The 60,996-nt window shown below is 35.5% G+C and overlaps 1 protein-coding gene across 3 annotated transcripts; it reads left to right on the plus strand.

Moving 5' to 3' along the window:
* The first annotated feature begins 26,097 nt into the window (after positions 1 to 26,097).
* Positions 26,098 to 58,918, plus strand: LOC115217706 (delta(14)-sterol reductase TM7SF2). Of its 3 annotated transcripts, XM_029787461.2 has the most exons (12): positions 26,098 to 26,117; positions 27,561 to 27,691; positions 34,237 to 34,277; positions 39,089 to 39,277; positions 39,757 to 39,963; positions 40,964 to 41,150; positions 43,968 to 44,162; positions 45,177 to 45,397; positions 46,753 to 46,921; positions 50,712 to 50,792; positions 51,052 to 51,174; positions 52,874 to 58,918. In XM_029787461.2, exons 1-12 carry the CDS (start codon positions 26,113 to 26,115, stop codon positions 53,032 to 53,034), a joined length of 1,710 nt encoding a protein of 569 aa, XP_029643321.1. In that variant the 5' UTR covers positions 26,098 to 26,112; the 3' UTR covers positions 53,035 to 58,918. The 3 variants fall into 3 exon arrangements, with proteins under 3 accessions (XP_029643321.1, XP_036363412.1, XP_036363413.1); XM_036507519.1 differs by lacking the exons at positions 26,098 to 26,117; positions 27,561 to 27,691 and adding an exon at positions 28,125 to 28,260; XM_036507520.1 differs by lacking the exons at positions 26,098 to 26,117; positions 27,561 to 27,691 and adding an exon at positions 30,604 to 30,826.
* The last annotated feature ends 2,078 nt before the right edge of the window (positions 58,919 to 60,996 follow it).

Below are 60,996 nucleotides of genomic sequence, written 5' to 3' on the forward strand. Positions count from 1 at the left end.
CAGTTAAAATAGAACTCTACCAACAAAATCCTAAATGGTCTACTTTATGTTAGTATGTTGGAAATAAAATAAATTCATCATCGTTTTTATACTTTCCAACAATTTGTAGGAAATAGCCTTTCTATTTCCTACAAATTCTACAGACCGCAATCATTTAAGTTATTGCTGTTGAGTCATGTCCGAACCGACCTATGATCAAATTCTTTCCAGTCGTGGCTATCTCGTCTCTTTACGTTTTTTTTTTTTTTTTTACATTATCAGACGTAAGGTCTCAAGAACTACATTATACAATGTGTCTTCCTTTTTTTAAGCATGTAGGGTGTAATTCGAAAGATGATTTCACTACTATTTTTAGTAGATCGAGCGACCATTTAAAGTTTCTTTTATTGGCTCGAGACCCCTTCGGTGTCATAGATCAGTATCTATACGCACGACGAAACGGTACAGTCAAATAATATTGAAATAACAAAATGCGTATAAACCAAATTTAAAATCAAGCACACACGCGGATATGTTATTTAGCTTCTGAAAATGGTTCTGATTGAATAGACCTATGAGCAAACGAATTCCAACCGTGACCATTCCAATTTTTCTTTTCAATGCAGTGTACTCCGGACTACATTCTCCAATGTGTTTTTGTTCTTTTCTTATTTAACCATTTCGGTTGGTCAGAGGAGGAAGGGCAGCAACTATGGCTTTTTCAGGGCTTCAGGGACTGGTGGCATGAAGCCATCCACAGACAGGAGACCTAATTTGATGGTTCGTAAGAAAGTGGACTCTGCTAAATCCACCCATGGGTCAGGTGGTGACTTAAACGGGGGACGGATCAAGTCAACCACAACCACCACTACCACCATGAATATCGCAAAAATAATAGTTGTATGGTAGGGTGTGATCTAGCAAGTCAAAGGAGCACGTAAGGGCACCCTCGAATTATACTATGGAAAAAATGTTTAGAACATGCTTTCATTAAGGAATTGGCAGTTTAATTGGTATTGTAAGATAGTCAAGAGAGTGGGGAATTGAAATCTTCTAAAGAGCTTCAGAAATTGCCAGTATCAGTTTTGTCGCGACTATTATCGATATAACATGTCTGCAAAATACACAGAACAAATTTCTTGTCTTCTGCAAATAAAATCACTTATTTTGATGATGAAAGTGATTTAAGGTATATCCGTGAGGAACAAACAGTCTACATACCAACAAACTATTAATTTTGCCATACATAAAGTCAACGTATTTTAGAAAAAGGTCGTGTCTTTTTCAAGGAAGCTATCAGCAGGACCTGCCTTACAGCTGCTGGCGCCTGGGGAAAGCTGGATTTTCGGCGCCATTACAAGTCAAGTGCATTTCTTTTCTTTCCTGTTCTTTCTTTTCTTTTCTTTTTTTTTTTTTGTAAATGTTCTTAGAGTCAAACTTACAGAAATAAAATATTATTTTATTTACTTTTGGTTGTTTTTATCTTACCTTTATTTCGTAGATCCTAAAAGCATGACATGGTGCCTCCAAGCACATGATTTTCCGGGTGATTGCCCAAATTGCCGATACCTCCTACCCGACCCTATCAAATAACTAATGTGAATTCCCATCAAGCAAAAATAAAGTTGATAAAATAGTTTGCATTGATATTTATTCCTTCAATCAAGATAGAAATACCAATAAAAAATATTTTATAAGAAACATTTAAAAAAAATTTTACACTTCTTGACATTTCGAAAGATATTCCTTCATCACCACAAAAAATATAATAGACAATAACTTTTCTAATTTGAACAAGAAATATCAAATACCACTGGATCATCACAGGATAATTACAAATGCCATTGGTGTGCCACGTGATTATTACAAATGACACTGGATCATCATGTGATTAATTATAAATGTCTGGTTGGGTAAAAATTGCGTGAGTTTAACAAGGCTTATAACAAGCATGATGTTATAACAATAAAAAATAACAAATAGTTTTTTTTTTGTATGGAGAAATCAAAGAAGAAAGGCGGCCTTCACGACCTTTGCATGACCTCTGCAAAGAGAAAGAGGGAAAAGAAACTACGACTCATTAGTTGCCGCTAACAACTGCTTCGGCTTCAGGAAGTCAGTGTATATGGGGGAACATAGCAACAAATAGGACAGCTTGAAGAGCCAAAGGTATCATTCCCTGGAAATCATCCGTAGAAAAGAAGTTGTATTCTTGAGGATATATTCTACTTTCACATTATCAGAAAGCTCTGTTAAGTTCATTGGGTGGTTTGGTGCATTGTCTAAAATGAGCAATACTTTTTTGGAAATACTATGTGGGGCACTGTACCTTTCTATAGCAAGGCAAAAAGAAAATTATTGTAAACCACTCTGCCAAAAGGCTCTTCTTATTTGATGGCTAAATCAGAGGCAAGTTAAACTTCGCATAATTCTTGAAAACTCTTGAAATTTTTAAGTGATACACAAGTAGCGTCTTTAATTTCCTATCATCAGCGGTATTTCCACCCAGAAGAAGCGTTAGACGATATCTGGAAGCTTTAAATCCTGGTACTAAGTTTTCTTCTCGAAACATAAATGTTCTAGTAGTCATGAGCTTCTCGAAAAGTACTGTTTCATCAACATTATTTACTTACTCTGGTGTGTAGCTCCCTCTTGCAAACATTGTTTCAATTGCTTGGTATAATTAGTCGCAGCCTTTGCATCTGCACTTGCAGCTTCATCAGTTATTTTTACGTTGCGCAAATTCAAGCGCTTCTTAAATCTTTCAAACCAGCCTTTACGAGCTAGAAAAAGTTTTTGGATTAAAGTTGAACATTTCTGCAAATCGTTATACAAATTTTTGGCTGTTTTCTTTATAAACTATCATCGTGCTTATCGGCACAATGATGAGTCTGATCTTAGATCCATACACTCAAGAGCCGCTCTGTTTTAAACATCACATTAAATTAGATCATTGACAAAATAAGGTCAAAGTAGTTAAAAGAGTAATTTCTTAAGCATTTGACTTAATTTACTCATTAATGTTTTGGCAATGTGACTGATATTTTCTCCTGCATCAAGCCTTTTTAAAATGAAGTTTAATACCCAGCGCAATCCTTTTATGGTTCCAATGAACCTAACGATGGAAATGAGAATAAGAAAGGAAGAAGGAATACTGTTGGAAGAACTGTTGCCTGCTGAAGAGTTACCAGGTCTATGGGCATTTGGTGTTGCACCTCTGACTTGGGACATAAAAACATAACACTCGTTTCTCTCTCTCTCTCTCTCTCCTCTCTCTCTCTCTCTCTTTCACATATGCACACATACGCAAGTATGTATGTATGTATGTATGTATGTATGTATGTATGTCGGTATTTACTGAAGCGGAAATAGGGCCTATGGGACAATCTGCGTTCAGGTGCCACTTTCAACTCTCTTCTTGATCAATCTGATCAATTTTCAAGGTGTCACCTACTTTCAGCCAGTGCAAAATTCTCAAGGGACTGGATTGATGCCCTGCCTGTGGCCAACATCGGAGGTCTACTCAGTCTAAATGAATTCCGCATCTCCATCGCACTCAGAGTGGGAACTGACGTCTGTAGGAGACTGAGATTCCGTTGTGGTAGAACCCTCGACCCCACAGGTCATCACGCTCTGTCTTGCCGCCTAAATGCTGGTCACTTCGCTTGTCACACCAAGCTAAACCTAATCATTAAGCGAGCCTTCGCTCGGATTAAAATCCCCCCAGTTCTGGGGCCGTCGGGGTTATCCAGAAGTAATGGAAGGAGACCAGATGGTCTTACTCTCTGTGCCTGGGTTACAGGCAGGTGCCTCATTTGGGACGTCACAGTCTGCGATTCCTTTGCTCCCTCCCACATCCTGGATGCTGCAGTTAATGGGAAGGTCACTGTCAAGTCCCGTAGCCGAACGGAAGAAAACCCTGAAATATCGGGACTTGACAGTGAACTATCTCTTCCAACCTGTTGCATTCAAAACGTTCAGAGGGACTAGGCCACTAACCGCGAAGTTCTTACAATGTTGGTAGCTCGCTTCACCGAAGTGTTAGGTGATGCCCGTGAGGGCGATTGCCTTTTCCAACGCCTTAGCCTCGCCATCACTCGTGGCAATGCTGCGAGCGTGTTGGCTTGCTTCACTTGATTCCGTTAAACCTTGTGGTGTCCGATCAGTTGCTGTGATAAAAAAAAATTCCCTCTAAATGGTTTCAATACAGTTTTGACAGAAAGATTTGGAAGGAATAAATGAAAGTTCTTCGGTAATTTTCTTTCATATAAATAAATGTTTATGTCAATTTAAAAGTTTGCAAACAATTAACTGATTTCATTTGTGTGCACCCGTGTGTGAGTTTGTGTGTATTTAGACAGAGGCCAGGGTGGCAGACAAACAATAACAGAAGAGCAATTATACAATGAGATGCGCGAAAATTAGCTCATTGTCTCCGTTATTTATGAATTTGTTTAGTTACTTTGAAGCAAAATAATAATCTGGAGTTAATTAATGAAATCCTCAGCTCGCTCGATTATATTTCTGCTTGCTTCTTTTTCATTGCGTGCGCGCATGTGTGCTTGTTACTCACGATCTATACACTCATTACGTTCTGGCGAGAGTGCTGGTAGCACCTCCTTGCAAGTGTTGTGATCGCACCAGGGTGACGGCTAATATCAAGGGAGCGCTACGGAAAACGCTGGGTGTTTAGCGCTGAGTCGTGATTTTCCTTAGTAATAAAATATTTAAAGCAGATACAATATTTATATTTTAAACACAATTTCAAAAAAAAAAGAAAAGAAAGAAAGAATAAGAAAAGAAAAGAAAAAAAAGAAAAAGGAAAACTGGGGATTAAGTATGAATCATACATTGTTATCGGTGACTAGAAAACGTGACTGATGATGTGCCGAGGCCCAATAGGATTTTGTAATGCGAGTCTTTTCCTTCTTTAGTAATTTCCATAAATATTTCACATAGAAAGAAGTAGTCCATGCAGATATCTAAAAGGAAGCAAGAACGAAATGAGATAATTGAATTACTGGTGAATCACTGTGTAGAATTATCTTCAGTTTGATTAATCGTGTCTTTTATCTATTACGTGTTACAGCCATTTTCACTGCGGCCATGCTGGAGCACCACCTTGAATAGTTTTAGTCTAACAAATCGACCCTAGAACTTTATGTTTTAAACCTAGCACCTCTACGGGCACGTAAACTAACACCGGTTGTCAAGAGGTGGTGTAGAACGCGCGCGCGGACACACACACACGACGGACTTTCAGGTTCTTATTTCTTTATTGCCCACAAGGGGCTGAACATAGAAGGGACAAACAAGGATAGACAGAGATTTAGTCGATTACATCGACCCCAGTTCGTAACTGATACTTAATTTATCGACCCCGAAAGGATAAAAGGCAAAGTCGACCTCGGCGGAATTTGAACTCAGAACGTAGCGGCAGACGAAATATCGCTGAGCATTTCGTCCGGCGTGCTAACGTTTCTGCCAGCTCACTGCCTTTCAGTTTCAGACGGACTTTCAGTTTCTGTCTACCAAATCCACTCACAAGGCTTTGATTGTGGTTGGGAAGCAAGCTACCTACCATACAGCCACGCCCGCGCCTATCTAATATAATTTTTTCCTTTTCTATTTATTTTTGCAAAGCGAGAGGAGAGATCGTTTATAAAACATCATTTGGTGAAAGAAGGGCGTTGAGTTATAAAAATGCTGGGTAACACTATTCTTAGAGCCTGAAACTATCTCACACACGAGTGCAAATATTAAATGGATTTTTGTAAAAGAACAGTAGATTGTAGTAATAATATATTTCGACAAATATATTCTTGCACACAATCTCCTTTACCTGAAATAATTTGCAGCAATTCTCTCCTAAGAACTTTCAAAACGGCACAATTTAGTTCCTTATTATATCCGCATATTAAAGAAAAACTTTATTGGTGGACGACTAGCTATGAGGAAACAACACACTTGTGCAGGAGAAAGATACGTACGAGAAGAGATACGCATGCTACCCTAATAGCGAATGCTCGTAAAAAATACATAGGCAAAGCACACTTACAGAAAGACTACTCCATTTCATCTTTGCGCAACCCCACTAGATTCGTTCGATAGCTGCAAAGCACATGTATAATTATTACTATTTTCTTCAGTTGTATATAGCCGTAAGGCTTCGTGCTGTTATATATGTATAATTCTTCGTCTGTTGTATTTATATAATGTCTTGTTTGTTTCTGACTTAGTATACATTCCCTAGCTTTTACCCAGTAGTTTAATAACAGTCTTAGCGCCTCCAAGATTGAGTGGTCTCAATGGTAATGGCGTGAAACCACTATGATATTTTGGGTCATTGACTGATATTTTGGGTCATTGCGAATATTCCGTGTCTCGTATCTTTGTCTATATTTCCCGTCCGTTACGCTTTCGTCTAGTTTCCCGTTTGCTCTGCTCTCGTCTCACTTTTTTTTTGTTGTGTTCTGTCTGTTCAACCCTTGACACATAAGATATATATATATTTATAAAGATTTGCATATATTGAGAAAGAGAGGATAATAACAAACACACCTGGATACACGTTCTCTCTCTCTCTCTCTCTCTCTCTCTCTCTCTCTCTCACTCACACACACGACGGGCTTCCTTCAGTTTCCGACTACCAAATCCATTAACAAGATTTTGGCGGGCCCGAAGCTTATAGTAGAAGACATTTACCCAAGGTGCCATGCAGTTGAACCGAACCTGGAATAATGTGGTTGGGAAAGCAAGCTTCTTATCACATAACCACACCTCCCCAATAAAAAAAAATTATGTCAGATTTTCGTAAAAGTAATTTTACACACGCTCGCTCGAAGTTTATGGATTTATTAGTGACGTTTAAGTAATTAAAGTTTACTGTTACATCTATAAATTGTACCGAATCTCATAATACAAGAATCTCGAACCAGAACAAGGAAGACTACTTCTGCCGACAATGGTGTAGTTGCTTCCTACCTTGTAGCCACAGATTCCACCACCTGTTGTAGCAACTTCACTCAGTAGCTCTCACCAGCCAGTCCTATTCAATAGCAGCCAATCGCAGTCCTAGCCAGTAGCAGCCAGTCGTAGTCGGTAGCCTTCAGTTCCACCACGTGATCTGAAGCTGTCGATGAGAACTGTTCTCAGTCATCCAGTGACAACTAATCTTATTTAGAATTCGTGACAGCTGTGTCACAACCAAGTATCTGATCACATAATTAATATGAATAAGGGTAGGGCAGAGAGGACGGACGTCTTAGAAAAATTCACAAAATCATTAATTTTAACTGCAAACAAATTTTATTGACATCGGTGTGTTCGTATTCAATTAGCATTTGTCAAAATCAAGTGTGGGAAACAACATTCATCATGTGGTGTTCTTTTTCATTGATGCATTTATGAAAGCTTGTCTGACACGTTTCACATTTTCCTATTCATTAGTGTACCCCGTGTACAAAGTGAATTCACCCAACGTAAGATTGTGTTACTGATGGGAACAGCCTGATTTCGGTGAATGTTGAAGCGGTGCCGAAATTCACACTGAACTGCTGTGACAGACTCGTTATTCTTCACGTAACTGTCGTAGGCAAACATGCGACACTCTATCGCCCACAGCGCTGTGGCTTTACCTGAAAAGAAAAGAAAAATGGTAAGACGCCATGGACCGAATGGTACCTGCCTGACATATGTCCCTACCTGTAGGGCAGAGTAATAGCCATTTCAAAAACGTTCGTCCTCTCTGCTCCACCCTGTATAAACTGTGATAGTTGCATTGGGTTGCTGATTTAGTATCCTATATGTATATACAACTCTCAAAGGAAGTCTCAATCAACCACGTGGAAATCACGAGAAGAGAGATGAAGTAGCTGGCAGCCATAAAAAAGGGTGTTACTGCTACGCAGAGGAGAACGCGGCTAGGAACGGTACAGTGTGGTTCTCGAAAAGTGAGCTGTGTAACTTGAAGTTACGAGCAACATTTGTCCTATAAGAATGAAATACAACATAAACTCTAACTTTAATGTCAACAAGAATAACCCCAGTAGCAGTCGTGATGTTGTAGTGAAATGCCGAAATTGTAGGCGTATACACAAAGCTCGTGCATGTGGGAAAAATTGTAATAAATGTGTCAAATTAGAGCATTTTGCAAGATTTTGCTGATCTAGAAACGATTGCCGTGAGAACAACATAAATGTATCTCCGAGCGATACATTTTGTTGCTAAACGTGAACAACAGTGAGAATGCAGATAACACGGGGTTTTGCGAGTGCTTCATAAATAACAGAAGCATGGATATGAAAGTGGGTACTGGGGCAACTTGTTCGATAGTCCCGTTATTATTTGCTTCACAGTTAGGTATCCCAATCGAATCATGCCACAATAGATTAACCACTTTTGATGCTTCAAAAACTAAAGGTTGTTGGAGTGATATTTAATCTCAACAACACCGACGAGTCACGAAAATTCATAATGGTAGACAGTCCATGCTCTTTTGGGCTGATTGGAAAAAATATCATTAAAGACAGTTCATTTTGTTTTAATTTGAACTTGGATGTGTTCCCAGAAGTTAAAGGTTTTGTGGCCCGAGTTAACTGGTCTGATGCGAGGTATAACGTGATGAGTTCAACGAGACGCGTTCCGATACATTTGGAAAAAGAAGTTAACGATGAATTGAAGAGGTTGGAAATGATGGGTATCATCACACCGTCGGATTATTCTGGTGTCAGATGTGCCTCACCTGTGGTATGGCTGAGGAAAAAAGACGGATCTCTTATGTGTGTCGATTACAAGGCTCATTTAAATTGACACTTATTTTTCTATACCATCAATCGACACTATTTTATCCAGTATGCCACGTGCGGAATTTTTCTCCACTCTCGATTTAAAGCATACGTATTTACAAATAATTCTAGCGGAGGAAGCAAGGTGTATTTGCGCTATTAATACAACCAAGGGTTTCTACCTGGTTAACAGACTTCAAGAATTTCAGAACTGCATGGAAACTCTACTAAAAGGGATCGAAGGAATCGGGGTATACCAAGATGATATCCTTATCTATGCTGACGAGCAGAGAAAATGCGGTAGTTGCAAGGCTAACCAAGGTGCAGTTCTCTATTAACAAAGAAAAGTCATTCTCCAGAAAAAATTTGACTTTCTGGGAATGAACATATCTGAAGAGTGTATTTCTCCATCTCAAGAATTGGTAGCAAAACTAAAGGACATACAAGTACCAAAACCGAAGGAAGATATTGACAAAATATTGGGTCTGATGAATTACTCCAGAAGATTTGTCCCGGCCTATGCTGAAAAAGTAGAACCATTCTCATCAGCTAGATATAAAGAATTTACATGGGGTAAAGAGCAAGGTAAGGCCTTCCGTGTGCTCATCACTCATCTTTCGGAGATTCCAGTTTTGCAACCGTACTCAATGGAGAAGATGATCACTCTCACTGTAGATGCATCCTTCATTGTAGTAGCTGGGGTGTTATCCCAGGAAGGACTCCCAGTAACATTCATAAGTCACACCTTTAGTCAAGCACAACGAAATTGGTCGAGCCTAGAGAGAGAAGCTTGTGCAGTGGTATGGTGCGTGGACAGACTGCGGCATTTCCTTCTAGGAAAGCAGTTTTATCTGGAAACAGATCACCAGCCTTTAAAAGCCCTATCCGCGAAGGATTTAGATGTATCTCGACGTACCTCACAAAAAATAGCAACGTGGAGTTTGATCCTATCACATACGATTTCGTTGTTAAGCATATTCCGGGTAAAAGTATTCCGCACATCGATGCCTTCTCTCGATTAGGGTATAATGAGAATAACGATGGTGATATAATGTTCTTTGCTTCGCATTTAGACAAATGCGACAGTACGTAGCAGGACATCGATCCCGTAATGACGGAAGAAATCCGAAAACAACTAAATGCAAACGCATTATATAACAAAATAGAAGAAAGAATTTTACAGCAAAATTGGAGATTGGTCTCGAACCTAGAATGGGCATTTGTTTAAAGAGAAGGATTTTCTAAAATGCGAAAATGGTTCAATATATCGTGAAAATCATCCGTTTATTCCAGCACCTTAAAGAGCCGCAGTATTAGCTAAAATACACAACACACACATGGGCATTCAACAAACAATTAAAAAGACACGACTCTGTTTGATGGCCTAGGTTGGCTTACTCGGTGGAGAAGTTTGTCGAATCTTGCGATAGTTGCCAGAGAGTTAGGCCAAATTTAGTACAGGCAAATGATTCATGGCCTATTTCTAGGCCCTGGAAACGTGTACATATGGACTGGGCATATGTTCCCAACATCGGTAACATACTCGTAATTGTAGATGCCTATTCAACATGGATCGGGGCATTCTTGTGTCCTAATCATTCGACTGAGGCGGTAAAACCAAGCAGCTGGAGATCTTTGCTCGTTTTGGAGTTCCTACAGCTTTAGTATCGAACAACGGGCCTGAATTTGTTGCGTTAAAGAAAATGTTGTCATTAATGGGTTGCAGAAAGATCGAGACACTTGCTTAGTCCGGCATCTAACGGCGCTGCTAAAAGGGCCATACAAACTATGAATGCTGCACCGAAGCATTTTGATCTGAAGACAGGGAATTTCAGCAACTACTTGATCAAAATTCTGTTCAACCATCGGAGTGCCTTGGGTGATTGTAAATTATCACCGGCCGAAAAGTTGAGCAACTGGCCCCGCTGAACACATGGGAACCAGAACCAGAACCAGAATTGAGGGCAACACCTGGCACAATGGTTCACGCTGAGTCTGCAAGGATGTCTAACAGTGACTGTACGACCATATCAAGTCCCCGGGCTTGGCATGACACCAATGCGTTCCTGCTACGCACAGGAGAACGGTCCTAGGAACGGTACAGCGTGGTTCTCGAAAAGTGAGCTGTGTAACTTGCAGTTACAAACATTCGACATTTGTCCTGTAAAAGTGAAACAATATAAACTCTACGAATTCTGTTGAGTGTTATGTATGTATGTATGTATGTATATTTGTGTATGTGTGTGTGAAGTGCGTACTTTTAGCCAGGACCTTTTCATAGGATAACATGACTTCACGGACCTTTAAAAATTCGTGTTATTCCATATTGTGGTTCTTTATTACGAAATAGACAGGGTTATGGCCTAAACCAGTACTTCTTAAACTATCTGATGTGGCGTATCGGCAGTTTTTTTTCCAATGTGCTAGGTACCGTTAATATTTCTTATTAATATTAATTTATACCAGAAACAATATATAAATGAATATAATAAAATTTGACAATTTTTTTAAATCTTATATTTATTTTGTAAATAAATAATACAATATTACATAAGCATTTTATAAGGATTTTATAATGCTTCTCTCTTTTCTGGAAACTCACCGCGTACCAGCAGCTGATGGCTCGCGGACCGGCCCCGGTCCGCGGACCACCACTTTGAGTAGCACTGGCCTAAGCCAACTTTCATCCGAAACAGGTGTCAAGGTAAAACTGTTGTGTCATTCTTTCAGTTTATTTGTACTCTACTTAAATACTTTCATCAAGCCTACTTGTGTTTATCTTTTTTTTTTTCTAGTTGTGTGTGTGTATGTATGTGTTTTCTTTAATTCGTGCCCGAGCTTTAAAATATTCAGTCAAAAGAATGTAGCCATCCAACTCTTTCTTGTTTCTTCTCTAAAGAAGGGCGCAATACGAAACCTCTGACTTAACCATATCTTTTTTTCTTTATTTTAGCAATTACTCTTACTGTCTTCCTTCTTTTCTTTTTTTTTATTGCAGATTATTTTCAATTTCTAAGTAATATTTTCTTCTCTTTCTTTCTTTAATGTCTATAGCAAATCTTTCGTTTTTAGCTGTGTGTATTTGTTTATTTGAAACACAAGAATACTTATTAAAATATTTTTAAACATTCTGTAATACAAAATAAAATGCCATACACTGCCCTGTTCGTTGAGTTATGAATGTTGTATAATGACAAAAATAGGTCGTCTGGTGAAGGTGGATGGTGAACTTCTAGTAAGTTTGTGATAGTTCCTCATACTCCAAATATTTTTCTTTCCTAAACAAAAGCTAGCATGGAATGTATTTGAGTAAACTAAGAGGGTTCAGCAAAAGGATGAAATTTAGAGGAGCTTACACATATGGAGAGAGAGAGAGGAGAGAGAGAGAGGGGGAGAGAGAGAGAGAGAGAGAGAGAGAGAGAGAGGGAGGCAAAAACAGAGAAAAGGCGAATAGAAGAGTGTATGAGAGAAGGAGGAGAAAGAAAGTAGGAAATAGGGAGAATGGGTGAATAGATATAGAGGAGTGGGAGAAATGAAGAGAGATCCTTGAGAGAGTGAGAAAAGGGAACGAAAATGATAATTAAATAGATGGAAGGCCGTAGAAGATTGAGCTTAAGAAAATGGTGAAAATGGATATGATGAGAAGAGATGGAAAGAATGAATAGAAGAGTGAGTGAGAGATAAACAACTGAGAAGGTGCTACATGAGAAAGAAAGTATGGAAGAGAGTAATACAATAAAAAAAGTAAGAAAAAAATGATCTTAAGAGAGAATAATGATATATAACGTAATAGCGAGACAATAAAGACTTAGAGGGAAAGAGAAAGGAAGAGCTTAATAAAGAGGGGAGAATGTTGAAGAATACAAGAAAGAAAAGTATGAGGGAGAGAGGGAGAGAGAGAGAGGCGGAAGGAAAGGAAGAAAGGTAGGACTGAGTAATGAGGGAAAAGGAAAGAGAGGCGATAGGAAAGGGAAAGCAAATCAATGGACGGGGTGGGGGTGACAAAATAATGAAATAGGAAACGAGAAGGAAAAATAAAGAGCAAAAGAAATGAGAAGGGAAGGTGAAAGAGCAAGAATGAGAGAGAAAATGAGATGGTAGTGGTGGCGGCGATCACTTTGAATTGTTTGCTTTATGTAAGAGAATGTATTTTAAGAATGCACATTTTGCTCTAACATGTTGCTTGTTGTTCCAGTTTTTCCTTTGTTTCATTTACTTTTGTTTAGAAGCAAGGACAACGTCCATAATCTTTTTGTATCCCTCTCTTAATGAGGAAACAAATAATTGAGTGAGGTTAATATAATAAACAGAATTTCAATGGAAAATGTGGATGAACATTGATATAACTCTAAAGAAAATGTTTGTATATATATATATCTAAAGCTAATCCATAAAGTTTGTGTTAGTTTTTTCTTTAGTTTTAATAGTGCATTTTGGATGAGAGATAAATATTCCTCTGAGTGCAATGACGTTCAATTGCAGGGAACTATTCCTCCTTTTATATTGCAGATTATGGAGACCCTTGTTAATGCCATAAATTATATTTGTTCCTCTTTTAGGCTCAAAGCCAATAGCTTTGAGGAAAGGAGGATATTCGATTAAAATAAAGTAGCTGTCAACCTCAGTACTTGACTGATATTTTACTTTATTGACCCTGAAAGGATGGACTACAACGCTGATCTTCGCATGATTAGAACTTAGAACCGTAACTAAATTGTTCAAGATATGCTTTAACCATTCGACCAATCCACCGCTATCCTGCCATAAGGTATATACGATACTAACTCTAGGTGGGTTCAGCTGTTGGGTGTTGCCTTCGTCGCAGATGTGACGCATGGTTAATGTTGGGATATGAACGCCAATCCTTTTGGTCGATTGATTGGTTGCTGATAAGTTATCGACTCAACCGACAACAGCAACAACAACAATGCCAATATTGGTACACCACAAGAGGTAGCTAAAATTTTTAAAGATATAATTTAATGGCTTATAAACTCCATGCTGTAATAATTGAGTGTCCTGGACAAGCATGTTAGTCATAATGTTGTTATACACAAGTATGATAAATGAAACAACGTAAGCAGTAGTTTGAAATCTTTTAAAAGACTTCCGTGGAAAATGCTGGCTAGTGACAGCTGTCCTCTTAGACATAGAGGGCACTGTCGCAATACTAGAAGTCCATAAATTGCACCACCAAAACTGGTCGGGTATGGGCATGCAGCTACTCGTTCAAATTGAACAAGAGAGCATAAATGTCATACCCGACTCTATAAATTTACCAGATGGCACAAGACTCCAAGTCACTGTGGAAGGAAGACGACCAAAGTGCTATCTCCGTGGGAGCGATAAGCACTTGAAGGTCGATTGCTCCAAATACAAGGAGCGAGAGGAGGCAGTACAAAGAACACCAGTGTCAGTGGTATCTCCAGTGCAGCAGCAGCAACAACAACAACAGCAGGAGATGCAGCGGAGGTAGGAAGCAAAACCCTCCGCACCATTACTGCGGAAGCTGGAGGTGACGAACAGGGTGGCCAATCTCATCCAGAAATGGGCCGAGAGGAAGCTGTCTCTGAAAGGTCGAGCCGAGGTGGCGAATGCGTACATCGCATCCGTCATCTATTACCGCTTGGTCGTCGTCCCTTGTCCCGACTGCTGGTTGACCAAGCTGGTGCGCTTACTCTTTCACTTTCTGTGGAGGGGCAGGTACTACTGGTTAGGCGCTCTATCTGCTGTCAACAGTCACTGAACGGAGGCCTTCGCATGCCGCGGACGCCGTTTGTCAAATTCGCCTTTCCACAACTCGTCTCTTTGACTGAGCTGCAATACTTGATCAAGCGTAGATCGAGAAAGGGCGTTTGGCACCTCGAGTGCCGTCAAGTACTAACCGCCCTCGGCCAGGCGGGCAATGTGATCGGTAGTAGTCTAGCGTTCTATAGAGGGTTAGTGAAGGAAAAGTGCGACGACGTTCTCGAGGAAACTCTTGGCGTCGACGATGATCAACTAAACAGTCTGTTTGAGAGAACTTTCGGGCCGGGGCCCATGGATAACTTCCAGAAGTCCCTCGCCTGGCAGTGCTACCTAGGGACGCTGCCCATTCGGGAAAAACTTTAGAGGCACGGAAGTGCCATCAGCCGAACCTGCCCGAGGTGCGCTCAGAGCGACGAAACCATTCTGCACGCACTCGTCCAGTGCCCGAGTATTGCTGACCTGTGGGTTTATGTCGAACAGCTGCTGTCGAGTGTAGGACGGATGCGGCTATCAGCTGAATCCATAGTGAAGATTACCCCGCCGGCTTCCTTTAACCGAGAGGGGAAGGCAATTTTCATTTGTCTGGTGATTATAGCGAAAGAAGTGGACCCGTTTGAAAGGTGCTAAAGTCAGACACTTTCCTCTTTGGCCAAGGCCTCATCAACTTTTCAAGTTGCACTTGAAAAGAAAGGTGAGGGTAGAGAGGGAAGTGTTTTCTTCTAGCAAATTTGTTGAAAGGTGGGTAAATGTCTGAAAAATTGCCAATTTAGATGAACCAATTTCGAGATTACACGTGTAAAAATGAAGTACAAAAGGAGAAAGGGCTATTGCCCTGTTGACCAGTCACGTGTGGCTTTTATGGGTTTTTTCCACGAGTAACCGTCAAAGCACCTCCCTCTATTGGGAGTTTTTACTTGTTATATTGTTATTTTCGTTATCAAATGTTCACACGACTGGTTTTTTTGCAAAACCCTTTGTATATCGTCTTTTGTTGTTCTTTAATGTTTTTTTTTATTTATATTAGTCTTTGTGACTAATAAAAAGAATTTATTATTATTATCATTATTATTATTATTATTATTATTATTATTATTATAGCCATACTGTACAGTCATAGAAATTCGAAGCTCCGTAAGTTGAAATAATGTTTGTAATCTTTTCGGCCTTCTAAGGCCCCATGTTTTCATTTTATTGTTACCATTGCATTTCTGTGGTTGTCTGGACTACACCGATTGTATTTTTGTTTTAAAACACCCCTGTTTTGCAGGGGATGCACATCAATATTAATTTTATTTTAATAACTTTCGGAAAAAGCTTATATTTTGCTATTTTCGTTCTCTATTTGAAAATGGCCGATTAAAATGCCATTATAATGTTTGACAGAGGTACACGTTCCTTGTCGAAGAATGAGAACAAAGATGTAGCATGGTCTAAACTTAATACTGTTTCGTCTCTAAGCAACGTCTAAACTTTCGGTGATGACAACGACAATAACACAGCAACAGCAGCTGCAGTGACAACAACAACAACAACTATACTAAAGACGTAAAGCGTAAAACACGAATATCATCACTGCCACCGCCACCAAAACCGTCTCCTCTGCAATTTCTTTTGCGATTGCTGCGATAAATTTGGAAGATTTCCACGTAGATGAAGATTTTAAAATGGCAAGGAAAATTATTAAAAGTAATGGAAGAAGGGTAGCCCTAAACCCTCCATCCGACGTGATATGGAGTATTTTGAGATGCACGGTCACATACCGCTGCAGCAGAGTTGAATCCCGCCAGGTGGAAAATGCTCCTGAGAGCCAAATACAAAAATGGCTTGGGCGCCTGTGGGAAGAGAAGACCCACATCACACGAGGAAAGAAGTCTGGGACTACTGAGATGAAATTTGGGAGGGAAGAAGAAGGTATGTGTTATTGAAGAATGAAAACTTCTTAATCCCCAGCTATCGCGACCAATGCCTTAGTGCAACAGTGCAACAATGAATTGATGGATTTTGTAAGTCAAGACAAAAACAATATAGAAATATAGGGAAAATGAGTTGAGGATTTCATCCTCAAAGCCCCGAAGGACATACTTAATTAAAACGTCGTCAGACGTTTATAAAACTATAAGACAAAAATTCCCATGCACTGTAGGTTTTTATTTCTTTTAATCAGTTGATAACAGGCTGTTGGAAGGGCCTTTTAAAAACTTTTCGACAGTAGAGAGGTCCGGAACTTCCGGGCTTCTCGAAAATCAAGGTGAGAAACCTATTTTTCTTTCTGACTGTGCTGAGAATGGGGTGTGTAAATGTACGTGGCCTGTGATCAGCTTGGAAGCGAGGTCACTTGCTGAATGATCTCAGGTCGCTTGACTTAGATGTGGTTGCCATTAGTGAAACAAGGATCTCCGGAAAACACGGCCTAGTATCTCTTTTCGTGAACTACAGGGTATTCTCATTTTGTGGTCTATCGGGAGCGGGTGGCGGTGTAGCAGTGCTACTCTAAAAATCCTTAGATCTCCAAGTACGGATATCTTCCTGGACCTGGATGGTAGGGTGATGGTTCTGGGCGTGAATGGCAGCGAAGGTGGCGCCTTTAGACTGGTAGTGATACACATAGAGGATTGTACAGATATACCCGGTTACCTTTTGGATTAACGGTTGCACCGGCAATATATCAGCAAATCATGGACACTATGTTATTTGATTTTGAATTTGCAATCCCTTATTTGGACGATATATTGATTAAGAGTAATTCGCCGAACAACGTGTGGAGCATATAAAAGCTGTGTTCAAGAAAATTAAAGAGTACGGATTCACTTTGAGTGAAGAAAAATGCAAATTCATTTTGTTTCAAATTAAATACTTAGGGCAAATAATTGATAAAAATGGTAGACGGCCTGACCCGTCGAGGGTAGACGCAATAAAGAATATGCCTGCTCCGACAAATATACCAACATTACAAGCGTTTCTTGGGCTGGCAAACTACTATGCAAACTACATTCCTAACATGCACAAATTAAGAGCTCCATTGAATGAACTATTAAAAAAAAGAAGTAAAGTGGAATTGATAAGTTAAATGCCAAAACGCATTTGAAGAAATAAAAAAAATTCTAATCGCAAATCTGTCTCTAGCGCATTTCGATCCTGAAATAGACGTTGTTGTAGCATCTGATGCTTCAGAGAACAGAATAGGAGCAGTTTTGTTACACAAGTATAAAAATGGAAGTACGAAACCAATAATTCATGTTTCACGCTCGCTGATAGCGGCAGAGAAAAAATACAGTCAAATAGACGTTGCGGTGAAAACATTTCACAGGTTCCTACATAGTAGAAGTTTTCTATTATAAACATATCATCGACCATTGCTATCAATTGATGAGTCAAAGAAAGAGTTGCCTATCCATACAGCGAACCGACTGCAACTAAATTACTAAATTACAATTTCAAAATGCAGTATGCAGTATATTCCATCGAAAAAAATTGGTCATGCAGACTGACTATTGAGACTAATTTCCAAAAATACGGAACCACTAGAAGATACCGTGGTAGCCGTACTGCAGGCAGGAAATGAAATAAAAAGTATTATGACCAATGTTATCCAAGAACTGTCACTGACTGCACGGGATATAAGAATGAAATGTGTAGGCGATAAGTATATTACAGAAATGAAAGAAGCTTTAAAAAAATAAGCAGAATAAAAATACAAATTCGAGTAGTTTCTCAGTATGCGATGATAATCCGATGTATGTGCAAAGAGTTGTATCAGCTACATTACAAAAATGTGTATTGCAGCAACTCCACAGCGGTCACTTGGGAATGTTGAGGATGACAGCTCTGATGAGGAACTACGTCTATTAGCCGACTATGGACTGGGATATCGAAAATTTGGTGAGAACTTGTCGAGATGACGCGCTCGTAAGATATCAGTCGTGGCCAGAGACTGAGAACCCATGGTTTAGGTTACATATCGACTATGCCGGACCAGTGAACGGCGCTTACTATCTAATCGTGGTAGACAGCTGCACAAAGTGGCCAGAAGTATGCAGGTGCAATAAACCAACCAACTATAAAGTTCCTATATAAATTGTTTGCGCGATACGGTGCTCCAGACACATTAGTGTCTGATAATGGAACGCAATTCTCGGAGTATGAATTCAAAAACTTCTGTAAAAAGCATGCGATAAAGCATATTTTCACTCCACCCTACAACCCGAGATCAAATGGCCAGGTAGAAAAATTCGTGGACACGTTCAAAAGAGCGTTAAGAAAAGCTAGGAACGAATTAAGTAACGACGAAGCACTAACAAAATTCTTAAGGGTATATGGAGTAACCCCCAATCCAAGTACAAATTCAGAAAAGTCACCCGCAGAGTTGATGTTCGCGAAAAGAATAAAATCGATTTTTGATAAGTTTCTGCCAGAGAAAAAAAGCTGTATAGGAAATACGAAAGATGCAACGAAATATTTCAAAGTAGGAGATAAAGTGCATTTTAAAACCTACAAAAATGGTAAAGAAAGCTAGGAGGATGGCCTTCTAACCAAAAAAAATATACAGAGAATGTGCTAACAAAGAAGATGGAAATAGCAGTAGAAGATGAAGTAGAGGAGTGCCTTCAAGAGATAAGAAACAACATAACGTTTTATACGAGAGGCAGAAAGTACGGCACAGTGAAGTACGGCTTCAGAAGTGAAGACGGAGCGAGGAAACACTCCACTGTGCCTTTGAGATCAGACAAGTGGGTACTTCTACCTTCTTACTGCAGCAAACGTGCGGCCAAAGTAAGGATAGGTAGAGTGCCCCCAGAAGTCGACGAGGAATGACTGGTAGCAGCCATCCTCTATAATTCAGAAGAGGATGCGCAGATATTAAAAATATTACGAACGATGGAGGTAAATTGTTGGGGATATGGACTGGGAGTTCTGGTCCATATTAGCCGACCTGACCTCCATAAAATTGCAGAGGACCTGGTGCTTGCAGACGACACGAGGCTGCGAATTCTTGTGGAGGGGAGACCTCCAGTGTGCTACGCTTGTGGAACAAGGGGACACATGAAAGCAAAGTGTCCCCAGAAAAGTGAACAGGAGGAGGCGGAGAAGGTCAGTCGGGAAGAAGAGTTTGCAACAGCAGAGAAGGAAATGATGGAATATACAGTCGTAAAAATAATGAAAAGTAACGTAAAATCGCCATCTAAAAAGAAAAGGAAGGCAGAAGAGAAAAGAAAAAATGAAGAAAAAACAAAAGATGAGGAGCCGACTGAAGAACGAATCCAGAGACCAGTGCCTTCTACTAGTAAGGAAGGACTGGAGAAGAGACAGGAAAGTGAGAAGGAAGGAGTAGCAGAGAAGAGAATGCAAATAACAGAGGTAGAGAGCGGTGGGGTACAGCAAAGAGAGAGAGAGAGAGAGAGAGAGAGAGGAGTGAGTTACCGAAGGAAGAACTAACGAAGGGTAAGCACGAAAGAATGTTTGTTACAAAAAAATAAAAGCGTAGAAATAGAAAAATAATTTCTAAAATAAAAAAATATAATAAGAGTAAAACTGGCGGACATGGAGGAAAATCGAGAAGTGAAAGCGGTGTTGTTGGAGGACGAGAAAGCGGCAAGGTTAAAAGAGATATTTGGCGACAGAGTCGAAACGACAGGATTACGAGTTCAATACAATGAATTACCATCAGTAATAACATATGACGAGATACTGCTTGGTATAAAATTGGACTGATAAGTAATTTTTTATTTAAAAGGAAAAAAACCCAGTAAAATGGGCTGCCTACTATGGTGGGTAGGAAAGCCATTTCATCCTCATTATTTTCATATTCATATTCATTCGCTATATGTTTTATGTACCCCAATGTATTGTCTTGTCTGTCCTTGTGGTGTTCCCTCTTTATAAAGGCTATGTGCCTGAATAAAAGAAATCAGTTCGTAGTTTGGTCTTCGAAGTCTGGGTACAGTTTACAGATTGAATTAGTGTGTTGGAAATACTGATTGTTGGTTCGTTAAGTGTTTGCTGCTGCCACTGTTTCTATTTTGTATTGTTATAACACTGTTACAGTGTATTCTTTATCAGTCGTCGACAATATCAACGGTCCTACGATACTGGAGACTTAAGTATACAACAAGTTACCATTCTCTAATCATTGTAGCACAATAAATGGATCTTTTCCTTTTGAACGGCAGACAATTTCTAGTTAAACACTTTAAAACTTCGTATACTGGTAGAATGTGCCAAAATAAAAACATTTTTTTCTCTTGGCTTTTTTGAGAAAATTGTAATTTGTTTGTTTAACGTAGTTTAATTTTTCAAATTTTAACCAATCCTATGCTCTCTTTTGAGCTAAAATCATTTGCTGCGTCTAAAACTGAGACAACATCCTGTAACTAACCCTAATTTTTTTTCTTAATTGTTAAATTAATTTAATTGTTACGCGTGTAAAAAAACTAAAGCAATGGAATTAAATTAATTTAACAATTAAGAAAAAAAAAATTAGGGTTAGGATTGGGGGGAGGTTTAGGGTTAGTTACAGGATGTTGTCTCAGTTTCAGACGCAGCAAATGATTTTAGTTGAATGGAGGTAATCGATTGGTTAAAATTACCGAAATGCTCGGATTTTCAGACAAAATATCTTACAAACTATAGAATTTTCTCAATAAAACCAAGAGAAAATGATGTTTTATAAACACATTCTACCAGTATACGAAGTTTAAAAGTGTTTAGTTAACTAGAAATTGTGTTGACATCTGCCATTCAAAAGGAAAAGATCCCAATAAACTTTGCAGCTACAAGTATTTTTACACCTCACTTCACAATTATTTTTTATAGAAAAATTTGAAGTGAGGAGTATAGCTCCCCATCTCTCCGGTTCCGTTGTTTATGTGTAATCAAAGTAATAAGACAATACGTATTACTCCAAAAATTATTAAGTACAAGTTTGAATTCATACATAGAAAAATATAACGCAGAATATGTATTTCGTGTTTGTAAAGTCAATGGTATGAAAGATGTGTTGTAGAAAATGCTACAGATATGTTTCTGAATGTTTCTGTAGTGAAAGAAAAAACAGGACAGGAAAAGAAACATACTTGATTCGGAAAAATTGTAGAAGATGAGATACGACGAATTGATTTCTCATTCAGCTTAAACATAACTTGTAATTTAGGACGGCTGAATTGTGAGTTGATAAACAGCTGATCCTGTTCTGTGGTGTAACGTACATCGTTTTTGCTTGGAATGAGTGGGGACCGGTGACTACCATTCAATTCAGGAAAGGCAAAAAGAGCTAAAGGAAAGAATTTTTCTCTGTTACACCTTATATAACCGGAATGATTGAGAGTGTATTATGTGTTCATTGATCCAAATAAAATCTAAGAAATACGATGAATGATTAACACACCATCTGTTACATTAGGGTTAATAAAATCGAGGTGTTAACTTCAAGTTAACGTCTCGGCCTAGCTGCAGTTAAACGTTCGAAATAAGTAAAAGAACATCTACGTAACCACGTGTAAATATTTGGGTTAGTTATGACTAGAGCAGTAAAAATGAGATTCAGGGTGAAAGAAGCCATTCACAATTCGTTATATAAAAATATTTATTTCCAAATGTCACATGTTATTTTTCTAAATCTCTACCTGTCCAGTAAGAAAAATAGTTAACTATTTATTTTTGATAAATAAAACTTTAATTTGGAAGGGTGTACATTTGACAGTGTGTGTGTGTGTCAAAAATACCTGATTGCATTGCGAATAGTATATATAATACTGGTGTGTGTGTGTGCAGTGACCGCAGTAGGTAGTTGGTCATAGCAGCAGTCTGAAGTACTTTCGATAGTTACTTACCGTCGCTGCTGTTGATGCTGTGTTGCAGTTGTATGGTACAGGCCGAGGCTAAGCAAGGCTAAGAGTTCTCTTGTCTCTGATGTGTTTCTCCATCCAAAACTAGACCGCGTTATCTGTTTATATTTTAGAAACTAACAGAATAATATATGAAAGTAAAATCTAGAGGAATCGAATTGAAACTTCTGAATGCTCGAAAACGATTAGAAGATACAAAACTACTTTCTTAGTCTTAAGTTAGGGAAAATATAAATTTCAAAATCTCAAGGCAAAATTTACTAGAAATGGACTGAGAATTCGGAGTTCAAATCTTACATAGTTTCCTGTTACGTCTCTCTCTCTCTCTCTCCACCTCCACATATATATATCGAAATCGACAAGACCTTTAGAAAGACAGCTGATGAAGGGTGCCTTCTGTTTGTGATCATTCTGTTTTCATCTTGATTCTCATATTTAATATGTCTTCATTGACCTCTGGTTACTTTTTCCAGCTAAGTCACTAACACGCGCAGTGCTTTGCCATTGTGTGTATAAGTGTTTATGTGTGCGTGCACAAAGAGAGAGAGAGAGAGAGAAAGAGAGAGAGATCCCAGAACACACACCCAAATATAATATACCAAATACCTAGATATGTAAATTATAAAAGGATTTTTATTAGTTCTCAAAGGAAAATTATGAACTTTCGTCAATTAAACCTCACAAAGCAATAAATGTACTAAAAGGATTTATTTAATCCGATTTGATTATACCATTATAAATCTGATACCAGAGCACAACTAACAAATTTATAAGCTGTTTGCTACTCGTAAGCTGCTACTTAACACCAAGTATTTATGACAGAAACCTATAATATTCCTACTATGCTTCGCCCTTTCCACTCTGCCCCACACACCAAAAAAAATTCAAAGTTTTGAGATTTTTTAATATTCTTTGAGAGTTTTTTTTTTATATTCTTACGCTTTATTAATATAAAGTTTTCAAATTTTGGCAATTTCAAGGGAAATAGGTCGATTACATCGACCCCAGTGCTCAAATGATACTTATTTTATCGACCCCGAAAGGATGAAAAGCGAAGTCGACCTTAGCGGCATTTGAACTCAGAGCATAAAGAGGCACGAAATGCTGCTAAGCATTTCGCCCGGCTTGCTTAACGATTCTCCCAGGTTGCCGTCTTTGCGATATATTAATATAATCCTTTCTCTCATAGGCACAAGGCCTGAAATTTTGGGAAAAGGGGAAGTCGATTACATCGATCCCAGGACTCAACTGGTACTTGTTTCATTGGTCCCGAAAGGATGAATGGCCAAGTCTCTCTTGGCAGAATTTGAACTCAGAATGCCGCGAAGCATTTTGCTCGGCGTGCTAACGATTCTGTCAGCTCGCCGCTTTTACGATATATTAGAATTATTTCTTCATTGACCACAATGGGAACCTGATTTGTCTCATATGTCTAGAAAGCACTACTGTGAATAAGGTAGCAAATATTAGGCGACATTACGAGACGCACTATTATGAAAATTTTAGGACATTTACTAGACAAGCATGGAAAGATGAAGTTGAGCGGTTGAAGTCTAGTTTTGGAAAACAAACATCATTTTTTAAAAACAGAAATGGTGAAAATGTGGCAAATACAATTGCCTGTTATGAAGTCTCAAAACGCATCACTGAAAAGATGAAACCTTTTACAGATGGTGATTTTTCTTTTTAAAAGACTGCTTATAGACAATGTTGGATATTATTTGTCCAGAAAAAAATTTTTGTTTGAAACTATCAGTCGTTCTCCGAGGAGGTCATACGGCGGGTTGAAGAAATGTCGGCAGATGTTAAAAATCAATTAATCAACACCTGCAGTGAATTACAATATTTTTCAATTGCAATCGATGAGAGTATAGACTTAAGTGACACTGCACAACTTGCTGTCTTTGTGCGAGGAGTGACTTTAAATTTTCAGATCTTTGAAGAATTTATTCAGTTAATTCCTATGAAGGAAACCGTAACCGGAGCAGACATCTTTGAAGCTTTGTTGAAAATGATATCAGAAATGAAGTTTGATTTTTAGAAACTAATTGGCATCACAACTGATGGTGCTCCAGCAATGGTAGGACAACAAAAATGGCCTTGGACTCGCACATAAACTTGTTAAAATTCATTGTATTATCCATCAAGTTTTTGAAATTTAAGAATGTTATGGATATTGTTGTGGAGGCCGTGAAGCTGATCCTATTTCGGGGATTAAATCATCAATTTAAGCAATTTTTGCTAGATACTGAGGCAGAATATGGTGACCTTGCCTATTTCTACGATGTACGCTGGTTTAGCCGAAGATCAATGCTACAAAGAGTACTTGCCTTATACAAAGAGGTGGCGATATTTCTCGAAAGCAAACGTGTGGATAGTTCCCATTTTCGAGGTCCTGATTGACTTACAACTTTGGCACTTATTGTGGATATTGTAACTCATTTAAATAACTTAAATTTACAACTTCAAGGTAAAACTCAGCTCGTAAATGAAATGTATAACCATATTGTTGCCTTTGAAAAAAGAATTGTACAGTTGTGGGAATATCGAAATAAAAACTATGCGCATTTTCCATCATTTCAAGTAAGGAAACCACAGAATTCAGCGGTATTTGTGAATATAATCTAGGATTTGAGAAATAAGTTTGCATCAGGTTTTGCTGACTTTCGTCTGCATGCAAATCAGATTTGCTACACCATTTTATGTGGAGGTGGAGACAGTATCAAAATGTTTTCAAATGGAATTGATTAATATGCAGTGTGTGAGATCTAAATTTCATTGATTGACTTCTGTGCAAAATATATTTTTCCAAGTGGGAAGCATACCAACTTAATGAATCCTGCAAAAAAGATGGCATCTTTGTTTGGAAGCACTTATTAGTGTAAGCAATTATTTTCCAAACTGAAGCAAACTAAGAAAAATTTGAGAACAAGATTAACTGATAATCATCTTGATAATATCTTGCTCTTGGCATCAACAAGTTTGAAGCCTAATATTGAGAAGCTTTCAAGGAACAAAAAACATTGTTTCCCATTAATTTTTTGGCTGCTATGTATTTTAAGATTTTTTAAATGATTCTAACAATGTCTTAAATTGAATAAATCTATGGTTAATACAAATTACTTTTAAATATAGTCAACACTTGTGATTAAATTTTAGCTTGTGTAATTTTCGATAATTATTCCTTTATGGCCTTCGTCCGGCCCGCTATCTGTCATTAATACTAGATCCGGCCCGTGGTGGCAAAGAAGTTGCCAACCCCTGATTTAGACTATGGACGTGGTCAAAACGTAATCTATAATTTTCTCTGCTTTACTTCAATGGAAACGGGTGATTTGAAAAAGTAAAGTGCATGGCTGAAAGCAGCAGGAAGTCTGAATAAATGACGAGTGTTTCACTAGGTTGTCATGTTGAAATTTGAGCTAAATACACAATGAAGACAGTGTCCTCAGTAATGGAAACGATGATGAAACATCAACTATTAAAGAAAATGTAACATAAATAAGAAAAAGGAAAAGGGAAATGATTACACACACACACACACTATACATACGCGTGTTGAACATTCTTAACAATCCTTAATTCTTTCAATGAGACGAAGTAATTTGATACATTAACACAAAGCTACAAATTGGAGGGAGGAAACGATGATTTTATATTTAAAAGTAAAAAAAAAAAAGGAGAAAGAAGGAGAGGCAGAGAGGGGGAAGAGAAAAAGACAGAGTTGAGGATTAAGAGAGAAAGAAGCAGGTAAAGAAATGATGTTAGTTACTTATATAAGTATTTTAATGGGAGGGAATTCCACTTCCATATTAACGTCCTCTTTCCCCGCATCCCTATTATGTGTTTATGGCTTCTTTAATTTTTATATGTTCAGCTGTTGTGTGAATTCAATCCACCATCGTTTATGTCGGAGTTATTATTGTTATTTAGCACTAAATCAACTCTGATCCAGTCTTTATTTCCATGCATACAGCACCTGGAATCATATTTTATCCAAATATGTCCTTTTCTATATTAAAAAAAAATTATTTTATTGAAGAGAGTTGGGAAATTTCTTTCATGTTGTGCGATTAATGTTGTGGATTTCCTTGTTAACTCTTTTATGTCTGTCCTGCATGCATCGAACAATTGAGCTCACTGGTGAACAGCGTCCATAATATGGTTTTGATTCCTGATTAAACTGCTTTACTTAAGTTATATCTAAGATATAAAATCTTTATGTTTGATTTAAAAAATAAATAAACACTATTAAACACATGTAAATCTATATATTAAAGATAAACTGTAGCTGAGTTGATTCCGCTATTCAGTTTAATTTTGGGGGGCTAATCCCAATTGTATGTTTAACGCTTTATACAGAAAAGGCATTCTCTTCGTCAGCTATACATCTTCTTATAAAATCGTGACATTGCGTCTAAGTAAGAAAACCAATAGCATTTATTTAAATATTTTTTTAATGGGATTGAAATCTTTTTTTTTTTTTAAATATAGTTTTGCGATAATGAACTGTAGATTTTTGTCCTGGATATCAAAATAATTCAGAGATAAAGACAGAAAATTAATGACTGTGTGTGTACATTCATTGCCCTATAATTATCTTGAATTCGTATCGAATCTTCTTTGGGCCTCCTTGATCTTCGATGCAAGAATTCTCATATTTTCTATCTATCTATCTAGCCATCTCTGCACACACATATATGTATATTCACACACATACATACAAATATATGCATATGTAAATATGCACATGTGTGTGCATATTCATAGATGCATACACTTACAAACCCTACATATATAAATGTACCATCCCCAAAAAGTGAAACATGTAAAATGTTTTAAGTTTGTCTTTAATTTAAACATTTCCTTTTCTCAAAAACCTTATCTATGTTGTTTCATAAAAAAATAAAACGAGGAATCAGGTGTAGTTACTGGAAGATAACTCTTTCCCTACTGCATTGTTTCCATTGTTCTGATTAATAACTGCAATCTACCTTTCCTTTATTTGAAGTTGTCCTAAATTACTACACAATTAAATTCATAATTAGAATAAGCTGCCCTCATCCATTTAGTTCCCCTACACACATCAATAGTAATTATGTGTGTGTGTGAGTGTTAGCGTGTGCGTGTGTGTAAAGGATAGAAATATTAAATGAATTTTTGCAGGAGTAACGGTCTCTTTAAGATCAGTGCATTCATTACACAGGCGTCTGTATTTAAGCCAATCAGAAGAAGCGATTAGTAAATTGTTTGGGATTGACCAATCAGAAAGAAGCCCGCCAACAGCCGGTACAAGACACTCCACCGCCCAGAGTTGTATATTACCTGGCTATCTCCGTAAGTATCAATATATTTCCTACATGTTTTTATTTATGTTTGCAGTTACATGACCGCAAAATAAACAATAATAATAACGATCTCAGCTGCTAATAAAAGCAAAACCGAAAATGCAACTAGCAAAATGGATTTAAAATTGATCTCTATGTTATCTGCCGATTAGGCCAAGCCTTGTTGTCCTTCCTTGTTTATAAACACCATCTGTTTAATGTGTCAAAACAGAATTTTTTTTCCGGCTGTCTTACGGTCTTAAAAAATATGGGACTGTTATACAGTCCCATAAATAAATAAATACACACACACACACACACACACATATATATATATATATATATATATATATATATATATATATATATATATATATATATACACATGCACACACACACATACACATTTATGTTTATTTCGCTTTTAGCTCCCTAGGAGCCGGGGTTTCGATGTGTTTATGAATGTGGGTAATTATTTTCATTACTCATTATTATTATTTCAATTAAGAATTTTAGCTTCGTTAATTGATTTTTTAAGGCGAACACATCCAACACTTTGTAGCAGCAATTTTATCAAAGGTAAGAAGTTTAAATCGACCCACAGTAAACAGGTGTTAGATTAAGGTATTCATTCGCCTTAAAAAATATATCAACAAAGTTAAAATTCTTTATTGAAACTATTTTAAAACAAAATAATCACTCAATTTTTAAAAAAAGTGAAATTAATCAACAATGAAATATACGAATATGTACACACACACGTGTGTGTATTATATAGGATCAGTATAAATTTAAGGATATAAAAGTGAGGATACCCTTATTTCTTTATCCTCTTGCTAGTCTCACCTTTGTCTCTCAATTCCCACCCACCTGAGGTACTTTCTTTTTCTCCATTCTCCCATATTTTGTTTATTTGTCAAATACTAATCGCTTATCGTTTGTTGTTCCAAAGATATTTTGGGTGAGTTTTAGGGAATATTCCTTTTCTTTTGAATCCCTTTCCCTTTCATTAAGTAGTGATGCGAGTTGCATGTGCTAGGGTAATTAATATCGTTGTTATTATCATTTCGTTATATTAAGTGTTGTTTTTTTTTCTTCTTCCTTGATGCTGTATGTCTCTTATTGAGATACTTGCAGATGGCACCGACTTTGTTTCTTCATAACTCTATGAAATATACATTTTTTTAAAAAATGAAACTTTGCTGAGATACGATTTTATGTAGATTACAAGTATGTTGACATTTTTTAAAGTTTTGGATCTCATCCCCTACCTCTTCCAACTTCGTTTCTTCATAACACTCTTTAAAATTACATGTTTTTAAATGCTATTTTACAGAAATACGTTGTCGAAGGTGTCGATTACGTGCTGTTGATTATTTTTTAACATGTAAATCCGAAAAAAAAAAGGAATAATGAATGCTAAAGTTAGGAAACTGGTGGTAAAAAAGTTGAAGGTGTGTGAGGACTAAGAGAGCTATATGAATTTTTTTCTTTCTTTTCTACATTTTACGAACCTATTTGTAATGTACTATATCGAAAGCGATTATCTATAAATTTCATTTTTTTTAAAAATGCAACTTTTCAAAGTTTGGAGAAAACAAATTCGATGGGTCTCTAATGTATAGTTATATCACTTTTGTTTACATTGCACGGCGTTCACGATATAAATCCAGTTTTCGTTTTAGTGTAATTTCCTCTTTTTAAAATGAAGTGATGGGGGTAGGGATTCCCATTTTGACAGATCACTTTACATCTTTGCTGGGGTTTCTTTTTTCTTTTCTTTCTTTTTTTTTTCAGTTAGCAGTCATTGCTCACAATAATAGGGGGAAGCTCTTCTCTAAAACGACTGCTGAATCACAGGCAAGCTGACTGATGGAGGTCAATAGCATTTACTTGAACAATAGTGTGTTTAAGTATTGTGTGTGTGTGATTATGTTCATCACTTTCACCTCACATGTAGGCTCAAATATTTGACCTATTATTATGCTGTCTATGCTTTTGCATTTATTTTACTTGTGTGGATATTATAAAGACACCAAATGTATCAAACAGCGTTGTATAATATATACTAATGTCTATCTGTTTAACTATAGACGTATCTTTTATGAATTGCTTGCCTGATCTACTTTCATGTTTACGTCTGGAATATAAACAGACTGTTTTCCCTCCAACACCTGGTGTTTGTTTGTATCTTTCTCACTGATTATTTCAACACAATAGCTCTGTGATTCTACTGGTAGTTAAGCACATAATACTTTTGTCATCGGCTTAATGAGTCGTCGTCACCAGGAACAAATGGAAAGAACCAATTCAAATCATTATTCTTCGAAATCGAAACTATTGCAAATATTTTTTGTTTAATTATAGCCTATCAGTAAATGCTTAGTTTTTAAGTGCTATTTTGAATGGTTTTTATAAAGAATTATATTTAAATGTGGGTTTTGCATCAAATAAAATATGATAGACAATATTTACTCTTCTTTTCGCTTCCATAAATATTTAAAAAATTGATATTTAAATGTAAATTTTATATATATTAGATGTAAATGAGATATATTTTTGTTATCGTTCTCCGGGCAAAATGCTAAACGGTATTTCGTCTGTCTTTACGTTCCGAGTTCAAATTCTGCCGAGGTTGACTTTTTTTCGTGGTCGATAAAATAAGTACCAGTTGAGCACTGGAATCAATATAATCGACTTGCCTCCTACCCCGAACTTGCTGAACTTGTGCCAAAATTTGAAGCATATATATATATATATATATAGAGAGAGAGAGAGTATATTTACACAATTGTTATTTAGAATTATAAATCAGATTCTAGACTTTAAAAGTATATGTACATATTTTAGACGCATAATTATTTTATATGTTTTGATTGAACAAAAAATCCGTATTTATATATAGGTGTAACAATTCACTGAATCGATTTCGGCACATTATTGAACGCGAAAGTCATGAGAACTCCTACAAGGGAACCTCTACGACCTGCTAGAGGTAGCAGTCAAATCTCTCAAAATCACACCCCACCGTCTCAGAAAACGTGGCTCATAAAAGAACGTAACCCTAGATATACAAAAAGATGGGATGGTCATGGCTAGAATGCCTTACTCATGTCTACTCGATCAGCTCTAACCCTGGGAAGAGGTAAAGCTCTCAACTAGCTTTACCTCATCGCATACATTTTTTTAAAGACTTCAGACATGTGTAAAAAAAATTATTATTATTTTAATTGTGATATAATTTGTTGAATCACGTTTTCTCTAATGGCTATTATTTCTTGTAATCTTGGCTGCAGTTTTTCTAGATTTTAACGTAAGTTCTCTTGTTTTTCTTGATTTCTCATAGTCTCTGAGCAATACGTAATGTCCCTACCATGAGACAGATTCGTGAGCTACTTGGTTTCGATTCTCAATAGACCAGTTAATTCTCATAACGTCTTTAAACACCGAAAAAATTGTGCCTATTCATGAAATAATGTGTTACTTTTGAATCGTTGAGGAGCTTTATGAACTCTGACGCACTAGTTGATTGGTTGGAAAAGAAAATAATGTTAGCTAGTGCTAGTGCCAGCTGGGCTGAGTTGATGAAATTAAATTGTAAATTTGTGAATGTAAGTTCACATAACTAGCATTACAAAAATATATTATAGAATATTCTCTGCAACAAACATATTTAGCTTCCTCATGTTGCAAGTTGTTGTGAAGTGGATGTTTCTGACTTGCCCCAAAAGTTCTTGTTTTGGAATATCGGTGGAAGCTGCAATGTACTCCAAAAGGCTCTTAACTTCTTCTGTAATAATTAATATGCACACTTATATATACATGGTTGTGTGGTTAAGACGTTTGCTTTTCGATCACATGGTTTCTGATTCATTTCCATTGTGCATCACTGTGGGCAAGTGTCTTCTAGTACAACCTTGATCAGTCAGAGACTAAGTGGATTTGCCAGGCAGAAATTGAAAGAAGACCATCATGTGTGTGTGTGGTCTTTCAGTTTCTACTAACAGATCTTCGGGGAATTTTGTGACTTTGAAGTTGTCTGGAATAAGTGATCTCTTAGAAAACAAATGTTAGCATCAGGAAGGGTATCTACTGTAAAACAATGCCTCAGTATATTCATCCAAACCATGCAAACATGGAAAGATGAACAACAAACAATCTGTCTGTCTATCTATCTCATCATCAGGGCACAATATAGCTGAATGGTTAAGAAGTTTGAGGTCCTAAGTTTGATCCCACTGTTTGGCAAGTTTCTTTTACCATAACTTCAGTTCAGTCTCATCCTTGGGAATCTGTCTGCTGGATAGTGCATGTAATTCAAAGCTCCAGCCTTGTTATTTACTGATTACCCCTGAGAATTATGTTAAGGATATACATCTCTATGTAAGGAATACCCAACCACTTCACTCATTAATTCACAGAGCAGGTCATTCAGTTGATCAAACAACTGAATCTTCATCATTGGAATCAACAAAGAATCTGTGTGTGTTTTATGCAGTTTATATGTAGTTGCTTGTACTTTCTAACATCTCAAGATAATTGACCATTATGGGAATGGACTTCATTATTCTTGTTTTATTGTGAAAGAGTATTAAACTTGAGCTAAGAAATGGTTGGTGTGTACTTGTATATATAGGTAATAGGAATAAATGGTGAGGGCATCTAATGAATGTAATATTTTGGTGGTGTTTTTTTTATTCCTGTTGTCATGTGCATACATTGGTATTTTCTAGTGTAAACATCTATTTTTCCATGTTAACATAGGTTAGATGGGAAATAATTATTTGAGAAAGGATTTTATGGTCATATGCTCTTCCTGCCACCAACCTCTACTTGTTTTGAAAGTAAAAGATTTTTTATTCCAAAAGTCTTTGAAAGTGCAGAATGTTAACTAGGAATGTTGCCATTTCACTCAAAGTAGTGACAAACATGGAATGTCAATATTCATACATTCACTCACGTTTATATATGGAAACAAGTGGGGTTTGGTGACAGAAGGGGCATCTGACTGTAGAAAACTCTACTGCAGCATACTGTTGTCTGACCTATTCAAGCATGGAAAAGTAGATAATGAAATTATGATGCTGGTGACAGGTTTCCTGCAATTTCTGTCTACCAAATTCACAGACAAGGCATTAGTTGGCACTGGGCTTTGAAGGGGGACTGAGCCCCCAAATTGATGAACATATATATTGTGCATTGAGTGTGTATTGTTATCTGGGTAAAGTGAATGGGTTGGTTGGGTTGAAGTTAATAAGCCTCTATTTTTTAAGAGCAATATTTAATGGAAAATGGTTAACAATGTAAAGATGTTTTGAGAGCTGGAGTATTTTGATAAGGAATTAGTGGTGATTGTATGGAATGTAGTGTATTATTAACATGTGTTCTGTTAATTTGTAATGCCAGAATAAACTCCTATCTGTACTTCATATGTTGAAGATCTCTAAATTTTGTGTAATGTTAATTTATCTAAAATTATGACCCCAATGACACCTAGAACAGCTAATCTTATCTAATCATAACATAAATGTCAACACAAGTAGCAGTTAGTGGTTCAATGTTTTTACTAATCTAGTAAATAACTCACTTATGAGATGTAGACCTATCAAGTTTCTTTGTTCTACAAAGCCCCTTACTTTCCATATAGACATTAGAATATGATGTAACACTGTTAAATTAAAATAACAGGATTTTTTTTTTAAAGAGATTGGCGGATGCTATATATAAGAACTTGGTGGTAGCTGTTTATTCCTTAATAGAGTATAAGGAAGTCATAATAGATTGAACTGACATTGCAGTTTGAAGATGTGATTTGAGGAATTTTTAATTGTTGAGTCTGGAGCATAGCCCCTGACCTATGCAAGCCCTCCAGAACCAGCGTTAATTTTGAAAGTGCTGAAGGATAGCTGTTATTGTTGGTTTTATTAAGATATATAGTTATTTTTATTACAGACAAAGGGTGTCTACACATACATATTTGTGGGTATTTATTTATTTTTTTAATACTTTGCTAGATTTTAGAATGTATGCATGGTTAAGACTTTTTTTATTTATTCCTACATGCTTACCACTTTACATTTAAAGTTCAAATTCCATTGAGGTCGATTTTCCCTTTTGTCCCTTTCTGAGGTTGATAAAATAAGTACCAGCTGATCACTGGGGTCAGTGTAAGTAGCTTACCCCGTCCCCTGAAATTGCTGGCCTTATTGCCAAAATTTGAAACTAATAATGTTAACTTGTACTAAGAATAAGGAGTTGATGTTGTAAGTAGATTTATTTTCCAGGATCAATACGTTTGATTGTCTCTTGTTTCAAATGCTGCTTTTTTAACTGATAAAATGACAACTGGATATTACTAAGCAGGTAGTGTCTATCTTAATTTATAATAATAGTAATTATAATATTGGGAAAATTAAGTGGTGTAATTCAAGAGATGTAGATTTCATTGAAGCTTTGGTTAAATAAGTGCTACAATCAGTTTAGATCTCATTTGTTTCTTAATTTTCTATTTCTTACTAAATTTTGCATAGCATTTTCATATTTTTCTATTTTCAGAGCTGACCCTATTAATTCCCAAAATGGCAAAATCTAAAAAGGTAAGAAGCATTTTCCCTTGTTTTGATATGGTTTTGAAGAGTTCTGTAATTTTGATAATACCAAGTATATTCTGTCACTTACTTTGTACAAATTTTATGCTTGATTGGATATCAGTTACTGAGTGTAACTATCCAGCAAGTGGAGGGCCATGCAGGTAAAGCAAATGGGTTCTTAAAATGGGTGCATCTTAATCCATATGGTGTATTATAGCAACTCAGCCTTGCAGAGTCCATCTCTCTCCAGGCTATAATTATAGGAAGATTGAAATCTTTTTTTTTAAACACACTACCTTTGTATAAGTTAATTTTGAAAATAATGAAGAATTTGATAAAATAGCTGACATATTAAGTGGGACATAGATTAACATGAAATTTTGATTGAAAGTTTTAAATTTTGATTACTTGAAGTGTGTACATGGGAGTAAAAGAGTATAACATGAGTATTGTCTCATTTCGATGGCGTTCCCTACACTTTCCCAGTATTGAAAGCTGTAGTTTTAGTCCATCGTACAGTAACTATTTAATTTCTTCACCTTTAACTGTTCCCTGATGTTGACAGTGGTGTTGCATTGTTTTCAACAGTTGAAGTTTTGCAAGTTAATACATACTTCTAGATATTCTAGACCTTGTTCTGTGTCATAACTTTTTAAGATATTATCTAACTCCTTATGCATAACACAAAACTCTCAAAATTTTCTACAGAGACTGAGCTGCACAATTGCTGATTTTTCCAAGCAATCTTTTTATATCATAACACATAAGACTGATTCTCCTCCTTTCTCAAATACTAACTTTCCTTCTTAGGGCCACCATATACTTCACCCCTGATCAGTTTCTTACCCTCTTGGTCAAGTAAAACCCATAGCTGAGATGGTTCTGCCATTACACATACAAGCATCTTATCCTATATCCCAAAGAACAACCTTCTGATTAATGGCCAAAAGCTCACTCACCAACACACCACAAACTCTGGCTTACACACCTAATGTTTCCTTTCTCTTCTGATTCTATTACTACTGCAATAGTTGAATGAACATATGAACTAACAGTGCTAGGCTAAAATTCATTGGACTGGAGAAAGCAATGGAAAATTGATCCAGTGTAATTTTTTTCCTTGATTTGTTATGAGAAGACAATGTCTTTAGTTGCATTCCAACAACCCAGCAGATTACACAGGATGTTACTGTTAGTACAGTTGGTGAATAAACATCAGTTTCATCCAGTAGTGCAATAAATAGTCAGTTGACTTCAACAGTAGACCTTCCATCTTTAAAGGTATTCATCAATGAGTGAGTAACTATATTAATTTAAGTTGTGGTGTTCATACCTATCTCAAGAGCTTAAGCAAAGGAAGTGAATTAACTACAATATACAATTAAACTTATTTTGTAATGTGTAATTGTGGCTTGTGTAAATTATGCTGGCTCTACATTTGAAATTAAGGTAGTATACATAAAATCGGAAATGTGTCTGGTTCAATCAAGTTAGGTTGCCTGCAAGACTACTCTGCAAAACCTTCCTAATTGTTTTGTTTTTAGAATGTCTAAAAACATAATTCAATTTTTATTCTGCATTTTACTTTTCTGTCTTTATATTATTTGTCTGATTTAAATCTGAAGAAATTTGTTTACTACGTAAATTTTCTTTGTTTTCAATTGTTTTTGTTTACTGTACAATGTTTATCAACACAATTTTGTCTGAAATATAACTTCATATATTACATAGTTTTTTTTTTTCTGTTACTATAAAGAAAATCAGATTTATGATGAAGGGAAAATTAAAATATGTTTTTTAGTCACTAGTATAAGTTATTTATAAAAATCTGGTAATACTAAGTACTGGCTACCAGATTTTTTTCTTAATCTCACCATCTTTATCTCTCTTTCCAGCTCTACCCTAATTACTCTTACCCACTCTTGTAGAACGCAGGTAGCTATGTATCTCCTTCACTGCAAGAAACCCATTTTGCTCCTTCTTTCATACTTCAGCCTCTCAATATCTAGCATAAAGCTCCTCCTTCTCCCCTGTAGCATCACTCAAATGAAGGGGATCTTGTGATCTACATGGTAACCTCACTAGTGATGGTTCCACAAAAAAAGCACCCAGTACACATACCAGAGCAGACACTGGGGCGCTACACAGTTCTCTGATTCATCAGATCCTGTAGAATCATACAACCCATGCCAGCATGGAAGATGAACTTTAAAAGATGATGATGAGGTTAGCCCTGATTCAACAAACCTAAGTTCAATGGTGTTTCCAGTTCTGGTCATCTTGTCTTATCCCCCCACACACACATACCTCCAGACTGTATTTCATTCAAAATCCACAACCTAAAGATATCATTGGTACACAGCAACATTTATTTCGATGGATCGATATCCTAGTACTGCCTATATCTTCACCAGGCCTGGTTGCCCTTAGCCTTCTCCATGAGTACACTTAGCTTTTGACAGGTGATACTGTAGAACTTATTATTATTATAGGCTCTGAGTAAGGCAGCAAGCTAGCAGAATCGTTGGCACACCAGGCAGAATACTTAGCATCATTTTGTGCGTCTTCATGTTCTGATTTCAAATTCTGCTGAGACTGGCTTTGCTTGTCATCCTTCTGGAGTTTGTAAAATAAGTACCAGTTGAGCATTAGGGTTGATTTAATTGAATTAGTTCCTCCCCAAAACTGCTAATTATTATTGGTTGTGAGGTTTAGAAGTTTGCTTCCCAGCTATTTTGGGTTCAGTCCCACAGCATGGCATCTTGAGTGAATGTCATTTACTATAGCCCTGGGCCAACCAAAGCCTTGTGGATGGATTTGGTAAATGGTAACTAAAAAAGCCTATCATGTCTATGTGTATGCAATATATATATATATATATATATATATGTCAAATGTACAAAAAGCAAAGAAAGGTCAGAGAACAACAAGCAGATATATTAGTTTGATGCTTGGGGAGAATGGGAAAGTCTTTGACATTTCGATCCTATGCTTTTCTATAGAAAGGGATAAAAGGGGGAAAATTGAGAGAGAGAAAAAAAATGTCTGGATTAATGGTTTAACATGATGAAATTATCAAACGAAAGAATCCGATTGAAGGGGAGATAACAGCGACCCAACTGAACTGGAGTGTGCAAGTGCATATATGTACAGCGGTTGGACAAAATAATGGAAACAACTAGCATCATAGCATCATAATTTTGAAATATCTATAAAACCATCAAAAGCGTGTTTATTTTTATGGTTTTTGATATTTTATTAGTGTTGCTTAATATGTTTTGCTAAAATTGCTGTTTCTTTTCAGATATCATCAGAAAAAGATAATTAAAATTCATTAAAATGACAGATCTATTGGACTTTCAAAGAAGTCAAATTTTTGGTGCTCATATGGAAGGCACTAGTGTAACAAAAACAGCCAAAATGTTTGGTGTATCAAGAAATACTGTCTCGAAAGTAATGACAGCTTTTGAGAAAGAGGGAAAAACCTCCTCGTCGAAACAAAACCCCGGAAGAAAACCAAAACTTTCAGATAGGTACCATCGGACTCTTACGTGAATTATATGAAAGGATCACAAAAGTACAGCTCCCAAAATTACTGCAGATCTTAATGACCACCTCGAGAACCCAGTTTCCACAAGAACTGTTTGCCAGGAGCTGCACAAAGCCAGATTTCATGGGAGGGCTGCAATCAGAAAACCACTACTTTCAAAAACAAACGTTGCAAAGCGTTTAGAGTGGAGTAAAAACCTACAGAATTGGTCCCTAGAGCAATGGAAGAATGTTATTTTCTTGGACAAGTCATCCTTTACCTTATTTCTGACCACTGGCCGAATATACCTGTGGAGACAGCCAAAAGAAGTATTTGACTCAGACTACCTTCTTCCAACTGTTAAACATGGTGGAGGATCTGTGATAATCTGGGGGAGGCTATATCTTGGAAATCTGCTGGCCCAATTGTTTCCCTTCATGGCAGAATTAATAGCGGACGTTAAACGATGATGATGATGATGATGATTTAAGCATTTTATCTGATGAAATTCATCCTATGGTTGCAGAGCTGTTTCCGGAGGGAAACACAATCTTTCAGGATGATAATGCACACAACTAAATTTGTTACTGAATAGCATGAGGAACATTCTAGTGAAGCTGAACATCTTATCTAGCCACTACAGTCCCCAGATCTCAATATTATTGAACATTTATGGTGCATTTTAGAAAAATAAGTAAGGAGTCAATATCCCCCACCATCATCACTACAAGAACTGAAAACTGTTGTAGTTGAAGAATGGACAAAAATTTCTTTGGAAACAATTCAAACTTTGTACGAGTTCATATCTTGTAGAATTCAAGCTGTAATTACTGTCAAAGGCGGCCCTACCCCATATTAAAATTAATTTGTTTGAAATTTTAAGATGTTTCCATCTTTTCATCCAACCCCTGTATGTGAGCATGTGTGTCAATGGGGGCAACCGCATGTGTATGTGTGTGTATATGTATACGTTTGTGTGTGTGCCTCTGCCACATTTTGACATCTTGATAGTTATAAACAAATATCACTGTCATACAAGCAGTATCATTCATTTACAATCTTCTGAAAACATGTCCTGTCATGGGGAAAATATTACTTTGTTTGGGAACAGGTGAGGGTTGATTATAAGAAGGGCATCCAGCTACAGAGAATCCAAGTGCAAGTCTAGAAAAGTGGATATTAAAATGATGATAATGGTGTGTGTGTGTGTGTGTCCTCCCCAAGATTATGGACATCAATTAAGAACTTTTAAACATTTTTTGTCATAAAATTGGTGTCTTTATTTCAGGAAGCACGTTCAAGATCAAGAAAGAGATCTACTTCCAGAAGTCGAAGTCGCAGTCGTACAAGGACTGCTGCAAAGAAATCTGCATCAACCACAACAACACCAGTCCAGCGCAAAACGTCATCTCAGACAGTTGCAAAGTCTACTCCCAAAACTGATCCTATTCGGATATCAAGTCGAATTGCAGCAAAGGTTACTTCTTTTTTGTTGTTTAACCACCACCTCAATTTAACCCTATGATCAAGGATATTTTAATCATTTTCTTTCCTTTTTCATTTTCTTTCCTTTCTGATATAGTGGGCTGCATTTTCCAGTGTATTCTCTTTTTTAAGACAGCAAAGTGTGTTTAGAGAGAGAGTTGGCTATTGTTTCTAGCTGGCTCATCTATTGTATTATTTCTTATTGAATGAGAGAGGGAATGGATGAATAATCAGTTATGAAAACAATGTCTTGCAGTGAATGGGTTTTTAGATTTAAAATTTCTATGTGAAAAGAGAGCATGAAACTTACAATTAAAGTAATGAAAGTCCAATCTGTATTAGGATTAATCAGCAATTTACAGTTAGAAATTTTTATAATTTGATTTGCTAATTTTGTGTTCTACTTATCTTGAGCTTTTTATCTTATTTTATTGTAAACCGTTTGTTTTGGATTATCTTTTTCATATTAAGGAAGAAAAGAAATTGTTTGTCGAAAAGTTAGAAACTGTCCAAATCAAACAGATCTCTGAAACCAAAACAATTCCTGATGTGAAGATTGAAGATGAAAAGAAAATTCGGAAGACACCAAAGAAACATATTGGCAGTGTTTTGGGTGCCATATCTTTTATGATTTTGTTTCCACTTGCCACCTTTTACCTGGTTCTGTTGTGCCACAAGGTAAGATCTTGATTGCAATTTCAAAGATGTTGGATTGCTAACCATATTTGTCAGAAATTTAATCCTTACTTACAACAACCCTTGTATGTTTCATTTTGCTTAACTAGAGATGCTTTCTCCTCATACTTAAAGTTCAGTGGCTAACGCTGGGAAGGAGTGGTCACTGTAGGCTTTGAATGCATTCATACTACCAAGGTAAAATTAAAAAAAAACATTTTCCTTGTGTTGGTATCAATTTTTTTCATAGGTCAGATCAATTCCATACCAATATATTTCTCTTTATATAAACATAAATACCAAAATATTTTAACAATCAGCAAGGAAAGCATTAATCTTGTAAGCATTCCGGGCTGAGACACAGGGGTTGGCTGCTGTTTTGTAAATTTGTTTACCATGCCACCAAAGAAAAACTACTGATGAAAATATCTCTTCTATTACAAGCTGCAAACTAGATAAACCATCCAAGACTGTTGTTCAGTTCTAAAGGATGTTTGTGATATTTCCGATGGAAAATCATGCAAGCTTTGATCATCATGTAATTCAGCTGAATCACTTAAAGAGAACAGTTAACCTTCACCTGCAATTTATTGTTGTTATTTATCCTCAGATCACTGTTTTAAGGCATGATGTATCTAGGACTATATTATCCTGGATGCATGTTTCTTTTACTTCATAAAATAGTAGGATGTGATTTGAGGGAAATTTGACAGCTATTTCTTACAAATTAAACAGCTGCATGGAATCCCTCTTTGGCTCATTCTTCTCACATATCTCTAAAATTTGTGATCATCTGTTGTACAAAACCATAAAAAATATTTAACTATGGTGAAATTTGACTTTAGAATCATGTAGTAGTAAACTTGTTAAAAGAATTTATCTGGTCTAACTTTTGTATCATTTATACCAGCTTTGTTCAAGATGTGTTTTTACTACTATTTCCCATATTTCTTGTCCACTTTCTATTGACATTACTGATTTATAATCTACTATGGAATTTTAGTATCAGTGCAGTATCACAAGTCTACCCAAAATACCAAAGAACTGGAAATATTACTTTGACCCATACTCTGCCAGTATTGTTGTTGGTTGGTTCCTGCTTCAGTCAGTATTAGCAATCATTCCAGTGGGAAGAAAAGTTACAGGACAGCCTTTACCATCTGGTGGTCGTCTGACCTATCGCTGTAATGGTAAGTTAGAACACTATTGATTGTAATATCACTAAATCTTTTATGACCACGATGACTGGTTTATCATCCCATTTTGGTTGTTTGAAGCAAAGCTTAATTCAAATGCATTAGTCTTATCACATGTTAACTCTTTCAGGCTTTAATTGAAGCCATCTGAGACTTCTTCTTCTATGCAAAATCTTCTCCTGTAAAATAAAATGGTGAAAGTTAAAAAAGAGTATATATGGTCGGTAGCTAGAGGATGAGGATTTCACTTCTAATTAAAACATTATTGAGTCTCATGTTATAATTACATATATAAAATTCTATCATTGACAAATTCTGTCATCATTTCTATTATTGTTCTTGTTTTGTATCTACTAAACATAACTCTAAACCTAAACAAGACTTATTCTTTAAGGATATCCTAACTGATGAAAATTTGTTATGAATTGCAATTGTGAATCTCTGTCTTCTCCTTAACCAAATAGTTCTTAACCTTAAAAATCATTTAGTGAGGCTAAATGTATTGTAGCATCATCATCATTGTTTTAACATCCAGTTTTCCAGGAGCCACATACAATTCATTGAGTTAGATTTTCTATGGCAAGATGCCCTTCCTGTCACCAAACCTCAAACTGTTTTGTAGGTCTTCCTGTGGAAGAGGTAGACACAAAAAGACATGGAATGAGGTGGGGAAATATGATCGTCAAATGTTGAGACACACAGAGGCAATGACAAGTGACACAAGACTTTTAGTGATTTGCTGTGCTTGAGAAGATACATCAAGCTTCATAGTTGTGGCCAGTGATGATGAGACATTAATGACAACCATGCTGATGACATATAAAAGGTGGCACATAAAAAGCAGCACCCCATGCCAGTGACACGTGAAGGGCAGTACCTGTGCTGGGAACATGTAAACAGCATCCATGCTGGTGACATGTAAAAAGCACCCAGTATGTTCTATGGGATGGTTGGTGTTAGGAAGAGCATCCTGCCATAGAAAGCACATCAAAACAGACTGGAACCAGGTGCAGCTCCCTGGCCTACTAGTTCCAGTCAAACTGTCAAACCCATGCCATCATGGAAAACAGGCATCAGGAGGAGGAGTGGTGCTGGTTGTTGTTTACACAGAAAGCTGAAGATAAACAGCATTGCTTGTCAAGTGTACCCATACATACAGCAAGCTTTTATCAGTTTCTATCTACCAAATCTATTTATAAAGTCAACCCAAAGCTATTGTAAAAGACACCTGCCCCAGGTGCCATGCAGTGAGACTGAACCTGAAACCATGTGGTTGGGAAACAAGCTCCTTAACCACTCAGCCACACCTGTGATTATGTACATATTCATATAATATATGGAATTGAATTATTTCTCTCATTGTTTTCTTTCCATATACCAGATTATTGGGAGTTGAATAAGACCTTGTGTGTTTGTGTCGAGCTAAAATATTGGAATTTCTGTGACATAAATTGGAGATAAATTAATGACATTTGATTGTTGATATACATCTGACCACAGAAGTTTAGTTAATATTCAGTAACTGAACTAAAATTTTGTCAATTCTTCACTGATATATTTTATATCATCTTTGTATATAATTAAAATCTCTTCACAACTTTTGGAAACTTCTGTGCATTGTGTAAACAATTACAATTCAAAAAGTAAATATGCAGATGTCTTCTCTGCTGAAATTGAATTTTATACATATATACACACACACACACACGTGCAGCCACAGCCTTAGGGTTGAAACATGTAAAAGAATATATATTGTATCTTTTAATTGTTTCAGTCATCAGACTGTGGCTATGCTGGGGTAGCAGATAGATAGATAATCTTGTTGGCATGGTAACCAAGTTCACTGTTAGAGTATGGCAGGCAACAGATATATATTTCACTTTGTGTCTGCCATTATGATGTGTTTTTGTCATTCTGTTGTTTACATGTTAAGACAAGGAAACACAAACATTCATACACACACACACGAGCTTCGTTCAGTTTCTGTATACCAAATCCTCTCATAAGGCTTTAGTTTTCCTAGGACTATAGGAAAAGACACTTGCTCAAGGTACCCTATATAGTATTTTGATATACAATGCTACATTTTTAGACATGTTGAAAGAGGCATTATGATTCAAAGGAAAATATAGTGAAATAGTTTCCTGCTGTTCTCTCCCACCTCAGGGAGGGATTTTTGTTCACCAACTCAGTCTTAGAAATTTTATATATATATAGTTTATCTCATATCATGTCTCTTCTCATCACCACCTCTTCATGCATCAGCTAATGCTCTTCTTCTGTGTAGTTTAATAATAGGAAGGGCACCTAGCCACAGAAAACATGTCAAGAGCTGGAATGTGTGAGTGAGACATGATTCCCAAAGCAATCTCTGAGGATAAGGTCATTGATAAGAACTGACATGTTCTTGATGATCCATCCAACCCATATCTGTGTAGCAAAGTGGAATAATGATGGTGATGTTGATTACCAATTATGATGTGCTCTCTTAACATTTCAACTTCATTTATAACTTTTTAAAAAATCTGATGAACTATGATAAAGTGCATTCAGCTATCTCAGAAGAAATGGTTGGAATCCTACACAACTGCTTCACTAATTTCTCTTCCATTCTCTGATAAATCAATTCCTCTTAAACACTTATTTTGATCATAGCTGGGTAAAGAAACTTTTTAAAATTTATATTTGGACGTTGTCTTCTGAAATATGAAATTGTTGCAAATTAATAGTTTTTAGTTTACCCAGACCATTTTTGTATGTGTGATATCAAAATATTTCACAAATTCATACTTTAACATTTTTCTTTTTCAGGTTTTTTTGCATTGATAGTTGTCCTTGCTATGTTTGGACTTGCTGTCTACTTAGAGCTGCCCATCACTTTTGTGTATGACAAATTATTTTCAATAGTCATTACATCAGCAATTCTAGCTTTTATCCTGAGCATTGTATTCTACATCAAGTCCAGATATGCATCACCAACAGCAATTGCAGCTTCTGGCAATACTGGTAAATATCTCCAAACTGTTTTTTTTTTCCAGGCATGTTCCTCATTTATTTATTTATAACAACTGCATTTAATATTGTGACTCCTACAAACCAGGCAACCATCACACACACACACACTCTCTCTCTCTCTCTCTCTCTCTCTCTCTCTCTTCTCTCTCTCTCTCTCTCTCTCTCTCTCTCTCTCTCTCTCTCTCTCTCTCTCTCTCTCTCTCTCTCTCTCTCTCACAGGTAATTAGCAGTGATGTAGTCTAGGCTTTTCAGCATAAAAGGAAGATAGCATAAAGAGAATGTCAAAAAATCATAGGGTATGTCCAGAAGATGCCTATGATTTTATTTGCACCTTCAGTATTTAGCAATTATGGAAGTGCTTTTTGTTTCAAAAATGTTGGAGCTAAATTCTAAGAGACCTATACTGAAAATAGTGAAACACAAGTTGTTTAGCTGCAATGCATTATGTATGTGTTGTTAATTTTGAAGAAGAAAAATATAATCTATCATTCCGATGGAATACAATGACAAATAGCATCATAAATCAAGTGGCCATCCATTTTTTTTTCCTTCTTTACAATTTTAATTATCAACTTTGTTTTCATTATGGTTTTTTTACAATTATTGTCTTTGTGTGTGTGTATATAGATTTTATAATCAACAATGGAAGAGCCACTATAATGAATACATACATACTAATATGTATATTTTTGTATTGTAGTCCCACTATATGAAAATATCATTTTCATGTGTATTTAGGCAAGTTGGCTGGGAGGAACCCATTTTCTCCGCTTTATATCCATGCTGCAGTGTTGAATATAGCATTGCCATCTATGAAATGCACATCAGTTTAACAATGTTATTACTAATGATGTAACATTGCTAATATATTCTAATAACACTGTAAAACATGTGGTGAAACTGTACAGGCTTTCGTATATATTCTGTGTATCATATTGAAACTAAGTTGTTGGTAGTGATGATGTTGATGTGATAACACTATACATAATTTTCCCTATATTATAGGTAATGTAATTTATGATTTCTTTATGGGTCACGAATTGAATCCTCGTATTGGTCCTTTGGATATGAAATTTTTAAATTTCCGAATGAGTTTTCTTACCTGGCTGATGATGGATATGTGCCTTGTTCTGAAAGCTAGCCAAGATGATGGTGGAATTTCTCCCTCTATTGCAATTGTTACAATCTTCCAATTTATTTACATTGCTGATGTGCTCTGGTTTGAGGTAAGTACTGTTTTTGATTGATTTCTTATGTCTTTGTACTGAACCAGTTTTTGCAGGGGTGGAATTATTTGAACTGTATTGTGTAGTATAAGTGCTACACAACAGCTAAGTGGATTATTGAGTGATTAGAAATTGAGTGCTTTGATCATGAACACATTGTAGTACCAGTTATAGATATGAACAGCTAATTTTTTGGCTTTTAGTTCAACATGCCACCAACTTAGCCAGGTACATTCACATACATGTTGAAAGGCATCTATGTGGTTAGCAATCATTCACTCACTAACTCTCCTCAGCCATCTTGTCACTCTTAATTTGTGTTTTCCTGGTCTCTTCTACAGTTATTATTCTACAATATATTTTTCTGGACTTGCTGACTATATATACTATCCTTATATAAATTTATTACCTCCTTGGCTGTCATTTGATTTTCTAACCTTTTGGTCCTATACTAAACACTTTGCTCAAACTTTCTTCCCTAGAGTTGCATGCCTATTTTTGTATGATTTCTCTTTCAACCACTAACTTTGTAGGATTGAAACTAAACATTAACCATGTTAACCTATGTAAAACCAGCTCCAGATATAGGGCTGTTCCTCAAACATTAAATTATTGCCACTCTTTGTGGCCTCTTAACATTTATTACACTACGCTTGCTAATACAGACTACCTAATCCCCTTGAATTCTAGTGATAATATTCATAGCCAGGCTAATTCTCTCTATTATCCAGTTTAAGTGGGTCTGAAAAGGCTGTGTGTACCATCTTTCATCTTCACTGTACCTAATAAAATGAAATGCAATAAGTACCATGCATGACAGTATATGTAAAATTTGGTCTTAAAAAAGGACAAAAATAAAATCTCTTGAAAAGAAATCATTTGGAAAACCAGGAATAGAATATGAATTATTATTCTTTTGCTTTTATTTATTCTGATATTCTTTAACAGAATGGTAGTGAATCTTATATACTCAGTCATCTGGTCCAGCACCTATGCTTCCAGTAACTGATCTTGAGGAAACTAAGTTTGACATTCAAAATTGGTTTCAGCAGATCCTCCACACTAATCCTTCTCAGTCATCTACTCACTATCAATATTTGTGTTCTTTTGTGACTATGACAGTCTGATCCCACCTGAACTAAGTGACTGTATTATCTTCATGTAAATCTTTTCTTATTGCTTTTCCTTCCATTATTCCATTGTGCCTAACCCTCTAAACCTATCTTTGTGTGCCAAGGAGAAATATCAAATTTCTTTTTTAATTATGCTTATGTTTATTCACATTTAGTTACTCAGTGATTGTTAATTTTTGTTTTCGTTATTTATATTGGTTCCTATGATGTTCGTATTTTCAGGAAACACTCTTAGTCAGTATGGATGTTCTCCATGATGGCTATGGTTTCATGGCAGTTTTTGGCAATATGGTATGGATTCCTTATGTTTACTGTATTCAAGGACTTTACTTGGTGCGACAGAAAGTGCTACTTCCCTATTATATATTGGCTCTCATTGCAGTGTTAAATTGTAAGTATGAAGTACTATTTTAATAATTTGTCTGGATGTTCAGTTATCTAAATTGAATATGTTTGTGTAAATATACAGCAGTATGATTGTGCGGTTAAGAAGTTCATTTCACAACCACATGGTTTCAGGTTCTGTTCCATTGCAATGTCCCTTCTGTCCCATTGTAATAATCTTGTACTATTATACCATGTTGACCAAAGCCTTGTGAATGAAGTTAACAGGTGGAAACTAAAATAAGCCTATCATCTGTGTGTATGTGTGTATGTACATGTGCACCCATGCACATATTTGTACACAAATGAATCTGAATGTTAAAATTTGGTCTTGTTTCTAATACATGTGGAATAACAGATTCCTTACTTGAAAAATAGGTATGGGTTAATGGCAAGAAGGGCATCTGGTTGTAAAACTAGATGCCCTTAATAATATATTTGTCTAACCTCTGCTATCATGGCAGAATGAGTGTAAAAATGAAACAGATTCTCTGTCTGTCTGTCTCTCTATATGTGTGTGCGCATGTACACACGAATATATAATCATCATCATCATTTAACATCCACTTTTCCATGCTTGCATGGGTCAGATGGAATTAGTTGAGGCAGCTTTTCTATTGCTGGATACCCTTCCTGTTGTCAACCTCCACCTGTTTCCAAGCAAGGTAATATTTCCCCATGGCCAGATATGTTCACTGGAAATGAACATCACTTGTATGATTGGAATGTTCATTTACAGCCAACACATGATGTCAAGACAAGGGTACGCACAAATATGCACATATATATATATATATCTTATATAAAATCCGTTCTGTTTGTCTGTGTGTGTCTTCTCAGATCTTGGGCATCCTCCATCCGATTGCGCTCAAATTTGATATGTAAATACTAACGGTATCAGGGCGTGTATAAGTCTTAAAAAAATTACAAAAATCGATTCCAGGTGAGAATGTGATTGATAAAGCCATTTTTGTCCTGCTTTTCTTCCGTCAACCTGTACATAACTGCACCTTCCATTTTTTGTACTGCTCAAAGGCACGTTTCTTTCCTGCCCAGCACACAGTTTAAACTATGTTTGTGTTCTCCCAGTCAACGGCCTTATCATTACTGGTACTTTAAACTCTTTGGTTGCATATTTGTGTGAATAAAATCGTTCTTCTTTAGAATAGAAAAAAAGTCTATCTTATTTCTTCTTTTGGTGGTGTCTCAAATTTAGGTTAAATCAGTGTTTCTCAAAGGGTAGGCCTATGGGACGGTCGGACAAGTTGTTTTGAGAAAATTTGGTTTAAATGTTTGACAACTCAGCACCGCCCATTGGATGGGGTGCGTTTTGCTCGTATATATATATATATATATATATATATATATATATATACACACATTTCCTTCTACTAAATGCACACACAAGGCTTTGGTTACCCCACTGCTATAGTGGAAGATGTTTGCAAATACTGCCACACAGTGGAACTGATTCTGAAACACATAGTTGGGAAGCATGCATCTTAGTCACACAGCTATGCCTGCACATGCACACACACACATATACATATATATATATATTACACACACTTTTTCACTTGTTACAGTTTTTGGACTGCAGTCATGCTGGGACACTACCTTGATTTTTATTTTTAAGCTCAAAAGAATTGACTCCACTACTTAATTTGTTTTTTTTTAAATGAAATTTATTCTGCTAAGTTATGGGGTCATGAACAAACTAACAAACTGTGGAGGACTCACACACACACACAAGGGAGATAATTAGATTGGCAAACGTTAACAATGTAGATGTCCTGGTGTTGCCAAACTTACCTATCTATTTATCTCTCTCTCTCTCTCTCTCTATATATATATATATTATATATATATATATATATATATACACATTTCCTTCTACTAAATGCACACACAAGGCTTTGGTTACCCCACTGCTATAGTGGAAGATGTTTGCAAATACTGCCACACAGTGGAACTGATTCTGAAACACATAGTTGGGAAGCATGCATCTTAGTCACACAGCTATGCCTGCACATGCACACACACACACATATACATATATATATATATTACACACACTTTTTCACTTGTTACAGTTTTTGGACTGCAGTCATGCTGGGACACTACCTTGATTTTTATTTTTAAGCTCAAAAGAATTGACTCCACTACTTAATTTGTTTTTTTTTAAATGAAATTTATTCTGCTAAGTTATGGGGTCATGAACAAACTAACAAACTGTGGAGGACTCACACACACACACAAGGGAGATAATTAGATTGGCAAACGTTAACAATGTAGATGTCCTGGTGTTGCCAAACTTACCTATCTATTTATCTCTCTCTCTCTCTCTCTCTCTCTCTATATATATATATATATATATATATATATAAAAACTAAAGAAATTAAGTCCAAGAAATAAAGAAATATCTATATTTTGTTTTGTATGATAATCAATTTGTATGCTTGTAGTTGCACATAATTCATTGCCTGTCACCTCATTTTTATAGCCAAGTTTGGCATACAAGCAAACCTGTTTATAGGATTTGTAAGATGTAACTGTTACTCAGTGTGGCTTTTAGTGACATTTTGTGCATTAGGACATGAGTAATTGGAACTGAAGTTTTATAACTCTTGGCATTGTATGTGTGAGTGTGAATGGGTTTATATCTGTAATTATAAAGTTACAAGAATGTAAAAATTCTTCACATTGTTTAAATCATCTGAACTAAAGGTTATTTTGTTGTTAGTTTACATACAGTTTTTAACGTTTTTGTAAAGTCATATATATGAGTTTGTATGTGTGTGTGTGTGTCGAAATATATTATGTCAGGCATGGCTGTGTGACTAAAAAGTTTGCTTCCCAAGCATATGGGTTCAGGTCCACTGTATGACACCTTGAGTAAGTTGATTTTGTGGATGAAAACTGAAAGTCTATTGTATATGTATATGTTTGTGTCTCTTTGTCTTGACATCCTGTGATTGTTATAAATGAATTCATTTCTAATATTTTGCAAAGGAATGTCTAGCCATTGGAAAATATTGCCTTGCTTGAAAACAAGCAAGGGTTAGCAACAAGAAGGATATCTGATTATAGCAGTTCTGCCTCAATAAACTTTTCTGTTCCGAGTTCACACATTACCAGAATCAACTTTGTTTTTTATTGCTTTGGCTTTGATAAAATAAATATAAATCAACTACCCCTTCTCTCAAAATTTGCCCCATGTATGTGAGGTGCAGTTATGTTTTGTTAAGGATCAGGAACTGTTCAGTATTTTCAGGTCTTGGTGAAGAAACCCAGTCTTCATGGGTTCTTCTCTACGTTAATGGTGTACAGTACATATTTTAGATTTTTGTACTGACTTCCCTTACCACTGTAACATTTTATAAAAAATACCTCTCTATGGATTGTTTGTTGTGTTGGAGTTATGTCCATTTTTTTTTTCAGATGATTCTTAAAGATCATTACATTCAATCTTGACAGTGTGATTCTCCTCCAGTTGCTAACTGCAGTTAGACTTGTTTTCTGTAGGAGCAGGTGGATTCAGTGCCTGTCCCAGTCCTTCCAGCCATAAAACTGACATTTAATTCAACTGGATATTTTTTTTTTTTATGTAAAATATTGTGGTTTCTTAAAGTTAAACTTTTATTTACAACTGAACTCTTGTATCAAAATTTTTTTAAATTTTATAATATCTCATTTTCATAGAGTTGTCCAAAGATGGTTTTCAGTAGTAATTTAAGGATAAAATTCACAGACAATTTTTTTTTTTCATTATTTTATTTTCCCATTTCCTTTTTAGTTGTTGGTTATGTCATTTACCGTGGATCAATCTCTCAGAAATATGAATTTAGAAAAGATCCATTCCAACTCAGTATGGCCCGTAAGCATAATTTTATTTTCTCCACCTCTATCCTTTTTTTCTTATTCTCTAAAGAATAAGATATTATATGAGAACTGTATTCCTGTTTGCAGTCTTCAAAAAGAAAAGCTTTCATATGTAGACCAACTACATTAAAAAGAGATTTCATTATCTGAACAAGTAATATTGGAAACAAATAATATTAACTAAAACTAAGTTTTTTATAACTGTCAAATAGTAAGTAGTATATGTAGTAATCAATGTTTTTGACTTATTGCAGATCTTGAGAGCATACCATCAATAAGTGGTAAACGCCTTCTCGTATCGGGTTGGTGGAAACTGTGTCGCAAACCAAACTACTTGGGTGATATCATCATGTCTGTTGCCTGGTCTCTTACGTGTGGTAAGTTGTATACCCTTTAATCAAACTTTTACAAAACAATAAACTGCTTTTATATCCAACATGCATGACCACTCGAATGATTTTGCAGAAAAGAAAAAGATCAGCGTCAGCCATCTCTATTACTCTTATTATGTTCCTGTTAATGATAGGCAAGGATTAAGATTAATGATTCTGTATTAGTTACATGTTTCCTTACCAAATTTAACATTCAGTGAGCTATTCAAGACTCACAGGTCAAGTATAAGTCCCACCTGCTAAACTGACCGTAAGCATTTATTTATTTCGGTGGTAGCCCCTGAGAATGTCAGTGAAATAAATAACTGCCCTTTTTTTTTTCAGGGTATATCAAGAGCCAGAGAACTGATTAAAAATTAATGCCAATTTAACATCAGCTTTCAATAGACATAATTGCAAATATCTCTTCCTTACTTTTTCCTTGTTTTAAATCAACTAACTCATTTGGCATAAATTGATTCTGTTAAGACATTTTAAAATTTTCTTGAGGACCCTATTTTTTTTTATCCACATACACCTTCGAGTTTTAGGACTAAGAAAGCTTTATATTGCACAAGTAACTCTCCACTGAAATATGTAAAAGAGGCTTTTATATCATTTACTGAAAGTGACTTTCCTTTCAATCTTCTTAAAGTTGTATTTATATGGTTATTTTAGAAAAATTTTCATTTACATACAAACACACACACACAATAAGTGCTGGCAAGGTTGTCCAGTACATTGTGAGTGAAATTTGCTAGTTGGAGACAGTCAGAAGCACTTCTTGTACATACGATGTGTATGCTTGTGTACATCTTCTGTAAACAATGTCCTTTAGCTCTTCAGTTGCAATGTGTGAAAACTCATAGGAAAAGTACCTGACTTGAAAAACAAGTAAGGGCTGGAAGAACATTCAGCTGCAAGATACTACCTTGATAAATCTTATCCAGCCCATGCCAGTATGGAAAAAAAATGACATGAAATGATGAATACACACACGTGTGTGTAAATGAGCATGTACATATATATTTACACACACACACATGCATTTAAGTATATGTCCAGTCATAGAGTGAGCAATGATTTCGCAACCATAAAGGGCTTAGCCCCATAGATGACTCATATATATATACACATACATGCTGTGACATGCAAAAACCACCCACTACACTCTTGGAGTGGTAGGCATTAGGAAGGGTATCCAGCTGTAGAAACCAAGCCAAGATTAGACTGGAGCATGGTACAGCTCTCTGGCTTACCAGTTCCAATCAAACCATCTAACTCATGCCAGCATGGAAAACAGATCCGAAATGATTATTATATATATATATATATGCAGTCAGGTTTTTAAGATTCATAATGTCATTTGTGACTGCCCATCATTGATAATTTTAATCCTCTCTCTCATTCCTTTACGTTCGTTTTATATAGATACAAAATATTCTCCTGCTGTATCTATGTAGTGATTTATCAGATTGAATATTGATTAAATTGAGTGCCTGGCACTTATTTTATTGACTTGAAAGATGAAAGGTGGTGTCAATTTCTTGATCAAATAATAAAAAGTTTGTTTTTACCATTCCATTGCCTTTTAGATTTTCAATAATCAATTAAGTTCACTAATAAAATAAATTTCTTTTCATTTATTGATTGTCATTTATTGCATTTGTTATATTTCCTCTTTTTTCTTTCTTTCTTTCTTTAGGATTTGGAAGTATTGTGCCTTATTTCTATCCCATCTTTTGTATAACCTTCCTAATTTTACGGGAGCGTAGAGATTATGATCTCTGTAAGAAAAAGCATGGCATTAGCTGGGACCATTACTGCAATGCTGTTAAGTATCGGATCTTCCCTTATATCTACTAAAACTAAGACTAACCACCCTAGTGGTACTACAAAGACTTTTTCCTCACATTCTTTAACTGCAGCATTCATTCACACTCTTTTCTAAATATTTTCTACATCCTATTAATTATTTTTCCCCGTTCCATTCCTTTTTCATGATTTTATATGTACATAAAACAAAAAGAACCACATTTTCATTACTTGTGTATTTGTCTCCACTACTGGGACTCAAGCATTTTTTTTTATATGTACGTTTTTCATTTAAGTTTGTTTTTAATTTCAACCCAGTTCTTATAACCCCTAAATCATGTTGTCATTTCAACTAGGTCAAAGCATTATAGATTAAGAATAAGTGACTTAGTTACAGATATCAGTTGTAGCCATCTCATTTACCCTCTTCCACAAATATTCCTTTGTGCATCTATCAGTATTCAGTTAATCCTGACATTTTTGGTACACTTTTGTACCTTTTTAAAATTCAATTCAGATATTATAGGGCTTGTGATCAGTCATTCTGTTATTGTTATCTTTATTATTATTATTGTCTATAATTCTCCCATTTACCTTTTATTTAATGTCTGTAGTTAACGTTTTATAAAAACTGATCTCATTTCTCAATACATTAACTTTTTAAAAAATTGAAAGAAAAAAAAACCTCATTTAATATGTAGCTGTATCAGTAACATTATCACAAGTATACAGCGATGATGGTGAAAAGTTTACAGACATCCAATATTTTTGACTACTATAATACTAGGCTGTGTCAGATGCTGTATCACATTTGTGTAGAAAACATTTTCTTAAAAATACAGCTGAAAAATACATTTTTTTTTGTGCTTTTCAAATTCAATGGAATCATTGAATTTGATGATTAACTTTAACTGTACAGTCTTTGAGAATATCATTACAAACTATACATATACTTTTTTTTATTACTATTTATGGACTTTAATTTACACACTTCTTTGCTTAGCTTTAAATGTCAGAAACTTGAAATTTCATATATTTTTTTAATCTTTAACATAAAACATTGACAGTATTACTAACTGGTGATTTTGTTTTACTTTAACTATAATTGAGAAAAAAATGACTTGATATTCATTATACAGAATCACTAAGATAGCAAAGAATTTTTAATATAATTTTTGAGATTATTTGTCCCTATTGATTTTCTATCTGATATAGTTTTAGAATGACATTCCTTTTGTTTTGTCAAACTCTCAATTAGTTACCATGGGGACTCTTATTTGAGACTCTTTACAAACCAAATTTAAAAGTGGAAAATCAGTACTCTTCATTTCTAAAATAATCTGCTCATTTCCCTAGTTATGGTATTTCATATTTGTTTAGAGATAGAATAGTGAACATTTGAATAAATTTGTCTTTTTCTTTGTTTGTAGGATAGTACTGGTGAATTTTGAGTTACTGCACTCCACCATAAAGTAGAACTTATCAAATAGTCTAAAATAAGATTGAATGTGGCAAGGTTTCAACTGTTGACCTTAACTTTGCACCTATTCTCTCTCTATAATTAAAAAAAAAAAACATAAATGTAGCATTCGATTTGTATGCATGGCTTAGAACTACCAATATTTGGTAAACTTAGTTCAATAAAGCTTTAATTCATCATATGTTCATACAAACATGTTTTCTGTTGGCCTAGCACTGCTGCATACCTGTGAGAGATGGTACTGCAAAAGGCAGAGATTTAACCTAGGTTGATGGTATCTGTAATGTGTGGTTTAAGAAAACCGAGTTGATTTGAATTCTGCCTCTCTACTGTATAAAGAACACACACAGCTAGCGAAAATGGTTTCAGTTAACCTGTGCAACTCTTGGTTGGCCACATTGTATTACAGTATAGCTTTAATAGTCCTGGAGTACTTTCTTTTCTAACCCCACTGGATTTACTTGCAGAATTGAAAATGAATTCTTCATTGGTTCAAATACCTGGTGATTTACTAATTAATCTCTCATTTGTGTATTAGTAATCACCTGCATTTACTCAGTTCAGTATTAACAAAGCTTTTCACTATTATCTTCCATTTTCTTATGACCTTTCAGTATTACAATATTCAAAAACCCCTCAATTTTGTCATCATTACATTCCTTTTCTTCACCCCAATCTCCATTATATTTTAGAGAACCACAGTTGTTGAAGTGTTGACAGTTCATGTTTGGCCACTTGCACTGTACTGTCAAAGACGCTGGACTTTTAATGGTATTATCTACCTGACTATTAATTAAGTATAACGGATGTTACACTGCTGTAAGCATTAGGAATGCTATGATTAATGAATGGCATTAGCATGGAGTACCAAAGTTCAGATTCCTTCAAGAGTTTTTGAAGAAAGTGGGAAAGAAATCATTATATTATTTTATTGGTATGTTTACAATGGGAAAACATTAAAAAAATGTTGTTGCAAACTTACAACAAAAGAACAGGATATAACTGCCACTTCTATTTTTAAATTGTGTGTAATTGGACAAGATGCTTCCAAAGATTTGTCTTCCTTCATTTCCAGTATTTATACATTAACAATTTTATGTATAAAGTATCCAGTGCTTGTATGTCTTCCTTAGAAGTTTAGTCACTCATCAATCTTCTGACCTGTCATTAGTGATTATTTATTCAAATTCTCCCATAAAATAACAAAAAATTTAATCCATACATGTTTAAAAAAAGAAAAAGCTCAACTTTTCCTTAATATACATACACATTTGTGTATAAGCTAAAATCAATGTAGTCAAAAACATCAAACAGTATCAACTGCATTTTGGATGTAGATTCATTCGTCTCATACCAGCCTATGAAAAGACAGAAAATAAATAATATACGCACATATAACCATGTGTGTGTGTATATAAAAGAAGTCAAAAATACCTGTAGCTGTGTAAGAAAAAAAATTGTAATTGTTCAGTGTTTTTTTAAGGGAATTGATTAAATATGGAATAATTTCCATAAAGAGCAATCATTCCTAAATATACTTCAGTAGTCATGAAGAATTTTAATCCAAATTTTTACAAAAAGATACGAAAATTGTTTCCTTTATATTTTTGTCTTCCATACACTTGTGTATATGTGTATGTATGCATTTGTTTATTTGAAGGATCTCACATTGTTTTTTTTTTTTTTTTTTAAATCAATGGAATTACTCATTTTAATTCCATAGAATTAACATGGCACTGACAAAACTGGGCTCTTAAATTACAGGTATAGTCCACCCTAAAGGCGTCTGTACAGTTTCTGTCTACTTAATTTTTCTCAGGGCGCTTATTTCAATTGAAGGCTAATGTAGAAATCACTGAAGGAGCCAACAGGGTATTAACCCAGATTCACATAATTGTAAAGTGAACTTCTTAACCACTCAGTCATATTCACACACACACACATGCATTTCGTATTAGGGACACAATCAGATGTTTCTTTTTTTCGATTTTTTTGACATAAATAGAAGATATTGTGGCTGAGATATAGAATTAAAGGAACATATTTAGCTATGGTTGTCTTTTAAATTGTTTTGTAAATATATATATATATATATATATATATTTGAAATACTTATAAAGTTTGTTTAAGTCTAAAATCAGTTTATTGTTGCATTTTCCTCCTGAAACTTGTGCCAAATTCATATATTTTAAGACGTTTGGTTGAAACTTGTTTGTTTTGACTATATGTGTCTGTTTTACACAATAAAAAATGTGGTGGATGTTGTGGCTTGTCTCATTGTTCTTTTGTCATGTTAAAGACAACAAAACAGGGCCATTGCTGATTATGTCTTCTGGTTTTCCAGTTACAGTATAAAAAGTAAGGATACCTTTCCATCAATCACATGAAAAAAAGTCCTGCTTTGGTTTTTTTTTAAGAATCTGATGCCCCCACCCAGGTGGTGGATTATGAAATTTGAAAAGAAAAAATTTGTTGTAAAATAATTTCTTTTATTGTATTCGTTATTAAATAATATATTGAACTTTTGTTAAAATTAAATCCCTTATTGATATTTGTAAACACAATAATAGGAATTTGGGAAAAGGATTATGTTTAGTGCCTTAGTCTGACTTACTGGGTGGTGGGGTTGTTTTCTAAATAAAGAAATGTCTTTCATTTTATTTGTTTGTTTATTTAAATGGAAGCCATGCCTACAAGTGAATTCCCTGGTTTCTTTTATCTGCCACTCCTTGGCTCCACTACAGATTCAGGTTGTATTCAATGCTTTTGATCATTGAAATATTCAACACAACATACAATAATATTCACTGCTTTGTGTGAATTGCATTATATTTTCTATTCCCCACCCAAACATATTATTAAATGTGAAAACATATCAGAGACTTGGCCCTGCTTCTAATTAGCCCCATGAAAAAATGTCAGATCAAAATTGATTATTTACTGTTACGAAGCTGATTTAATTGTTATTGTCATAATGTCTCCCACCACTCTTACATTTATTTATTTTTTTAGTAGTTCAAACAAAATGGAGTCGAGAAGGGCAGATAACTGTTCTTCCTTGGCACATGAAATCCTTAAAACACAAAGCAGTTCATGAAGATGTTTTTAAATCATTCAAAATGATGAAAAGAACAAAATTTAGGAATAAAAGGAGACATTATATATATATATTTATCCAAGTTTGTTTAAAATTCTGCCAGGCAAGATACGAAGATTAACAGGCTAAATGCCATCTAAACAGTTCATACCTTCCCCTTTCACTGTTATAAACCCTGCTGGATTAATTTTATATATAATCCTTTTGAAGACAATGAACGACATCAGAATATGTGGGAGTTAGATTCACTTTGATGTTCAAACTAACAGTATATTGTTGATTTTGTGCCAAGTCTATTATTATTATTGCCTATTCTGTTACAATACTTGTAAAGATATTTATATTCACACACACACACAAGGTGTTGTTATGGATACCATTAAACAACTACCTGCATGCAATATTAGCCAGTCTGTTATCTCACACCTATTTTACATAGATAAATATTATCAATCCCTATGCATTTCCTTAACAAATATAATTTGGTACATTTTCTTTAAGTTATATGCACTCACACACATACATAGACATATATACACATGTATGCATACACACACAAATATATAAGCTGATTTGTATGTATTATTAAACTGAATTTAGCCAGCTGCTGAAGGCTTAGCTGTGCTAATATATACACATACGTATATGTTCATACATATATAGCAAATATTTACTCCACTCTCTAGCGTGAATGAACCACAAGAATCTAAACAGTGGTGGGCTGGGATGGATATTTTATTAACTTTCAATATATTGGGGTGTGATAGGGAGGGTCTAACATTGCCAGTTAGGTGCAAGATTATTTATGTATAAATACCTAACAATGTTCTGGGATATTTTATTTTGTGCCCTTTTGCATTTTTACATCTCCATTGATATTTAAAAATTTTTTAATTAGATTGTTAGTAATAAAATGCTAATTAGATGTTTTATTGTGTCTAGTTGAAAAACTCACTTCTCTGGGTTCAAATACTGCTGGGGTTCACTTTATCACGCATCCATCAAGGGTCAATAAAACATAATCAGTAAATTGTGAAGTTGATTCATTCAACTACATCCCCCTCATACATAAATTGGCCCATTGCACCTAGTCAAAAGTAATCCGCAAAAGTCTAAGTCATGTTTTGTTTTAATTTTTTATTCTTCTACATCTTGAAGAGGGAGAAAAAATTTTGATCTTAAGAGAAAAAAAATTGTATAAGTTAATTTCCTATTCTCTCACTTCAACATGGAAAAACGTATGTTATAATTTTATAACACTTTTTTTGTTTATATTTTGTTGTCATTTTTGTGTTATTTTCTACTTGCAGTCATTAATTGTATATCATTTCTAAAGTATCAATAAATCAATATTACTATTAGTGTTGTTTTTTTTTGTTTGTTTTTTTAAGTTGGCTTCTGTTTTTTGTTTTCTCTGGTGTTGAGTGGTTGATTTTCCAGTCTTTCCTTTCATATGGTCATGACCCATTCAACCGCTCACTATATTAAATGGAAATGTCTAATTGTTTTTGATTGTTTACAATATACAAAATGTATATGTTCTTCTTACTAACCTGAAAATAATGTATTTGCATTCAAGAAATATAATGGAATCAGTTTGGATTACAAAATTGTTCTTGAAATATTTTGAATTTTAAGAAGGTAATAGAAACAGAATATGTGTACAAAAATGTTTTATTTAATTTTAATAAGTGTTAGAGGTGGGGAAAATTTGAAATGAAAAAAAAAAACATTCTGTCCTTAGTCTACTAATATTCAGTTTGACATAAAAAAAAGTTTTTTTTTTTCTTTTAAAGGTGAACAATTGATTTTTTTTTTACAGTTGAATGATCTTCCTACCAAATCAACAATGAACTTGGGGAACCAGTTCTCGGGCAATAAGCTCAGGCCGATCAGAGTTATGTGCCTTGCTTATAGGCATCACATGCTGGTACTGAGACTAAAGAAATCAAGGTTATATATATAATATATATATATATATATATATGAAATGAAATTTTTTATCAATATATTTTGTAATAATCCTACAAATATAGATTCTTGCTTGTCGACTTTATATAAACAGAGCTTTTATTTTATTAATGTAAACAATATTAAAATTGAACATTAAACAACAATTTAGGAGTATAAAATAACTAAAGGGACTTTTGAAATTGTTGATCTTGAAATTGTTTGAAAAGTTGATCTTTTAAAAAATTAGATTACTGGGACCTAGCTATGTTTGTTAAGAGTCCTGTGAGCTATATAATGGAGTCAGTAGTGCAACAACTTGATTTTTACCTAAACACAGGTGCATACCCACTGTTACACCATTCAATAAATACATAAACAAATATGGAAAATTTAAACAGATGTAAGCATACATACATACACATAACTGAAGGTTGGTGAATATAAATACAGTATATACATACACACGTTCATATTCATATATGCATGTTCATGGATTCACATACACATGCATAGACTTGTGCACAAATATGAATCAGAGAGATGAGAGTATACGTACATACGAATACAAATATATGTAAATATATACATATACACAATACCCAGTACTATGAAAGAATCATTCCCGAACTGCTATACAGCAGTGAACAAGCAAAGCATGCACTGAGTGTGTACAGTTGATAACATTTACAACACTACCACTGCTTTTAATTTGTAATTGAATTTAATCTTATGTATGCATCATTGTAGAATTCCGTGGTTCTTACACCGTTTGTATATAGTTATAAATTGGTGATTCAGGTATGTGATGTTGACAAGCCGCAAAGATGGCGAAATATTTGATATCCATCACTCCTGAATGGGACTAGAAGTGAGTTGTCTTGCCTGTCTATGAAACTTCAGGTATTCCAACATCCAGTGCTTTGAGGGAGTCGTCCCCAAAGTGCTATACCACAGCTAGGTGGTAAACAAGCAAAACTCATGCACTGAGCATGTGTAGTCGATAATAAACATATATTGTTTTACTCATTTCATTAAACTGTAGCCATGCTGGGGCACTGTGTTGAGGAATTTTAGTCAAATTAATCGACCCTAGTACTTCTTTTTTTTCTTAAGCCTGCTACTTATTCTATTGGTCTTTTTCGCCAAACTACTACGTTACAGGAATGTAAACACACCAACACCAGTTGTCAAGTAGTGGTGGGGGACAAACAGACACACACATACATACATACACACACCTATATATATATATATATATATATACATACACACACAATAATGAACTTCTTTCAGTTTCCATCTACCAATTCCACTCACAAGGCTGTGATTGATCTGATGTTATAGTAGAAGACACTTGCCCAAGGTACCATGCAGTGGGACTGAACCTAGAACCATGTGGATGGGAAGCAAGCTTCTTACCATAGAGCCACTTCTGCACCTCTCACATATATATGGTTATTTAACTGGGAGAGGGTATTTTGTC

The sequence above is a fragment of the Octopus sinensis genome, linkage group LG11 (genome assembly GCF_006345805.1).
Source record: "Octopus sinensis linkage group LG11, ASM634580v1, whole genome shotgun sequence".
NCBI lineage: Eukaryota > Metazoa > Mollusca > Cephalopoda > Octopoda > Octopodidae > Octopus > Octopus sinensis.

Bases quoted from the DNA above. Each gene is read 5' to 3' on its own strand.
- LOC115217706 (XM_029787461.2), top strand. The intron at 41,151-43,967 runs GTAAGTTAGAAC...TTTCTTTTTCAG, and splicing joins TCTGACCTATCGCTGTAATG to GTTTTTTTGCATTGATAGTT. The intron at 44,163-45,176 runs GTAAATATCTCC...CCTATATTATAG, and splicing joins TGCAGCTTCTGGCAATACTG to GTAATGTAATTTATGATTTC.